The sequence below is a fragment of the Prinia subflava genome, chromosome 1 (assembly GCF_021018805.1).
Source record: "Prinia subflava isolate CZ2003 ecotype Zambia chromosome 1, Cam_Psub_1.2, whole genome shotgun sequence".
NCBI classification, from domain to species: Eukaryota; Metazoa; Chordata; class Aves; order Passeriformes; family Cisticolidae; genus Prinia; species Prinia subflava.
The window spans coordinates 126,096,001-126,168,089 of record NC_086247.1 but is presented as its reverse complement, the minus strand read 5'-3'; positions in this window follow the sequence as shown (position 1 = coordinate 126,168,089).

The window sequence follows — 72,089 nt, the reverse complement described above, 5'->3', positions numbered from 1 at the left end:
TTTTCATTGGTACAATAATCTGACTAAGAAATAAGATTAAGAATAATAACTAATTCATAATAGTAAGGCTAGCTCTTCTGTTTATGTATTTTAACAAATGAACTTCCAGGAGTTGTGTTTGTCAGTGACAGAGAATGCAGAAGTGAACACACTTCAGTGATGTATGTGTTAGGTTGGAGTTCCTTTGGAATAGAATGATGAGGGAGATGGTGGGAGCGATTTGGTGGAGACATCAGAAGGAATGCATAGTTAGAGGACAGGTTGGGGTCTGTCAGAAGGGACCAGGAAACTTTATGAAACAAGGGTATGTGAAGCATCAGAGAGCTAGTCATAAAAAAGATTTTTCAGTGCCTAGAGGCTATGTCAAGTTAGGCCTTGTGGGCTTAGAAAAGCAGTAGGACGTGGTCATGAAAACTATGATTTAAAAGTTTATGAAAAAAAAATCTGGATTGAAAGTTCAGCATTATTCTTGAGTTTTGCCTTTTATGGTCTTTTTTCCCCCTCTCTTTCTAGTCATACTTAGTATCCAGAGAGCACTCTTGTCTCTGAATCAGAGAGTGAAGGGGAAAACCCAAAGTCCTGTTGTTGAAGTTTATTTTTGTTTGGGGTTTTTCTTGTTGCTTTTTTTACAATTTTCTCTCTATGGATTCTCACAATAAAAGCAACCAAGAACAAAATACATATTCCCAGGATTCAATGCTTTTTCATATTAAAAATGTGGTAGGAAATATTTTTGTAACACTGACATCAGCTCCAGTATTCTCTTAGTGATCTGAGACATGGAAAACATGGAAAAAACTCACACATATCCAGGAACTAAATCCTGAAGTCTGGATTTCACAGTTGAGTTTGAAACAGTCTGAAGAAATGAATTTGCTTAAAAGGAAGACTTGGGAGCTTTGTTTTGACTCAACACATGTATTCAGACAAAAGTTCCAGACCTTTGAAATTTTGCCAGGTACACTTTAAAGCCAGGAAAATGACAGTTTATTGTGTGTAAAATTTATTGTTATTGTTATTTATTATTTGCTTAAATCTGTTAGTCAGTGCTAGTCAGTGCTGTGCAAGACTTAGATATCATGCTATCTAGCCTGAAGAGCTCATAATGTAAACATCTCCAGGGATTTATGGGCTTTCAGTTAAGGAACAAAATTAAACTGATGTTCTCCATGGCAAAAGAATTAATTTGAATTCACACATACGAAGAAATAATGTCAACATTCTAACTCCATTCAATTAAAAATATATCAGATTGGAGAAGTGAATGGATGAATAGTATTTTGCTTTTAATAAAATCCTTCATTCTGCATAATCTTATCCTTTCTTTCTTGGTTCCACATCACAGCTCCACCCCACCACTAAAACAAAACAAAACAAAAAACCTAGGTGAAAAAGCCTACTACATCACATCCTTTGTTAAAACGGCATATCTTCCTGCTGAAGGAAAAAAATGATGCAGCAGAAATTATGAATTATTTTTATAATTTATTGCAGAAATTTTAATCAGTGAACAATAGAAGTTGGAAATTTTATTTAAATCAGTGAAATTTTACATACTATTAAGGCTTCAGATTTCAAACAACATACAACCCTATAATCATATCAGCAACTATATTCAGATAAATTTCATAGTTTTTTTCCATCTCAAGCACAGTGGCAGGGATAGGACCAGGACTTGAAAAAAATACATATCCCAGTGCTTCTGGAGGGATGTTTTCTTTTGTAATGTATTGCTGCTGGATAAAAAAGGAGTAGGATTTTTATCCAAAAGATGGAACCACCAGATCAGATAAAAATCACAAAAAAGCTCTTTCATCATCAGATCTCAAAAGTATGCATGAAGAACAAGTGCCTTTCCTTTTTTCTCTCTGGGCTTACTTGTAATCTTTAATGTATTCTGCTTGAAAATCAGAATGTAAAATCTGTGAAAAAACACCACACACAATGTATAGAAAGTGATTTAAAAGGATGCTGTGGGCCCCAACATTTATGGTTACAAATACAAAGGATTCTTCTATTATGTAAACAGCAAATAAACTCCATGCTTTATTCCAAACAAATACCTCTTACCACAGAAAAGACTAAAGCAGATCACACACTCTAATACTTGGGCAGCAAGAGAGGACTTTCCTCTGAGTCTTACCTGTTTCATAAAGCACATTACATCAAAGTAGAATTGTCTTACCTTAAAAAGAAGAAACTGTCCTTGAAATTCCCCTGTTCTGAAATATTATTTGATGCAGAACTTCAAGCAGAGTATTTTGCCACCAACATGGAATACTGTCAGAGAGATTAGGAAAACTTTTGTTTGTTATTTTCACTGGACAAAATTTCACTTTTATATTTTCTTGAATCATGGGGATCAATCTCTTGATGCTGCTTCTTGAAAACAGAGCAGCTTTACAACCCATGACTAGCATTGACTAGTCTATGCTAAAACAACTTCTGCAGTACATGATTTGGCCATGGTCAGTAGCTGAAGATCTCTTAAATGGATGGAGGCAGGCATCACCACCAGAGTAATTTTCTTTAAATTATGGGAAAAACAGTGAATGTAGGGCTGGATATTGGAGATCTTGGTTTGTTTCCAGATTTGTAGTGCTCTTTGTGGGTAGCCTTGCAGGAAGGTGTTAGCAAGTGTTCAATGCTTTTAATTCTGATTTGTTGGGACCAGTGGGTAACCTCTGCAAATGCCAGGTCTTGATATTTGGTGAACCTCAGTTTCCTCAGCTATATCATTTAGCTTTCACAGAATGAGTAATTATTTAATATTTGCAAAACATGCAGAGAGCCCCTGGTTAAAATATGCTTTGAATGTGAAACCAAACTATTGTTCCCATTGGTGTGCATGCATTCTTCCTAGATTCCAGCTTTCTAACCAAGAAAGATCCAGACCTCTGAAATTTTGCTAGGCACACTTGAGAAGGAAAGAAGAGTTATGGCACTTTTCAAATTACACAAACTGTCAGGAAAAACATAAAAAGTGATGCTGGTGGTATTAGACCCACGTGGCAGCTGAAGTGTAGAGAGTTTCACTAATGGAGCACTTTGAGATTCTCATATTTTCAGCACTGCAAGCTATTCACTGGAAGCAGCAGCCTTACTGCACATAAACAAATCTGTATATTTCCATAGCTGAAGGATGCCAGAAGCTGAAGAGGAAAACAACAACAAGACAGAGACACAAATCATCAGCAAAGGAAGAAAAAAACCCAAGCACCCCAAGCTTCACAGCTAATGGAAGGAGTGCTTGAGATGGCAAAGTGCTTATCTGCAAGCCCGGGGGCATAGTAGCATTGCAGGATAGAGACTTTCCATGCTTGAGTTATAACATGTGGATCTTAGCTAATATATTGATAGCAAAGTGCTCAGGGCCTAATTCACTCTCAGGAGTACAATTTGAGCTGAACAGTGCCCTGAGGACAGAGAGGTGGAAGGGCAATAGGCTAGCATATTTCTGAAATGTTATCAAAATAGGGGAGTGTTGCTCATGTTGGGAACTGCTCTCAAGAGAAGATTACACAAATATAAAAAAAATTAGATGGAGAGCTCTCCTGCTCTCCTAGAGCAAGTAATTAGAAACAGCAAATCAGAGATGGCTCTTTCGGGGGCCTTTGTCCTACAGATTGAAATGCCTTTATAATGCAAGTGTTAAATTCAGAAACCTTTTTCTGCTTTCTACTTCTATAAGGCCTGATCTCCAGTAAATATGTAGATTGGGACTGGATTTAGCAGGTTTTAGATTAAAATCCCGGTGCCAGGAAGAATTGCAAAGGAGAAATCTTGTAAGATAGTGTACTTCAGCAGAGAAGTGGGCTGTAGAAAATGTGTCAGATTAAATGTGAGGATTTAATTTGTTTCTGGTAAATATCCAAGTGCTTCTCTTGTCATTCACTCTCACACAGTTTCTTTCTGACTTGTACATTGTGCAGATTTGTTAGCTAGGTACTACTTGCTTTAATTCTGCTTTATATTGTATTTGTAGAAAAACATTTTCTATTATATTGTAGAAAAATATTAATCTGGAATATTCAGTAAAATTTAGGGAAATTTTACCATGACTGCTATTTAGATTTTGCAGAAAATATAGATTCATTATTTGTTCCTGCTCTCTTGTCAGCTCTTGAAACTTAGAAAAATATTTTATTTTTCTATTTAATGATCTGCTAAAGTGCCTGAGAAATTATCTGCTGTTTTCCACTTACCTCCTACTCATGATGTATGAATGAAAAAATAGCTGTCTTCCTCATCTGTTGCAAAAAATCACATTCTTATCATTTACAAGGACCAAAAGAACAAGAAGAAAGGGTAAAAACTCTGAAGAGAGCATATGAAAATGAGTCAACTGTGTCACGTTTCTGATCACTTTACAGTACACTGAATAATAATTCACACCACCTTTTTTTTTTTTTTTTTTTTAAAGCAGGGAAACAACACTGAACTAATCCTTGCACAAGATGGATTCTGGCCTCAAACAGAAATTTCCAGTTCTGCCTTTCATTCCTGTGTAGAGAACAGCCCTTTCTCCGAACTAGAAGGTGTCCTGAAGGAATAGGAGGGGTGGCCCAGGGTCACTACCTGCTGAGCCTCATATGCCTTGAGAGGCCCAGGAAAATGAATGTTATTAATTTTTTCCAAGGCATCTTTTACTGATGACTTGAGGAGAGTTAGCACAGGATTAAGTTTACGGAAATAGATAATTGCCAGCTCTTAGTCTAGCAGTATATAAATACAGCACTACAGCAAGGTCTGGTTCAGAGCTAGTCAGTCAAATACAGGAAAGGTTCATTTTTAAAAAGTATTGGTAAGAAATCCTTATATCATTGAGAATGATTTTTTACTATTGCACACTTAACATCAAGTTAAGTTGTTTTTCTAAGGGATGCAATTAACTCCAAGCTGAACTTGGTGCTGCAATAAGGCTCTGTGGGCTTGTCTCAGAGAAGAGTTCAGACATCAGAGTTTCCAGCCCTAAAATATTTGAAACAATAAAACAGAACCCCACCACACTGTATGTTTGTTTAAGTTATACTAAAACAACTTTTGTTATTGTTATACTAAAAGATATCATGGCCATCATCTGTTCAATCCAATTTAGAAAATGGTCTTTTGTGGTACATTAGTTTAAAAAACATTTATGTCTGATTTGCTGCTCTAACTCGGTAAAATGTTTTTATCTCAAGCTCATTAAGAACTTCTTCAACTGTTAGGGAAATGGAGTTAAAATCAGAAACAGTATGTTCCAGAAATGGAATTTACCCTTTCACTTGCAGTATCCCTCTGGGGTTCTTATTTATAATTTCATTTGTTCTAAATAAAAAAGTAGATGCAATGACAAAATTTTATGACAAAATTCCAAGAAATTCACCTCTTAAAATTTGATAGAAAACTTGTTATATACATTTCTGTATAAAAGGTATTGTCTCGTTTCCCATTTGCCTGTTAATCTGGAACAGAACAGAAGATTATTGCAATACATAGTCACGTGGACAGGACAGATTTACAGATTTCTGGCCAATGATAAGAGCAAATTCTCAGAGGAGATCCCATTACAACTGTCATGGGAAAAAAAGTCTTGCAACAATTTTACTATTTATTTATATATTAATTTTAAATTTTGATTCTGAAAAAGCTCATACAATCTTAGTTCCCTAGGAAACCTATCTATTGAGATGTTTTATCACTGCTTGCTATTTTGTCATCATTCATGACAGTGCAAAGTGGGTTAAAATGCTATTAGCTTTGTGGTAGCATGAACAAAATCAAAATAGGAGTTTTACACAAGGGCACAGCAATGAAAAAACACACTCCAGGGGAAAAGTTCTATGTTCATCCTTTTACAGACCTACTGGAAACACAATTCAAAGAAAAATAACAGCAGAGCTGTTTAAAGCAGAAAACTCAGAGTAAGTCGGGGAAAGCAGTGATAGGAATCATACAAGCATTTTTTTACCCACCTTTGTGGAAGGTCCTCATTTCCAGCTAGCTCTGCAGCTTTCTGAGTGGCAGCAAACTACACATCGTAGCCTTTGGTTTCTGCATCTTCTCTGAGGCTTTCTGCACCCAGCTGCACACAGTCCTTGCTGGGACTCTCCTATCTTGCCTGTCTGGTAACCTTGAGCAGGTAAGAACTGAAGAAGTGCCTGACCCCTGGTCCACAGAAATTCATCTCACCCTGGCGCTCCTTCAGGGAAGAGAGACATAATGAGTGGACAAAAGGTAAAGCAAACAAATAAAAACCTCAAAATAAGCAAATCCTGTTACAGTCATCACTAAAGTTCACAGCCCTGGCTAATTGAATCTTCTTATAAAAAATTGAAAGAGAGAGTTCAGTTGTGATGTCTTTCTCTCCTAAAACTTAGCAATTATGGTTGTATTAGTTCCCTCAAATTTGGAATCATTCATCTTCTACCAAACTAGGAAAAGTGGTGTTCAGCATGGTTTCTCATCATTCAGGTAACTCTTCTATCCTTTCATTGCAAGGTACTGGGCTATCTCATGCAGACTATAGCAGTTTTTTCTTTTTTACTGTCCTTGTTCTAAGGTGGAAGGAGGGAAATTTACTGTCATAGCCTTTTTGTGGCAGATGGTAAAAAATTCTGGGAATCAGACTCAGAAGGTGGAGAAATCCAGTTCTAGGTGCAGGAGAGCCTCAGTTGAAAAGCTGATGTCAGCTTCTATATTATAGGTGTTGGATGATTTTGACTGCATCTAAAAGCAGAAAAGAAATTACATACATCACAAAAATTAAATATCCTCTGTTTGAACTCTTACAAGACTTTCAGTTTTAGGTTTAGACATGTAATGCGTTTTCTTAGTAGCCAGAACAGAATAAATATTTAAAGTGAGACTGAAGGAAAACTACCAAAATAAAGGAAAAAATGCAGGTTAAAATTGGAATCATACTTTGAGTGTAATAGAAGTAGGAACAACACCTGTGCAAACTAGGGTTACCCCTTTGATTTAAACAGAGGAAAGCAAACACTGTGCTGTGAATTGGTGCTCCTTTCTTGCTTCTTACAGGACAAGGCAGTTGTTATCCTTATCTGTTATGCTGTTATCTGAACAGGAGAGTCTGTGCAGCTACACTGACACAGTCATAACAAGTGACATGGGAGTGCAGAGTGTATTTGCAATACTACAGGGCAGGATGCTTTCTGTTGGGAGATCTCTTACATCAACTTCCTATGTGCAGTGTAGAAAACTCTCAGAATTAACTGCTGAGGCTTTTTCCCTTTCTCTGTTCTACTGCTATTCATTCTAATTTTGCCAAATCAAACTTTGCCTTTGCTTTTACCTTTTCATAATGCTGATTGAAAGATATTTTGTAGGAGAATTACTAATACCAACAAGTTTGGCTGACATCCTAATGTAATGCTTTTACTGAAGTCAGTCAGCAGGCGATTCCCTTTAACAGATATTAAATGTCAGCCTAGAAGACAAGTAGCCCCTGCTGAAATCAGTACCTGCTAGTATAGAAGTAATTTGTGGATGTTCATTAAAACAGCAGGCTGCTTCTCCCACTGAATTAAAGTCAAAATCCTTGCACCAAGTTGATCTCTCTAGACTTTCTGAATTTTTGAAATGTTAAGGCGGGTTTAGTAAGAATCAAACTTTTTTTGACAAAAAGTTACTTTCACAGGCTGGCTGGTTATGGAATTCATAATAAGTGTATGGATGTATAACATGATGAAAGTGTCAAAATCTGGCAAAATGCTTAGCACTCCCATGTATTAATAAGAAATGTTTGACTTGAAAACAAGTGGAAAACGACCATACAATTCAATTCTATTGACAAAAATAACAATAGCTAACATCCCAGTGACTTTTTAAAAAAATAAAATTTTGTATTCTCAAGGTTCTGGCTATATGTATCAGTCACAACCAGGACACACATGTATTGTTTTAATGGAACAACTGTTATTTCAGTGTACATTCTGGTTGGCAGTTCTATATGTAATAATAAGGTATTATTATTAACAATAATAAGTGTAAGGTGAAACGGTAATGGTTCTGTTTTTCCTTAGCTCATATCACCCCAGGAAGCTGAAAGAGTGAGAGGTTAAATAGAAAGTCGCTGGTATTTTTGGATGAATTAACAAGGGCAGCCCCACTCCTGTTTGCTCATACTGGAAATGATTCCAGTTCTCCTGATTCAAATGAGAAATAATATTATTTAAGGATGTTGATGAGTATTTGAGAGGAAGTTGCAGCTCCTTCAAAGGAATATATAATTCAATCTTTATCCAAAAAGCACCCAATAACAGGGAGCAGAAACACTATTAGAAAAGAGTTTTGCAGTTACAGGTTTCTTAATTAGGACCATAAAATCAAAAGGGTCTTTTAATTCATGAGCTGGATTGGACAGAAAGGGTTTAGCTTTCCATTGTAGAGAGGACCTTGGTTTAAGTATTCCAAATCATGCAGGCTTCATATGAGGCCTGTAGGACACAGTGCCACTTTCTGTTTGATTTTTTGTTACTTTGCAAAGGGAATTAGTATTTTTCAAACATAGGAAGTGTAAGTCATTGTGAAGCTGGGTAAATAGCTTTTCTTAAGCATACAAAAAGTGTTTTTTAGAAAGAGACGGGTAGGAGAAAGAAAATAACAGTAAAGTATAGATGGATAGATGGATAGATAGATTGATAGATGGATAATGGCCTAATTTTGGCAAACTCTGATTAACTCATGTTACCAAACTCTGGTTAAAGTAGTTACAGACCGAAGTGGCCTCCCTTTAACCTGCCTTGTGGGTGAGGTTCTGCAGGAATGATTATAGCTTTGGTTTTCTTTGATCTTCTGTCATTGGAGTCCCTTCATTTGTAAAACAATCCCTAAAATGTTAGTATTATTTTAATGTTTCATGTTGAAGTGTAAAAAGTCCTATATCAGTATGGTGTACAGACCTTGAATGAATCCCATGACATATGGTGTCTCAATAAAAGTAGCATAACCCTTCTGAAAATTTTTCTAATGTAAGTAGGAGTCATGGACCTTAAATAGTATCAAAATTTAAGCCAATTTTATGTAAAAGCCTGACTATAAATTTGTGTAATAGTTTGGTTTGAAAAGGAGATAAATATTAGTTGGTTCTAAACCCTCTGCCATGTGCAGGGACAGCTTCCACTAGACCAGGTTTCTCGAAGCCCCATTCAACATGGCCTTGAACACTTCCAAGGGTGGGACATCTACAGCTTCTCTGGACAATCAGTTCCACTGTTTTACCACCTCTCCAGTAAAGAATTTCTTCCTCATATCCACTCTAAATCTGTTCTCTTTCAATTTAAAGCCCCTTTCCTACCAATATATGATTTTACATTGGTGAAAATTTTCTTTAATTGTCAACTTAGCCCTCTTACCATTCACTACTAATTAAACATGCAAAAGGCTTATGAGAAGCACCCATGTATAGGAAGACTGAAGGGAAGCTAACAGGAGAATCCTGTATCAGATTGCAAATTTGAGACAAAGTCAATTAAGTCCTGGATGCACTTACTTAAGTGATAACTTGTGTTCCTTGAGTTCAGTAAACTCAAAGGTGAGTAGGAACTTTTGGGTTCAGGCTATTTTGCTGACTGAAATTACATACAAAACTCCTAAACAAAATTATGAGAAAGTAATTTGACCTGTTTCCCTTCCACATATCCTAGGTTAATTTTAAAGTGAAAGTGACTGTAGTATAACTAATGAGAATTTTATGAAATTGTTATGACTGAATGCTATATATGACACTTAAAAAGCAATTAGAAGTCATTGAATGACTTGCTATTCAATAGCTGACCTGGTTATGCGATTTGTAGTCTGAGGTTAGAAAAAAGCACTAAAGAGAAAGACCTATCTGCCTGTCAACTAGTCTCATTAGTAGTGATCAATATCTCTTTTCCCTGATTGTAAGTATGAGACAGTAAAAGAACATCCACACAATGCAGAAATCATGCATAATTGTTGGAAGTATTTAAAGAGATAGTTAAGACAAATTCTTCCATTACTGAGTCTATTCAGCAAAAGAATTCACTAATAATTCAATGAGACTGATTCTGAATGTTGAAATATATGTAAGGATAGACTTACAGCTGGTTACCAGAATTACCAAAACCAGGACCCTTTACCCCACCAGAATGTGAGAAATCTGGACACAGGTATCACCTCCCTCTTGAACACTTAGTTTAATTAAGAACATGCTGTATTCTGCTAACAGACAGTAGGCTTTGTGTCATAGGCCATTACAGAGATATTATGACCTAACAATATTTTGACCAGTGGAAATGTTTCCAATACTGTTACAGTAATTTGACAAGTATGTATAGGAACTGCCATTGTACAGTAAGCAAGGCAAAGCAAGAGTGATACTTTTATACCGATTGATTTCTAGAGGAGACATTCTCATATTTGTTGCTCCTACAGGAAGCAATCCTCATGATTTGCCCCTACTATTCATCATCTAACTTTTGTTAAGTCTAGCTGATTTGCAAGAGCATCATCTAATCATGGCCTGTTTTCCTACAAAGTCAAAAGTAGTTCAATGACAGGGTATTGTGTCATGACAGAAATTTAAGAGGTTGTCCAGTTTGGAGAGGATTGTGGTTACTGTTCAGAGCACCAAATTCACCTACTAGCCACATGAAATGGGAAACCTTCATAACAAAGCAGAAATCAAGTACAAGAGGCATCTTTATTCTTTTCAACCCAGCTTTATTTTTCTTTCCTGGATAGCTCACACACAAAAAAGAAAAGTGAAATATTTTACTCATTAGTGGGGTCACATTTATCTAATGTTTGGCAAACCTTCATCAAAGAGTTGCCAACAGCCATTAGAGTTTCAATGAAGAAGAATACAATATACTTATTGCTTAAATATTTTATTTTATATTGAGGAGGTAGAAAAGACAACTATAAAATAAATAAAAATAACAAAACAAACAAACAAACAAAAAAAAAACCCCACAAAAACAAAACAACAACAACCAAAAAACCCACCCACCACCTGTACCAAATATTGCCCAGTATGTGACAAGAATGAAATAACAAAAGGAAGGCAAAGCAGTAATGGCATGCAAGCAGAACTGCACTGGCAAGAATCTGACCCCAGAACTGATGCTGACATGCATACCTGGAAAGCTGATGGTGGTACACATCTCTTGCTCTCTGTAGTGGTTCTCCATGTGTCTGCTGAAGTAAGTTGATTGTTCACAATTATGGAAACAGAAGATATAAAACTCTTCATCTTGTTGGTTAGGGCAAATGCAGGGAATGTGACATTGTTTAACTTCTAGACAATTCTATAAGCAAAGCCTCGGTAGCTAAATCTGGTTATATTACAATAGCTGACCCCTCAATGGGCAAATCATTTAAGTGCAGGCCAGACAAAGTGTGGGGAACATCTTCATTCTGCTGCTTTTCTCAGGAACACCTGTGTGCATTGCAAAAAACCATGCCAGTGTTGCTGTGCTAACTGTTCAACACAACTTACTTCTTCCTTGACTATATACTGATTGCATATATTAGGTATTCCAGTGATTAGGGGCAGTAAAATAATAATCTGGCTTTTGAAACAAATGCATTGTATTGTCTGTGTGTATATATATTGATATGAACCTATGTATATACATATATATCTATCTATGTACACATTTAGAATTTTTAAAAAATGTTTTAGAATTTGCATGTCGGAAGCCCAACTATAAAAATAAGAACTGGGAAGTGAATATTCAACTAGATAGATTCCCCCACCCCTCCCAGTTGACTCTGATTCACTGAAAGATTTAGACAGCAAGAATTAGGACCAATTTCAGTCTGGAATGATTCACATCACTTCTGGGTTTTGTCCCAAGAGTATAAAAATAGAAAATTATAATAGGATTAGATTGCTGCACTTCCCTGTTTATTAGCCATTATTTCTTATTGTATTGTTTGCTTCATTTGTTTGTTTTCCTTTTGCTTCCTGACAAGGCTATTGAAGACTGCCTACAGAGAAACCACTTACCCAAATTGCTCCTTGTGGAGGGAAGGCAGAGTTTTAGAAATGAAGCTTGGAAAGCTAAGCATCAGATTCTGCCTTTTCTGTGTAGAGAACCTTAATTGGCTTTGTTGGCAGTTCTGTCAACAGCTGGGGATGAATTCAGTACCCCTGTGCAATTTGAGGTTGTGAATAAATGGAAGATGATGGCTTTAACTCAGGATTGTGTTATTATTAATGTTATTTGGGCACAAAACTGGCTTATCTTAACATTCAATACAAAATCATATGCCTTGTTCTGTTGTAAATAGAAGATTTGAGTGAGCAGTGGAAAATGCAGGGAGGCAGCAGAGGAAGCAGCTGTGGTGGCTGAGAGAGGACCAACCTGAGCTTCAGGGGAATGCCGGTAATGCCATCCCCACCCTGCTGCCAAAGTGCTTGAACAAGTAGACTCTTGCAAAATGACAGAAGCAATCTTACTCTTACCTTGTTGAAAGACCATTATTTTCTCCTATTGATGCTCTGTAAAAGCCTGAAACTAGATTTCCAAGGTGTCTTCTAAGTTTTCCTGAGCTGCTCTCCTGAGTACGCAAATAGCTTTTTAGGTTACCGAGTGCTTGGTTAAGTGCCTGTCTTTGAGCTGTGATCAAATTGGACCAAGAGGTTACAGAAAGCTTTGCTTTACAGTCAGCACGGAGGAGTTGGCAACTTAAAGGCAAAAATGTTCACTTGTTATTGAAAAGCATTATAACAAACTTCTGTGTTTTTATAGGGCTCTGTATGTGGTCCATAAATTGAGTAGCAACTAGTGGAATCATGCTTTCTTTTTCTCAGAACTACTAAATCCATCTTCAGAAATTTGACATTCCCTTTATTCCAGAAGTAGCATTAGATTATCTCTGGATCCAAATTTCTGGCATAGAAACATCACAAGTGGAAAATCTATATCTGGAAAAACAGGTAGCTGACTTCTGAAGGCTGAAGCATATTTGGCTCAGATAAATGTTATGAAAAAGAAATTCTTGTCTCCCTATGCTAAAGGACACCTTGTATGGCTAAGGACAGATATCGTACTGTACTTTTGACCACAATTTATATATAATATGTCTGGTTTAATTACAGGATATGGATATTTTTTTCTAACTGACTCTGACAGCTTGAGCTCTATGCATTAGCAGATTTATATAAAAATCTTATTTCTGTCATCTGTACCTGGCTTATATATGTACTGGTTCTTCTAACTGATGTCAGAAAGGCTACTTACCTTTGTGTGTTCCTCTCCTTGTTATCAAGTGTAGTTTGAATGAACCCTAAAAGAATTTAGGACATCAAGGTAACTGTATAGTAACAATTATGTGAAGGGAATTATTTTCTTAATAAGGTAATTCTAAATTCATTGAACGGTTACATAAAACTACAGAAAATGTATTTATGGCTCAAGTAAAGATGATATGAATTTCTCTCTTTTCTAAAGACATTCTTTAAATGTCTTTTTCTGTCAATGGTTATGTGCTAAATTATTATTTTTCCTGAGGCAGTTTTTCAATAGGAAAAGGACAATGTGGTAACTCAAATTTGCTAAGAGGAGTGATTGCTTTTGTAGTGCAAGAACATATGCACGGGGTGTCACTGATCTACACTGGTTTCAGAAATCAAAACCACAGAATCATTCCTAGGTCTTCAGGATAGTGTTTGGATATTTACTCATTGCTCTACGGAATCAGATGAGTTTCTCTGTAGTTTAGAGTAGTGTCTTGAACAGTGAGGAACAAGCAAGCAAACAAGTAATAGTAGAGAATAACAGAAATGGGGATTGTCCTTAAACGTCATTAGAGATTGTTCTGTGCCCTGCAATATGTGAGTTGCTATGCCTGTAACAGATCACCCCCTGATGGAAGTCAGTGGCTCTGTGCCACTTTGTTCAGATGAGAATCTGCTATTTGGCAGGAGGAATACCATCTCTGTTTTCAGTTAATTTTATCCTTCCTAAGATGTGCTTATTGTTTTAAACTTTCAGCACTTTCTTAGAATCCTATTAAGTGATCCTACATCTATCATGGGAATGAACATTAGAGGTTAATTATGTACAAAATGCAATTATTTTAGTAGCCAGTAGAATTAAATGTAATATACTCTGATATCCTTCCAAGTTGTTAGGTTCTATCAAAATGTAAACAGAACTTTCTGACCTGCCTTCTGTCTGTATCATGCTACATTTTAAGTGCTGCTATCATAGCCCATCTTAATTGCAAGTATTAATATAATCTGTGTTTTTAAATTAGCTGGCTGAGGTAATTGTGAATATTCAACTATTGATGGAAATTAGAGTACTCCTACTCCAGAAAGGAGTCATTTTACACATCTTTAGCACATAGAGAACTATTTTTTCTCGTCATTGCTACACTCACTACACTCAAATTCTTCTTTATAGCCACAGTAGAAACATCTCCTTCATATGTAGTCAAGAATTTGTCGTTGTTATGACTGAAAGTTTAACAGAATTCAAGAAATTCTATGTGTAGTTCTAATAGAAAAACAAAATAATATCAATAACACAGGTAAACTTGTTACATGTGCAAACTTGTGCAATTCCTAGTTCCTACCCCATTTCATATGTTAACCTTGTGTCTCTACTGATGGTCTGACTGCTGAGCTTGATGATTTCATGCTGATACTATTGATGTGGCATTACAGTGAACTGTCAGCATCTTGAGTATTTTACCATTAAGAATATGTTTGTGTAAATAGTTTCTTCATGTTTGTTCTAGGATTGACCAGGAGTGATTTTTATACATTTTCTAATGCTTTTATGCCTCTCATTTTTCTTCACTGGTCTGCAGTTCTTCCTTACACCTAAATTTACAATATATGGTGGTTTTTCATATGTTGGTCTCTGTTTTTTGCTACTCCCTAAAATGAGTTCTATCCACCTCCAGGTCTACATGTCTTTAACTGACTGTGGGTAAGTTTTTTATAGTCAAGGGACCTCCAGCATCAGCCTCTGCCCTCTCCTTCAGCATCCTGTGCTTGTGCCCTCTTCACTGCTCAAGGACTTTTGTTGTAAAGGCCTGTTTTTCTCTGCACTACGTGATCCTGTTAGAGTTGTAAATATCCCATTTGCCATAGGATAGCTGCTTGTTATTGATTTGTAAATGAAAGGATATAAAGTTGCACTGTACAAAGATAAAGTAAAATAAATTAGCTGCAGACTTGTGGTCAATAAAAGAAATGGCTGCTATATCTAAACTAGGTAAAACAAAACCAGAGGCAGGTCAAGAAAAGTTCAGACAGAGCAATCCTGACAAGTCCTGAAGGCTTGTAAATCTGCATGAAGCATATAGCCTGTTAGCAATGGCAATACAGTATTACATGGTTACCTGGTTACATAATCTTTTATTTATTTCCCTTTTTGTAGCATCTTGCCTGAGACAGCAAAGGGAGAGCTGAACATTCATACAATGATATTATAAGGAATTGGGTCATTATTCTGGGCAGAGAATTCTCAGTAATTCAGTTGCTGAGTAACCACAAAGCCTTCAGTTGAAGCTCATCCCTGGCACAGTCTGTCTGATTGCTTTGCGTGTTATTATTACTTCTTTCAGGCGCACTAATATGGCAGGGTAGCACTTGTTTTTCTAATAACACATCATCTTCCCCCACTCTGTCAGTCCCAAATGTCCTTACCAGAATTAATGAGAGGGATTAAATAATGATAGAAATAGGTTCACAATAGTAAGAAAGCTGGTGTTTTCTCAAGGATTTCTCAGTGTGGCACAGGTTGACACCAGACTCCTGCCTGCATTCAGACAGTAGACTGAACGGGAGCACTGTGACATCCATATGAAGTGCTTCTTCCTCTGGTCAACATGGTGTCCTTGGGGCCAAATGGACAAATCTTTCTGTTTGCAAATAGTTCAGAAATCAGCTCTGTTGCAAGAGGTACTAACATATAGAGATGTCAAGTGCATGGAAGTAGGTGAAGGATGAAAAGCTTTGGTGGCTATAATCGAGCCACTTTTGGCAGAATTAAAGGCAGTTAATTCTAACCAGAGAATGTTATGAGAAATGTACTGCCCAGGCAGCTGCATTCATGTCCAAAGCAGGAACTGATTTTTTGCTGTCACTTTACCTCATTTAACAGTGAGTGCATCTATTTCAAACCTGCTGAAAGGAATAATTCTTATTGTAGGCAAATCCTGCCTACGTTAACCTAGCTGTATTAGGCTCTGTTAAGAGTATAGTTACATCTTCCCAGAGGTGGCTGCAAAGTGTGTCTGAGCTCCTCTCTTGCTACAATAATGCTGTTTCTGGTGTCTGAGCCAGTAAGGAAATGTTAACTCAAATGTCTGCAGGATTGTACAGTACTGTAGAGGACTGTGGGAAGACATTTCAATCCCAATTGTTACATTACAAAGATTATTGGCTTCAATTTGGACTCTATAAGAAAGAGGTGTTTCTAAATGAGTAAGGACAGGAAAATGTAAATTTAGGACTGTTTTCCGAATAAAAAAAAAAAAACATGTTTAGATGCATAGAAACACAGAATCATTAGAAGGGACCCCTAAAGATATACAGTCCAAAACCCCTGCTGTGCACGGGGACATCTCTCAACCGTATCAGCTTTACTGAGCAGAATCTTCCAATCCTACAAGAGCAGATGTTTCACAAGGTGTACAGATACCATACCCCAGAGTGAAAATCTTTCCTTATGTCCAATCTGAATTTCCCATGTCTTGGCTTGCGATCACTGTTTCTTGTTACCCTGTTTGGCACCTCCAAGCACAGTTTCCTTTCAGGTTGTTGGAAGTACTCATCTTCTTCCCACCTACATCGCAGTCAGACTGCCCTCAACTGCCTCTGTCCCACCTCCACAAACTCTCAAACAGAGACAATTTTGGCAGCTTTTTGGTATCTTCAAAATTTTCCACATAATTTCTGACTTTGAGACTCAAAACTCTAGAAATCCTGCAGAGCTGTAGGTCATGTCAGAATGTTAGATGCACTACCATGAAATCCAAATCCATTGCTAACATTGACTAAAATGAGATGACCCTTTGGTGCCTGTGGTGCATCAAATTTCAGCTGCCTACCTTTGCAGGTTCTGCAACTTAGATAAACATTTTTCTAATCAGCAAGATCTGAAATAAAACAAATGTGGTTTTGTTTTTTTTCCCAATGTGTCTTTATCTCTGCATGAACCAAATTCTTTGAAAGCAAAAGTTCATATACTTTTTTATCCTAACGGATAGGTCAGAGCACTTCAGTCCCAGTAATTTCATCTCTTATATTTTCTTTATGCTTTGAATTGTTTTCTGGATGATACGTTTGGCTTGATATTTATGGCCTGTAGGACATCTGAAAGCAATACTTATTTCCTGTAGTTCTGGGATGGAGAAAAGATGTCTTCAAATGTGTCCAGAACTGTTATATAGACTTTTCAGTTGCCATACAGGATTCCATATTACAGTTATTACCTGTAATAACTCAGTAAGTAGGCCTGCCTCTTTCGGATTTTGGCTAGATGAAGAGTCTGTCTTAATGAGCAGCAGTTGTACAAAATCAAAAGAAGGTGTTCTGGTAATAAACTATTGGATGGGGAATAGTAAGGAATACATTATAGTGCTGCTATACCAATAAATCAACAATCTGATCTCAGCAATGAAATTGTGATTCTTACTCAGTCTCAGAAAAAATATTGAAGGACTATGGAGAGGTCAGATAGAGGTGACAAGGAGTGGAACAGGAAGAAACACTTTAACCCAAAGGCAGTTTAAAATCTGGATATGTTTACTTAGCTGCAAATAAAAGTGAACCCAATAGTTGAAGAATTTTGTAATTCACATTGTCTCTTTAAACTTTTCTATGACAGTGAGCAAAAGTAACTGTTGTACTGGCAGTGTTGACTCCTTAAATCAATGGATTTAGCATTTCAAGGAGGAACTGAGCAAGATTATTGGAATAAGTAGTAGTAACGAAAATCTATTACAACGAATGAAAAACTTTTTAAGTGAAATTTGATCCTGCTGGAGACTAGAACAAGGCAAAATTTTCCCTATCGCCATTCCTCAGTGTTTGAGATGATCTCAGGCCAGATCCAGGACTCCTTGATCCTCAGTATGGAAGCTGAAGAAATTCTTATCATGACAATGTGCACACACTTGTAATGGCTCAAAAATCTTCTATTTAGTTAATACTCTCAATATCTAGTGTAATAATCTATCTGCTCATCCCAACCCTGCTTTTGCATCTGCTATATGTGTTATGAGATAGAACAAGACACTTGAAGAAATTATGCTTGTTTTCACAGGTTTGTGTAGTACAGATCTTAAAAATTATTTCCAAATCCAAATTTTTAAACAAGAATTTTTAAGCTTCATTTTTAAAACTTCAGTTGCATTATTATATTTTTTAGGTGATTTGCCTATGGTCATATCTTTTTCCTATGTGATTATGTTTCTAGGACCCAAAAATATGTATGAATCATTTAAATTATTATGCCTCTCGCCTCCTTAAATCTGGTTGTTCTGTACTACAGCTTGTTACTACAGCTTGTTGCTTCTGCTACTAATTAGAAACTGCAAATCAAAGCCTAATTAAACACTTCAGCTATGAAAACTGTGCAATACCAAAGAGTAGGTGGATTAATATGTTTAATATTGGATACAGCCTGTGGAATGAAAAATAGAACAGTGAAAGTATGTTCAAAGAGTTGTGAAAATAAGGTTCTGATGGTACAAGCTGGAAATCTTCATTGTACTATTTAGGCAATGCTGATCTGGTTTTTTGCTACCTTCTCCACAGTCTCTCTTTTAGACATACAGAATTTCACAATTGGGTATGCAATTTAAGAGCCAGATAGTGTCTTTTTTTTGCTCCAGCTACTAGTGCTGTTAGTGCTAACACACTGATGTTTTACCAGTGTAGTTTCAGATGGTTAAACTTGAGTTAGTCTATCCATCAGGTTGCACTCAGTGCAATCTTGATGTATGTTGATTTAACCTGAGATGAAAATTACCTAAAAAATGCCAGTGAAGTGTGAATTAAATTAAAGAAGGCAAAGTTATCACATTTCAGGTCTCATGGAGTTGAAATCACACCTTTAATTAAACTAAGACAGGTCTGACTAGAGAGGAAGCCTTTAACTTCAGGTGTAGTGTGTACCATCATGCAATCTGTCACAAAGAGCTAATGTACTGAACATAGTGGCTCCATGAAGAATTTGTAGAAATTTCACTATCAGCTTATGAAAACATCACATACAGGCATTAAGATTTTCTTTGAGGCTTAATCACTAAACCGTTTTTCAGTCAAATGTTTAGTGATTATAAATAACAGATAATTTCTCAGGTAATGGGGAATAACCAGGAAAAAATGATTCCCGATACTGAATCATCTTTCTGAATTTGAAGAAATTGCTGAAGTTGTTTCCATCTTTCAATTTACTAGCCTACTCTAAAGCCTGCATTTGGCAGGATTTAGAACTGCTAACAGCAGCTGAATGCTACACAGTCTTTCTACAAACATGCAAAATTTTGAATGGTTTTACTTGCTTCATGAATTTTTTTGCGAGTGGAACCCATGGACTAGTAATTTTAGATACTGTAAAATGTGAAAACCAAATTAAAAATTTTTATTACTTTTTGTACATGCCAGCAATATTATTTCAAGTTTCCCAGCTTTGGCATGCTTTATCATGTTGTCAGCAAATCCAGTTCAGACTGTTTCAGTTACAAATATGACATTCTCCAGTTAGCTATTTATGAAATGCATTCCTATTGAGAAGTAACCCTACAAGAGCAAGAAAGATATTATTACTGCTTTGTGAATTAAATGGAAGTAAAAACTTAAAAAATATCCTTTGCAATGTATGGAAAAATTTTGACCATTCCTGCATTGAGCTGTACATTTCTCTTTCCCCTGTGCATCCAAAATACTGTTGAGCTGAGCATTTGAATACTTTTCTAAGTAGGACACATAGACTTAAGCTCTTCAAATTGAGTCTTCCAATACCTAATAGACAATTATAGACAGGATAAAATTAAACTCTTCTCAGAGGTCTGTGATGAAAGGACAAGAAACACTACTACAGGACTGGACATAAAGAACCAAAATTCTGCTCACTGTAGATGATCAAGCAGTGTAATAGACTGTGGAATCTCCAGCCCTGGACATCATCAAATCTTGTCTGGGCAAAGCCCTGAGTGAATATGAAGTTAGATCAAGTTTCTCAGAAAATATATTAAGATTTTTTGAACAGGAGGTTGCCTACACTACTTCCAGAGGTCTTTAAAATTTTTAATTTTTGTGATTCTGAGGTAATTCTGCATGTAGAATCCTGCATTTTTTTCTCCTCAGTACTGAAACATTAGTTGATGGCACCAAGATAGCTTCAGTTATCTTCCTGTAGGGCTTCACACCTTTCCTGTGTGGGTCTTTGAAGAAGGAGGCTGATATCTATCCTCTCTCAGCTATGTACAAAGAAAAGCATGAAGCTCTCTTTAAAGGGATCTTTTGAATAAGTCCTTTTATTTCAGAAAAGAATTCTAAGCTGTGGATCCCAGGCTGATAAGGGTGCTCATGTTCCTCTTTCACCTTTCCTACATAGTATTTTCTTGACCTCTTGAGTTCTGCTTAGACAGAAAATTTCTCTGGATTTTTACAGTGAGCTAATGGCCCTCCTTGGCAGTGGATTCAGACTTAAGTTACGAGATGAGAGTCAGCATTATGGAGGAAATAATTATTAGCTCTAGATTCAAGTCATTATGCAGAGTAACACTGGTAGAAAGAGGGTCAAAAGTGCACAGCAGTACATTTCCCTCTAGTTTATTTTTCAGAGAGTATGTGTCTTTGTTTTTAATATCTTTTTCTGACACAGTTTAAGGTTAGTTTCATATTTTAGAATTCATGATCCAGAGTTCTACTCACACATAAATCTTCTGCAAATGAATTTTGATACAATTAAATACTACTGGGTTTTTTTGCTGGTTTTGGTTGCTTTAGACCCAAATGAAGACTGATTGTATTCTGCCTGGATCAATGACTGGATTAGCTTTTGATCTACTAATTAAAAGGTTGTGGTTTCTGAAAATACTTTGTTAGGGCTGAATTTGATACATAGGGGTTTTTTTACTTGGGTCTATTTCAAGCTTAGTTTGTGACTTAAGCTTTATTATTACTAGCAAAATATGTCTGTTACCTACCTCAGTCATGACTCTATAATATAAGTGTGAAATGAACTTTTTCCCTTTGGTTTGCTGATGTGAGAGAGTAGGATAGGAAATTCTCACAGCTGGCAGACAAAGAATTACTGTAGTTGCAAAGTGGTTGAGAACACGAATGTTGATTATTTCAATGAAAGAATTTAATTAGGTCTCCTAAGGAACAGGATATTACTGACATCATTGATTGCCAAAATGAGCAAAGTAATACAGCACTTACCATTGCAATATCACTCTCTTAATGATGCCATTATTAGGGTTTGGCTGGCATCCTGAGATGTGTACAATAGCTTGGCAATAGTATAATGATTTGGAAATCGCAGATGTAAGGCAACGATGTGAAAGCCAAAGGTTTACTGAAAAGAAGTCCAGATGAAGCATTTTTAGAGTTCCTCAATGACAAGGATCTGTAATGGACTGACTCTTTCTTATTACTGCAACATATAGGATAATTTAAAAAAAAAATTACTGTGTTTTCTTAGTATCACTTTCCCACAGGCAAGCTTTCATTCCTTTTTTGTTTTACCTCTTTCCTTATTAGGAAAATTCTTCTACCCTACAGTATACCTATAGACAAGATTTAACAGGTTCTCTGAGAAATTTCTCTTTTAGTTGCTTGTTTATTCCATTAAGTCAAAAAAGCAAAGGACTTCACAGGATCCTGTTATAGGTCTCCTTGTGGATATACAGTTTCCAAATATGAATTCCCTGACCTAGATCAGTTTCTGTGCTGTTCTGAATTGCTGAGCTCATGTGATATCCCTAGAAAATCCAGATTAGAGAAGACTCTTAATACACAGCATTCTTCTCCAACACACATGACAAACTAGTAGTAGAGGCATAGGTGATGTAGCCATAAAATCTGGCACTATTTGTACCTCTGTCAGATAAGTTTCAGTTTCTCTCCATAGTCCAATTGTATTCCTTCTGTAGCATTTTAAAATTGCAATAAAATCTAGCTCCTATAATGTGAACTAGTTAGTGCTAACTTTTAATTCTGTCTGAATTTGAATAGACAAATGTAATCCAAAGCACTTTTATTTGAATTCGTATAAAAATCCTTGTGGAGAGGATACTGAGGATTGAGTTCGAAAGGAGATATTTAAATGAATGTCATACAATGGAAGAATGAGGAGGGGACAGCCAATCTATATTTGGAGCTTATAAATTCTCTCCTCATACTGCTTTTCTGTCCCCACAGTAGAGATGTGGTTTGGTATGCTGGTATTTGAAACAACTGCCTTTAACAGAACCATTTATAGGCAGATTGAGTTTGGGACATTTTATTAAGAAAAGAAATACTTGAAATGGAATTACATTTGATATTCACGTGTAGCTAATATTAGTTCTAGTAACTAGGAAATGAGAAGTGTTTTGAAAAACTTCTTATGGTATAAATATCCCAAAATACTTTGGATTGAACTTTACATTGAACAGATCCCAATGATTCTTAAAATTTAATTTCTATCTAATAAAAAATTACAGTGAATTCTCTACCAGCCCTTTATTGTTGAATGTACAACAATAGCAGCTAAGAAAGATCTTTCAGCTTTTTGTGCAACTTTTTTCAGCTCCAAATCCCTTCACATATTTTCAGATTCTGAGATTACACAGAATGTGATTCCATTCTTTGCTCTCTTTGAGCCTGCAGCCTCTATTTTAGAAATGGAGCAGAGCTGTTCATTCATTTGCCTCGTACAGTATTTCCATTTGGGGCTAGTCAACAAGGCTTTTGCTCCCCCTCTACCCCATTCCAAATCTGAAATGAGTCACCTACCATATCATTTAGACTAATCTCTTCACAATATTATGGTGCACCTATAGGAAGTTCAAAGCAGTGAAATATTCAAAGCTTACTTTCTGACTATTTTAAAACATTTTGTAAACAATTATCCATCTGTTAGCACTGTACAGTCAGAGCAAAATTTGTCTAATAATGAGCAGTTTCCTAAACTTCATGTAAATAAACTATTTTGGCTGTCAAAACCAATGTTCATGGTTCACAATGTTCATGCTGAGATGGATGTACGTATATATGACAGAATTTGGGCCATGGTCTCCTCAATTTCTGAACACACCTGGAATAATGACTAGAAATCTTCATGATTCTATTTCTTTTTCCATTGGAAGAAGAGGATAGGAATTGTACATTTTCTTAGATTTGAGAGGAGCTGATGTGTTATGTCCCAGGGGAAAAGCAGATGTCTGGAAGACTGTCAGTATCCAGATCGTTTGCTGCACTGCATTGACACTGGCTGTTCTGATGTTTATATCCCCTCAGGTGGGGCTTATGTAGATTGCTCTTTGTCTTACACCTGATGGAGAGATCTAATCAATAGTACTGCTCTCACCTATCAAACAAGTGTAATCATGGAAACTATTTTGATAAGGAACAGGTTCTGAAAATCCTCAAAGTCTTGTTTAGCTGTGACAGTGTTTTGCCACAAACAATTCGAGTCATCTTTGGGGTAGGACAAACCCGGAAGTTTTCACTAAGACATATTAGAGTTACTATTTGAATTATAGTATCATCATCTGAAAATACAAAAAGGAAGTGAAAACGTGTCTTAAGCCTAATAATGTAAATAAAGTCTATAATGATGCTATGGATGTTTTTTCCCCTTGAGAAAAACATATGGCCTTGAATAATGATGTACCTATCGTTCTGCTTTCGTAACTAGCAAAATACCTCGAGTGTCAGTAAAATCAATAGTTAATGCTTCCTTGTAACAAAACCCCTTGCCACAACAGGATGCAGTTTTGTGACTGCAATTATTGCTGCTCTGAACTCTATAGTATCTTACTCTTAACTGTAAGTATATTTTGTTGCTATTATCTAGGAAAGCCATGGTAGTATCCACCTACTTCACAGGGGTGTAAAAGCTGTGTAGCTGTGCTACTAAGAATAATTTTCAGTCCTCTACTATTTCACGATTAAACTAATCATTTAATTATTATTAATGATTTAATTAATCATTTAATCTGTTGTCTCCTCAGGGCAAATTTTCCTAATGATTTATGGCACAGTAGCCAACAGGCCAAAATCTTGATGCTGACATTATGAGCATCACTTCCTGCCATGTATAAGTCCTGATCAGGTCTTCAGGTTATTCATTTTGAACCTCTCTTGTCTGGGTTCTGAGGTCTGAATCTGCTTCAGGAGAAATGGCTCTCTACTGAAGACAAATGTACAGTATCTCTTATGTTAGTCATTTTAAGGTAAAGTGAGATTTTTTTCCAAATGAATGAAGCTATTTATGTTCTAGTGTAACAAGATGGGGGTTTTTTGGAGAATGAGTGACTTTTCTTCAGATGTAACAAAGCTTAAAATAAATAAATCTTTATCACACTTTTTTCTCGGAGTAATATCTTGGTGCGGAAAAGAAAATATGATGTGACTATCATTTGATGTATCAAAGAGCTGCTAGTTTAAAGACATGTCTCTGGAGAAATCTTGTTATATGGCAAGTTTATGACTAGATTTTTATTGAATGAGATTTTGAAACCAGAATGAATGAGCAGTATTCCATTCACTTGAAGGAAGGTACAATTCCATATCCTTTGTGGGTCTGCCTTCGGAGGAGATACAATGTGGTGATGTCACAGATGGCTTGGAGGAAGGAAATCCACTGACTGACACTTGATCAGAAGTTATCAATATTAATAACAGACCAGAATCTTTTTTTCTGTATAGAATATGACATATTTAACTCTTATTATTACAGAATAATTTTTCTAAACACTACTGCTGTTTGGGAATTATCTAATAGTGCAAACATGATGAAATAAGTAATTAGATATACCCTTAATTATTTGCTAGTGGTAGATTATATTCAGTAATATCAATGACTTGATTTTTCTTTTGCCTTCATTTACATAATAGGTCTAGAATTACCTTTTAAGAATGTTTTTAAAATATTATAATATTCTCTAGTAAAAGTATCTGAGAAAGATTTCAGATGTGTAGACTTGAACGTAGGTTAAAATTTGTATTTTTGAAATATTTATACTTTGCTTGTCTCAATTGAATATATATTTTATAAGTTAGCTTAATAACTCTGAAGCTAATCTGTATACTCCTTTCCATGAAAATTAATTTGTAGAATTAGGAGAAGATCGAACATATTCTGTCAAGACCTAATAAATATATTTATTTACATCAGCAGTGTGTAGTTTTTGCTTCCTGAGGGCCAATTATGTTATTTCAAAAAGGTCAAGGGGCTAGAAATCAATATTCAAACTGTTTTACCAGGCTCAATTAGATTAAGTAAGTTTTTGATGAATTTTCTCCCCCAGGCTGTCTTAATGCCTGTCACTGTGACAAGCAGTGCTCTTGCAGGACCACTGTTGCCAGGGGAAGTTGTTGGGGTCCTGTAGACAGAAAGGCAACTCCCAACTGTTCAAGGAATTAGTCAACAGAAAACCCTAAGAAACTGCCCTCAGGGATAAGGGAGCACGCCAGAGCTTGTAGGTCTTTAAGGATGCTTTCCACAGGGTGCAGGAGCTCTCGATCCCCAGGATTAGGAAATCAGGAATGGAGGGAAAGACTGACCTGCTGAACAAACCAAAGGGCAAGAAAAAAATGTACAGGCAGTGGAATCAGGGACAGGTATCCTGTGAAGAGTATAGGGACACTGCCTGGTTATGCAGAAGGGGTCAGGAAGGCCAAGGCACAGAGAGAGTGGTTAAGCTGAACTTGGGAAGGAATACAAAAAATAGTAACAGTGTTTCTTTATAGGTATGTCAGCCCAGAAGACCAACCCCATCCTGGGCTGTATCGAAAGCCATGTGGCCAGCAGGTGGATGGGACGTGATTCTTCCCCCCTACTCTGTTTTGATGTGACTTCACTAGGACTAGAGCTCCAGCTCTGGGGTCCACAGCACAGGAAAGACACAGACATGCTGGAGTGGGTCCAGAGGAGGGCCACAGCAATTACCAGAGGCTGGAATAGGTGTCCTGTAAAGAAAGGCTGAGAGAGTCGGGGTTGTTCAGCTCGGGAAGCAGAATGTTCTGGGGTGACCTTACTGAAGCCTTTCAGTACTTAAAGAGATCCTCTAAGAAAGATTTGAACAAGCTTTAGCAAGGTCTGCTGCATTAGGGCAAGGGATAATGTTTTTAAGCTAATGAGGGCAGATTTAGACTGGATATAATAAGTAGGACTTCTTTATGCTGAGGGCAGTGATACACTGGAACAGGTTATCCTAATGATGGTAGATGCTCCATGCCTGGAAATGTTCCAGGTCAGATTGTGCAGGGCTCTGAGCAACCTGATGAGATGACCCTTCTCACTGCTGGGGGTAGGGCTAGGTGACCTTAACACTTCCAGCTCTAAATACTGTGTTCTATAATTCTGTGTTGAGTTTTTTTCCCCCAGTACCTGCATTATTAATCAGAGGTTGGTGTAACTGGCAATGAATAAATTAAGCAAAAATCCTCTAGTTAAGACTCTTTTACCCAGGATAGGTGTTCAGACTAAGTGCCTATACTGGCTGTCCTAGAGTCTGAAAAATTTACCTAAATCCAATTCAATAATCAAATGGCATTTGTGCTGATGATAATTGTGTACCAGAAGCAAAAATCAGCAGATGGAATATTTTTGAAATGCACAAATAATTTTTTTTTTGTGGGGGAGTGATTTCAATCTAAGTCACAGTAATGCTGTGTTGATTTTATAAGCTTTTTATAATGGAAATATGAAACCGATAAGCAATATAAAGCAACTTAAAAATTAGAAATTGACACAGCTGTAATTTGGAACCTATGCAAATTGACTTTCGTTGAAACCATCTGGTCAGAATTAAGTCAGACAACTACCACAAATGTGATAGGTCAATAGCAAGCAAAAAAGCCATGACCATGGAGAAGTGTAAGTGGCACGGAGTACAATCACTCTGCATAGTGGATAAGCCTGTCTTTATTGGAAAGCATGTATTATATTTTCTCCTATGAGAAAATCTGTACCACATCAAATCAATGGTGATGCGTGTGTGCTTACATGCATTCTCACCTGCCATCCTAGTTTATATTTTCCAATAAACTAATTTTTGTTTCCCAAATTTTAGATCATTGGAAGATATTAAATCTTCCTGAAAAAATATTTAGAAATTGGAAGATATTAAATCTTCCTGAAAAATATTGTTTTGTCCTCATGCATAACGATCTGGGACAAAGTTCTTTGGAGAGGAGAAATGATACAAAGTATTTGATATATTTAAGTCATTCTACCAAAGTGCAGTTACTGAGTTACTGTTACAGATATCCATCTTGACAAACAAAATTGTAACCTTGTCTAATGAATAGGCTTTCTGGATTCCTGGAAAATTATGCCATTGAAACCATTTTTGACTTTTGTTTTTCTTTTCCCTGTTCCTCAGAACTATGATAGGACTTTATGAATATAAAAGACCCAGAGTTTATGCTTTACTGAGCAGAAACCAACAATCTCTTCCTGTCTATAGCTCTGTTTCTACTTTTGATGTATTTTTCCATGTTGTGAAAACTCATACAGAATTCTTATGCCAGTTCAATAGAATTTGATAACCAAGAGTAAATTTAATTTAATATTCATCGTAATCCATTAAGAATTGAATCGTGACTGTTATTTGTCCTACATTGGACATGTAGGCATGGAATTCAGGGTACAAACAGGTATGTCTATATACAAAGTATATACATGTGATTTTTCCATGTTTCACTTCAGGGGAAGGGGAGCCAAGCTCCAATTTCATCACACAAAAACTTAGATAAAAAGGAATGGTAACCAGTGATAGATGTGTGCAAGAGACCACTGAGGTTATAGTACTTAACACAACCAAGATCTCTGAAAAGAATGATCTGAAATACCAAAGAATCTTACTTGTGTGCAATTGCAAATATAACTTCATATTAGAAGATGAATAGCAACTGAGGATAAGAACATGGTTCATAAAGTCCTTTGCATTAAAAAAAAAAAATGGAAAAGACTGCAAATCTCGCTCTCAGGCATCTCTGTTGTCAATAAGAGGAATGGTTTATCCTGAGATCTTGAACAATGTCCTGAATGAAAAATAGTCTGGAAATCTTTACTTAGCCTGCATAGGGAAGCATTCTGTTTCTGTTTCCTAATAGTTTGCATGCTGGTGCTTAATTAGTGAGAATAGATGGTGGGGCTTTTTTTGTTTTCCCTCCATGTTAACTTGCTACTCTTATCTTACCCAGTACTTCTGAGGGATGAATTTTATACTCCCTTGAAATCAAGTCCTGAAAGCTGTCAGCAGGAAGATGAGAGCTTGTATAATGCTGGAGTTATTTGGAGATTCAGAGCCAAGGTCTCTGGGGTAATTGTGTATGACATTTCAGATCTGAGATCTCTCTGCATTGGTAAGGTCTCAGTGCTTCTGAGATCTGTCAGAATTCTTATTTCAGTTGCTCTGTTGAAATTTAATCTCTTAAAATCCCTCAAAGATAGTTAGGATTATGTGTGATTCCTGATTAAAGTTAGTAGCAATGGGGGATCAGATTGTTAAAAACAATCATGAAGTGTTATTATAACTCTTGATCAATCATAAAAAAGGTTTAGTAATCCAAGATAATTCACAATACTTAGAGAGAAAAAGGAGGTCTACATTTGAGAAGAAATTATGATAATTTAGAGAATTTTTTTACTGTTTCATTCTTGAGGAATAAGTGATATTTTATATAAGATTGTATATAGTTTTATCTACTTGGTTTCCTTGGACGTTCACAGTCAGTTTTTGACATACATCACTTAAAAACCTCATGGCAGTTGAAGGATATGTGAACTTAAATGTGAAATACAGTGTTACTCTACTAAGCATTTTACTTCTTAGAAATGAGAGTTAAAATACACTTCATGCAAATTTTTATTCAGAAGTTACCTGTAAAACTCCTCTCTGCTAGGATGTGATCCAGCATCTTCCATAGAGGATGAGCTCTGGGAAATAAACTCTGCCCTGGAAGACTGTCAGTCTAGAGGGAACTGGGCTTGTCTGCACTGAAAGTCCCTGCTCTGTCTCTTCCATTGCAAGTGAGAATAGTGTTTGGGTGCATTCTGTCATGGGATGATTTCATCCATGTTCAAGATAGAGAAAAAGATACTCCTGCTCCGAATCCAGAGTCCATATTGCCACTGTGCAGGTCCAAATTTCCAGAATTTGTAACATGTTGCAACAGAAAGAGTGGAGAGTTGAGGAGCAGATTGACTGCAACAATTTATCTCTGAATGATTTTAGCACTAGAAATCTATATTATGTAAAATTCCTTGTTGTGCTTTGCTCTTGGAACCAAATATGCAGAAGGGTTTTGCATGAAAGATGGGAACAATATTTTTTTCAAGACAGCTTTGTTTCAGCTTTTTCTTTCAGCTGCAGAAAGAAAGTGACATTTAAAAAAACCGAATTAAGTTCCCAGGCTGATGTTTCCCAAGTAGTCCTTGGTAGTTTTCTGAGGCTGACAGAGCACTGGTCTCCTTGGATGGTTCCTGGATGCCACAACAAGTGCTAACTTCTCTGAGGCTTCTCTGTTCTCATTCACTGTCCCTTTTGGGCTTCCGTGGCAAAGTATGAAATGAAACTGGGACAAAAGCTGCAAGAACTCTTTCTTATTAGGTTTATAAGCTAGAGAGATCAAAGCAAAATTGTTCCTATTCAGAATGATGAACTGAACACCTTATTAATCTATGAACCCAAACCTTTTCGGGCTTTTTACTTCCTCACTGCTCCTACTTCTATTTATTCTGTTTCTTTAATTCCATCTTAATTTATTTAATACTTTAACCTCCTGATTTCAGGGACTGGATTTATCCATGGTTTGGAAAACTTCAAGAAAATAATGGCTACAGGAACTGTCTAGTGCTACTGCAATGCAAGAAGTGACTGACTAGGCTAAGATCAGATTCCTGGCTTCCCCTAGGTCAAGTAAGCTTTTCATGACCCTTTATATTAAGCTTTAATGGTGTGTAGCATATTTAGTCAGTACATAGCATTTTGTTATTCAAGCCCATTGGAAATTATACACAATACTGCAATATTGATCAAATAGCTATTCTGCTAATTCCTCTGCTTGTAGCAAAGTTAAATATTTACAGATTATTCATTAGTATTGTGAAGAGTTTTTTAGCCTGAAAATGATACTCATCCTTCCTGTTTCATACTGGTTTCACAAGTATATTTCCTCTTTTCCAAGTTGTTTTACAAGTGGTTTCCTTTTTTTTTCAAACATGCCTGACATAAAGATTATGCTATGTTTACAGTGACCATTTGTAATGTTTGATTACATTAGCACATTGTGAATGTATATATTGATTGGAATGTAGCAATTCAGAATTAAAGAGGAAAATTCCTCAAAAATAAAATCCATCCGTGCCTCATCTCAAAGTGACTTATCTTTACAGCAAAACAAAAAGAGGCTAACACTGAGGTCTTTTATGAGAAGACAGATTATGAAGAGGACATACTAATTTTAAACTTATTTACCAAAATATTCATGACATTATATGAAAAATATCTGCACACAAAGAAATTGAGTTATTTCCTCCTTATTGCTTGTTTTGTGCTTCCTTATTCTCATCAAGAATTCTCTTACAACCTTGTAGCAGCAGACACAATGAATCCTTTAGGCTTTCCATCTCCTGTACTTGTTTACTGACCTCATGTAAATGCAATTGTTTATACTTAATTTTTATAGTAATGTACTGAATGAAGGCTTGGTATTGTCAGATGTGAAATGAAATAAGTTCCAGGACATAGTGTGCTCATGGAACAGTGTATAACCAGCTGCAGTGTGATAAGATTAATTGCTATATACGCAGGGAAGGATTTTATACAAAAGCATTATGGGACATGTATTCAATATTTAAAGTAACCTGAAGATTGTTCCATGCAATGATGCTTATGTAATCTCTCTAGAGCTAGAAGAAAGGTTTAAAAACTTCTGTTTGCCCTCTTACATTTCAGTATGATGCTACATTATGCCTGATTCCATTACCTACATTTTCTACCTGGTTATGTGTTTAGAGTGAAAGATTGGAAAAGAAAGTAAAACAGAATTCACATATGCTTCACTGATAAATCTCTAAAGGTCTTGGTGTTTAGAAAGAAATTGTATTGTTGATATGTACAAGAAGGTTCTGTAAACTAGTAAGTACTATAAGCTGATATTTTACGAGACTTTGCTGGATTTCCTCTTCCATTAGTATTTTGTAATTAATGGAATGTGGATTTTAATGGTTTAAGTTCCTGTTGTTGCTGCTTTGGAAAGATTTGGAGCTATGTTTTGTTTAAAGTTCAGGTTTCATCTGAGCACAAACATAAATATCTAGCTTTTCAGTTTTAAATTGCATGGTTCTAAATATCAGCATATGCATTAGAAGATACAGAGCAGTTTTTTAAAAAAAGCCACATGGAGAGGACAAGGGGAAATGAATACAAATTGCATTGGAAGGGATTTCATGCTGATATAAGATAATTTCACAAGAAATTTTTCACATTAAGAACGGTCAGATGCTGGAACAACTTCCCCAGGGAGGTTGAAGAGTTCTCTCCCTGGGTATCTTCATGGTGCATTTGGACAGAATGCTAGATTCTGATTTAAACTCCATTTCTCAGGAACAGTTGAGCTATCTTTTGAGGTTCCTTCTGTCCTGGGGACATAACCTAATCTTCTAGATGGAAGCTATGTGACAAACTGGTCATTACTGGGGACAGGCCTGGGAAAATTCTGTGGCTGATGGTCTCCCAGGATGGTAAAAAAAGACTGTATGTGTCTCTCTCTTGCTTTATGACTGAGGAAGTTGTTAATGTTTAATGACAAATGCAGCAATATTGTTTTCTTTTTTCTGTTAGTCCTTCTCCCTACGTTCAGAAATCTGGTTTTAGTTAGCAGTATTCAGGGGAATATTTTATGAATAACAGTTATTTTGATTTCCTTCAGTTCTTGTATAAAGGGAAAATACCCCAGGTTTTCCCCAAATATCAAGATATTTTTTCTGAAATATGAAGAAACCAAAGCATGATGAAGTGAGATGATAAGATACCTAGTAGCTTTAGCTCTTAGCATCCCACTCAGATGAATTATCTGGCCTTCAAAAGTCTCCTGTAAAATCAAAAAATCGGTGGAACTGAAACTCCTACATTTTTCTCACCAAACTGCAAAGGCAATTGCAATGTAGCCAATATGTGAACCACTGAAAATATTTGTCTAAAACCAGACAGAAACAGAACTCTCAAATCTTCAAGTTTCTAAACCTGTGCCTTAATTCTGAGACCAGACCAAATATTTGTTATCCTCTCCATCTCTACTGACTGGCACTCAAAATATGGGTATAAATTCTGGTATGTGAGAGCAGAGTTTAGCTCAAGTGATTGGATCTTGTACTTTTCAGATAATTTCTGTTTAAAATATATTGCACTGATTTTTCTTGGGGTGCTTTTACTTGTGGAAGATTGCTGTATCTCTTTATATGATTTATTGCCTTCTATGAACATTTTGAACTGATTTTTCATCATCTATATGTAAATAAATTGCACTGCCAAAGGTGGGAATTGACCTCCCAGGGTTTACCTAGAAGTCATGACCAGATGTATTCTCAGGTGAGTCGATTGAATTGTTGAGATTAATGAAGCCCCACTCTCCGGGCAGGATAGGATGTTCACATTTTAGGATGTACAATGCCTTGTATCCTTCATTAAGTCTTGTGGGTGTTCATCAGCCAAGGAGGGCATCAGTGAGCAAAAAGAGCTGTCTCTTGTCTGTATATAATGATGCATTTTGCTATGAGAATGATCAACAAAGGATTTGAGTCTTGAAATATTTCCTCCATTTTTCTTAATGTTTCATAGTGAGGCATGAGAAAGTGCCTTTTTTGTACCCTGTAGGCCAACATGGCCTGAGAGAGGTGGTTTTGTGTCAATGGTGAGTGATTGCAATGCTTACTGGGTCATTAATGGTAACATTTTCATTAGAGGTGAGTTACAGAGAGTGAGCTGCAGACGGGGATGCTTCACTGAGATGTACTAACTTAGATGAAGAAAAGAGCATTTACCTAAGTTCAAAGCTTTGAGGAAAGTGAATCACATAAACAGTCCTTCAAGCAAACTTTCTACTCCGTATTACAGCAGTGATTTCAGGTGATGATCTAATTTAGATGTTCTTCAGGGTTTGCTGTGTTTTCTAGCAGTTATGAGAAAGGGAGATCTGAATGAAATACTGTGATGGGCTTGACAGTAAGAGATGAACCCTTATGAGTGGCTCATTTTCCCTGAGATTTCTGTCATATTTTGGGAAAATATGTGTGATGCTAGAGAGCACACCACTGAAAACTCACGGAAGAGAGAAGGTAAGCCTGCGAGGGTGTATACTTCTGCCACTTCACCACCACCAAGAGACAAAAGACAAGAAGTGCTGTGGTGCTAAGCCCAAGTGTTACATCTTGATTCTTTGCTGCCAAGGGCATGTGAGCCTACATGCACAGCTATACATTAGGTTCTCATTCTGTCCACGGCTTTTACTCCCTGGTGCCCCTATACTCTACCTCTACCCATACTGGACAAGAATAGCTGCTGCACTTTTCAGGACAGCCTAATACAGAGCTTGCACGATCTGAGTTTAAATACAGTTAATTCAGTGTTCCTTTAAAAAGCAGTGACAAGTAAAACTGCAGACCTCAATTTGTATTTCAATTTATGCACCTTGAAAAAGATCTTCCATCTAGTTGCATGAGAGAAATTTACTTTCCTTGATTAGATTTTTAAGACCCCAAAGTCTTACCCTGAGGATCTTTGTTGCTCATTCCCTGCCCCTTCTACACTCTAGAACCACTAGATGTGAGGGTACAGATGAAAGATGCACAGCACTGACTGGTTAGAATGTATGCATCAATATATTTCCACCTGTGCACGTGTAACTAGCTTCCAGCTTGGAGCATGGCACTAAGCAGAATTTACATGTAGTCGAATTCATCTCTCTGTTAAGCTTCATTCTTCTATGCCTGTGTGAATAGGAGAATGTTTCCTTCAGGTGTAAGTTCTCTGTTTAGCCTTTGTTGAGATGAGCGTCTGTGGCTGAGAAGCATATGAAATTTGATTTGTAGTAGGAAAATAGCATTTTGTATGTGCTTTAATGATTATGAAAAATATATATATTTTAGAGGAATTATATTCCGAAGGTGTCAGGTGCCAGATTGACTCGCTGTTACTGCATATTATTGCTTTGTTCCAGTATTGCTGCCTGGACTCTTGTGATCAGCTCTGCAACACTCCTATGAACACAAAGAGTATAAAACAAGAAAAAAGTAAAAATAAAGCTGTTTAGTTTGAAAACTGGAGAAGGACAAATGATACTCTCATACTATTTCAGCCAAGTAGTATGGCTAACTCAGCTTTATACTTAGCCATGATTCTTGTGTTTTGATGAGATTATTTTACACTGGGGAGTCAGCTTTGGGAAGAAGCCATTTTCTTTCCACTGTGCTTCTCCATGCACACAAAACTTTATCACAAAACTTTATGACTACAAGGTCAGAGGAGCTGTTAGGAAACTGGTTTTTGATTTAGTATTAGTCTCACATTCTTCTTTCATATAGACTTCAGCCCCTGTTAGGCCTTTTTTTTCTTCTCCAATTGCAGTGTTTTTTATCTCATTTTCCCAACAAATCAATCAATCAGGACCCATCCCTATGAATACAGAATATCCATTAAGAAAATATTGATCTCTCCTTAGTTCTCCTTAGCTGTTTCTTATTGCCCAGTTCTCTAAGAGATGTTAACAGAAACCAATGGGATTAAAAAGATATTTCAGTGCTGAAGAATATAGATTTGTATAGGTATTGGGAGTCATTATTCACTCTGGTCATAGTGTGCAGTTGTCTTGCAATGGTTGCTTGCCTTGTTGAAATATTTGTATTTCCTGCTCTGTTAATTACTGTTACTAGTATGGTCTGGAAGACAGGCAGCAGCTACCACAAAGTCACTTATTAGCCAGTCAGATTATTATAGGGAGTGAAAGGCAGCCAAATCATCTTAATAGGATTTGCTGCTGTTCCAGAAAATAAAAGATTTCAGAAACAAAAATAGACCAGTTAGAGTCCTCATTGTTTTCCCTGCTAACACTGTTGCCTGTTGTGAACAAATATCTGTACTGGCATGACATCATGGTCAGGGCTACTAAAGGTAGCTACACGATGATGAAGAAACACAGGACAAAATAAAAAAGACTTGAGGTTTACTTGTTAACATGGAAAGTGGATTACTTCTCTTACGTAAAAAGAAGTCCCAAATCAAACCTCAAAAAAGGTAGGCCCATTCCCTTGTATTATTTATTACATTTTCTGAGGACCACTCATTGTTTGGGTGTTCTGCATATGTGAATTGTTAACTGTGGATGTTATGCTTAAGCATTTCCCTCCATTCTGATAGTTCTACTTCCCCTCTCTCCTTCTGACAGCTAGATACCAAGGAATTCCACCATGGCAGAGTCCCAATGGGCACTGCTGTCTCTGATAGTTCAGTCTTTGTGGAATAAGGAAAAGACACCTGTCCCCCATGGAGGAAAAGTGTTGGATCATGCACCATCTTAGCCCATTTCAACTGAAATTCTTTTAAATTCTTTCCCAACAGCCGTCTTAATTCAAACACAAACTCCCCTGTTTCATCCAGTGATCAGATGAGCTGTTGAGCATAGCCTAACATTGCAAGTTATAATGAAATATGTGATAACACAGCATGCTTGACTTGAGGTTGGAGTTTTTCAGCAATAAACATTATTTGCTTTGTGCAACAAACACAAATTCCTTGGCCTGAGTTGTATGTGGTAACTGCGATTTATTCACCAGCTGTCTTACTGTGCACAGTGCTTCGTGCCATTACAAACCCCGTAAATACTGGGTTAGAATACTTACAGAAGGTACAAAACCAGTAAGGAATATCCAGGGGGTTATTACCTTGGTTACCCATCCAAGTGTTTTCTGTTTAAAGAGACACACAATAATTTAGTTGTACAGCGTAAAAGCAAAACACAAGAGGGTAGGTAGTTATCAGCCTGGTGTTTCAGGAATCTTGATTTTCAGACCACTTACAGACACAACAAAACTTGAAATTTATGGACTCCACAGAAATATGGATCTAGCCCAGCCTTTTTGTTCTCAGTTCCCAAATGTAAGCTAAAAGTGGAAATAAACACTTCTTGTTTATTAAATTTATTAAATAAATACATTTCTTGGCATTAATATCTTTGCAAATGAAGCAATCTTGCTGCATCAAGGCAAGATTGTGTCATTTTAGAGCAGTTAACAGAAAAAGAACACAAAATGTTTATAGGAAGTATCAGTTACTTTCAATTAATTTATTTGCAAATGTGCTATTCAAAGGCTGTATGCTTTTCTCATTATACTCTCTCCCTACTTTAGATTCTGTAGTCTCTGTGACATAGATTTTATGTTGTTACTTTCAAAGGCAATATGTATCTACGTATCGCCTCTCATAGTAATAATTCAGTGACTACCTACTGAGACTTTCTTATTTCTGTGATTCATACTGTAGAGTTGTGACACAGTTTGTAGTTGGGTTTGAATCATTCTGAATATCGCCTCCATTAGGATACAGGATTTAAGTTCTTGGATATCTGTACAGTACTTTGCTTTGGTTTTATGGAGAAATGGGAATGGCAAACATTTCTTTTCTCAAGTATAAAACTAGAGTAAGTTCCAAAGTTCCAATAAGTAGAAATATCATTTTTGAAATGTTACATAGGGTAAGAATTTATGTTCACAAGAGAGGAAAATCCACAAAATGTCAGTGATTCCCTATCACAATATAAATCAGAGACAAAAATACTTTTAATGATAAAAGATAAAAACATTTTAGGGATAACACTGAAAAAAGCAAAAATAACTGAAAGAAACAGTTTAAGTGAAAATGGTGAGAAAAAGTGTTCACAAAAATACATCAGCAATTGCAGTACTGACCTTCTGGTTCTTTATCTAATTTTCATTTGTCACTCAAAGCAGACTTTGGAGACAAAGTTAGGTATCTCTAGAAATGATCACATATCACAGAATTTAGAAAGAGTTGACAACCTCCAAAAGAAAAGATTATTCCCTTTAAAACTGAGAAGGAAAATTTAAAGTAGAAAACTTACTGCAAAAATCATGTATTTTGTAAATGAGACAAGTTATGGCACATATCCTAGTCTATGTTTTTTATTCCTTGCTCATTTTCAGTCCTCTATTTGCATCCTTTGCCAAGGATTGAGAAAAAAGTTGAATCATAGAAACTTGTCATAGAATGTGTTGAATTGGAAGGGACCCATCAGGATCATTAAGTCCAACTCCTGGCCTGGCACAGGACACCCAAGAGTAACACCATGTGCCTGAGAGTGTTGTCCAAAAGCTTCCTAAACTCAGACAGGCTTGGTGCTGTGACCAATTCTCTGGGGAGCCTGTGCCAGTGCCCAACCAACCTCTGGGTGAAAAACTTTTTTCCTGATACCCAACCTGAACCTCTGCTGACTCAGCTGCATGCCGTTTCCTTGAATCCTGTCACTGGTCATGAGAGTGAAGAGATCAGTGTCTGCCCTTCTGCTTTCCCTCATGAAGAAGTTGCCAAAGCAGTGAGGTTGTCCCTCATTCTCCTCTTCTTCAGGCTGAACAGACCAAGTGACCTCAGCCACTGCTAATATGGTTTCCACTCAAGGCCCTTCCCCATCCTTGTTGTACTCGCTTGCGCACTCTCTAACAGTTTAATATCTTCTTTTGCCACCCAAACCTGCTCCAGCACTCGAGGTGAGGCTGCCCCAGTGCAGAGCAGAGCAGGACAATCCCCTCCCTTGCCCCGCTGTCAATTCTGTCCCTGATGCCTCCCAGGACAGGTTTGGCCCTCCTGGCTGCCAGGGCACTGCTGTCTCGACTTTCTGTCAACCAGGACCCCAGGTCCCTTTCCATGACACTGCTCTGCAGTATCTCATTGCCCAGTCTGCCTGTACATGCAGAATTGCCCTGTCCCAAGTGCAGAATTAAAAAATTTCCCTTTTTAAACTTCATACAGTTGGCAATTGTCCAACTTTCTAATTTGTTGAGATCTCTGCAGGACCTTCCTTTCTTCCAGGAAGTCAACAGCTCCTCCCAATTTAGTCTTGTTAGCAAACCATGTGAAATCAGAAATAGTGAAATGTTGTACATGTTACCTGGTGCGTTTTTGAGTTTAAAAATACAAATAACAGGAGCAATAGATGCTGACATATAAATTGGTTCCTCCAACAGTGAATTAAACCAAGTAAAGGAAATACAGTCAAAACTGTGATTGGTGAATTTATATTACTGCACATATAAAAGACATAAGTGGCAATAACTATTATTAAATTGTTTTGTAATATGCTTTTTTAAAATTTCCAACTGAAGTTTTTACAATTACTAATTGAAGGAAATTAACTAGGCAGGACCATTAGAACCAAAACCCATTTTTAAGCTGATCTTAAATGTGAAATAATGATTTTTCTTAAGTTTTGCTGGCCTGTTTCTTACCAACCTTTCCTTGTTGTTCCTAGAGGCTATTCTCATATTTCATATTGATCTCCAGAAAAACTGCACACACTTTAGTAACAAAATCTGATGAGACTCAGAGTTCAGAACATAACATCAGATTGGAAACAAAGATTGCTTTGTGGTGATTTTCAGCAGACTTCTTACTAGCAAATTGAATAAAACCATGGGATCTTCTTCTATAAACTGAGCAGGAATGCAATAGTCTTGTTGATTTGAAAATACATCTTTTTCGGTATCCTTCCTTGCGTTTGAAATGGGAACACTCAGAAAAACTAAAGACAGGCCCAGAGAAAAGAGCCATGCAAGGTGTCACCATGACCAAATAATCTTTCAGATGCCTGACACAATAGACTGAAATACCCTTCCTTAGAGTGGATCCTACATAATTTTCCTGGGCTTATGTATTACAATTGTGCAAGTGAGGGTGAATACAGAGGCTGGTGAGGGGTTGTTAATATCCTGGTGGTGAGAGCCCATTCATATAAATTTGTAAGTGTTCAGATATGTCAGAAACCATGGCAATTGCACTATGTACAGAGAGGCAATCTTGGTAGACACTTAAAAGGAAGCTATTGCTGAAAGCAAGGGAGGACTCAAAAGAATCAAGAAGAAACCTGTAAAGAAAAATGTCAGAAAGAAGCCTTAAGGGAAAGCTGGTATACATGACAGTGTGAGAAGTGATCTAATTTGTATCTGAGATTTGCATGGAAGAGCTTCCAAAGTTGTGCTAACTTTCTTCATGATATTTAGGCAGAGAGAAGATCCATGACTCTCTATGGGATCACCTGAGGAGCTAGAGACACTTTTACAAACCACAAAGATAGTATTTTTCTTACTACTGTGTTTAGAGGAAGGGTCAGTGCCTGGTTTGAACTGCATACATATGGTTTGGACAGCTGAACTTAAATGAGTTGTTTGTGTTTTAAAGTGAAATACTAGATTTGCATTTCTTTAGGAGAAAAAAAATCAAACAATAAGGAATAGTTTATGAGCTACTTAAACACTTGTTTTGGTAGAAACCAAGGTAAGAGGAAAAAGCTGAAAATTTGGTTTTTGCTTTATTAGAATGTGGGAAAAAAAAAGAAAAAAATTGCCAGGGAATTAAATTAAGAATGTACTAAATCATACTTGTAGCCTGAGAAAATGAAATTGAGAGAGTAGGTTTCTGCATATACAAACCCTACTCATAACTGTATCCAAGAGAAGGGCCTTCGCCTTAGGGGACTCAAAAATGTAAAGTTTGTGTTTGCCAGAAATATATAAGCTTTTTGAAACGTATCCTGAGAAAAATGCAAGGACAAAATAACGCTTAAGAGGGTATTGTATGAAAAACTTTATAGAATCTCTGACAATATCTTTTAAAATACTTCAGAGATATGAGATGCTTATGCTGTTTCAGAAAGAAAAACATTACTGTAGGAATGGTAAGATTGTTTCCTTCCTGCTCAGGGATCAGTCAATGAAGTCAGAGCTGTTTCAGCAACAGCCAGGAGGTTGACTTCTGTAAAGAGGAGGAAAATCAGATTTCTCACTGCAGTTTACTGCCAGAATTTTAGCAATAAGCTCCCTTTAACATATCAAAACCAGGTACTGTTTTGTGGGAATTTCCTTGGCCTTTTATATACATAAAGCAAATGAAATGTAATCCTCTTTTTAAATATGTTGGTAAGCGATAGAACAAATATATGCTTTACATTACCAAGCTGAAAAAACAGTAAGGTTCAGTCTGCTCGAAATAAAAACAGGTTAATGGAGACTTTCAAGTACTTCTAAATTTAAAGGTTGATAGAGTATTTTATTATTTTGAAAATATATTTGATGAAGTACTTGTCTGCTAGAAAAGTATTGTCAAATAATATATGTTTCTTCCCTCATTCATCATATTTTATTTTTTTACAGAAACATTTTCCTTGTGCAGTTGCAAATTATGGGAGAAAGGAAAAAAATAATCAGTGCTGTCTCCTGAGACAAGACTAATTTCTACCTTTTGAGAGAGAGAGAAAAAAAATTATTCTTATCTTTCAAAAAACAGCTAAACTTATCCAGAATAAATATTTTGGTGGCTCTTGCATGTGGGCAAATGCAAAGTCCTGCTGGTTTGAAAAACATAACACCTAGGAGTATTTTATTTCAGTCTATGTTTAGGAGTTTTCTCCCCCATTCTTGACTCCCCAGCCATGTCTGGTAATGTGGCTTGCCTGTTTTCCAAGACATTCACTTCAGCTTAGAGTTGAAAATAATGGCTGCTTGTTCTTCATACATACATTTTGCTCAACAGAATGATCCTGAACTCCTGGCAGTAAGATCAAAGAGATCTTTCACAATGCATCTCTCTTGTTTAGCATGTAACAAGCTCACAGCAACTTCTGCAGGTTAACTATTAGGTCTCCCTAATACAACTACAAGCATGGAGAAAAAGGCCCCTGACAGTGAGATTTTTTAAAAAATTAGTTTTCTCTCTTCTTAATTTCCATTGTGAGAAGAAGCTGCTTACAAAGTTGGCAAAATTTGTTATTTGACCAGAAAGAGAGAATGACTAAAAAAATTAGTTTGCTTTGAGATCTTTTTTTCTTCCTCTCTTTTTCCCCATTTTACCTTGCTGGAGCAACACAGAATAGTTTCTGTTTTGTTAAATCTAACCCTGCAGAAATTTGAATTCTCATACCTCTTTCTTATCTGATAATGCCCGAAGTATTCTGAAGTGTTGTTCACTCTATTAAACTTTTGAGTTAATTTTTTTTTGCCACTCCTTTATTTTATTCTGGTTCTGTTCAAGAGCTAAAGGTGTAATTTCTGTTGCACTCTAGAGATACCTCTGCTATCAGCTAAATCAAATCTTATTACTGATCTCATTAAACTAATATAATTAGGAAGGCCTGTGTTATATGTAATCTGAGTGTTGATGCTATGGAAAAGGACTCTGTTCAAAACCCTTGAGCTTATGAAGTTGACAGAAGCCCAAGTAGTATCTTAGTATGTCATTTAGCTATTAAATTCCACGAAGTCTGACTTTTTATTGTACTGTATCTTGGAAAGACTTCGCACCTCTATGAAATGAATGCCAAATGTTGTCATCATGAGGCTGTTTTTAACAGTGCATTTCTTTGTCTTATTTTGCACTGTAGTGGAGCCTAGTACATCAGAAATTTATGTAACTTTTCAGGGTTTTGTTCTTCTAAGCTGGCAGCATTCACAAAGGATAAAATACAAAAACACCTGTGTTAAGCAGCATTTGGTTGTGACAATGATAGTTATTTGCTGACAAGAAAATGACCATTATCCCTTCCTACTTAAAAATAACAGGGCAAGTCTGAACTGCATATAAGAGCTCGTACAGTAGTATAAATGTTCAAGGAAACCCAGAATTATTGTGATCCACAATTTTTGCCTAGCTCCCAAAGTGCTACCCCCCAGATCTTTAGTTTGCCTAAACTGACTCTGTACTGTTGAATTTGTAATGATTTTTATTAGTTAAATTCTGGTCTAGGATATGCAAGAAGCTATAAAAACCCATTTCAAATAGGTTGAAAGTTTCATTGTATGCACTGGCACAATGTACATGCAAAATTATGAAAAAGATCTAAAGACTTAAATCTGTATTGATACCTACTCAGAAGCTGTAGGATGAACATCCTTAAGTAATGGAAAAAAATCAGAAAGAGTGAGTTGCTGAGCAGGTGGAATTCAAAGGCCCACTGAAGTCTAATTGACTTCCTGAAATAAAACAGTCAGCCCTCTGATATCACCCTGGGAGGAACCTTGGCTCTCTGCTGAGCATGGGCACTGATTTTCTGCTGGATTAACTGGGGATAGCAAGATTGCCTCAAGAATCCCAACAATAATTTGGGAGTTTTTTGGAGATGTTTAAGTTACTCTGCCACTCTGTTACCAATTTATTTTTTATGGTTAAGAAATTTTTCTCTATCATTAGCTCTTTTTTTTTATTGTTAGTCTTGGGCAAAGGATCTTACCTAATTACTGTTTGTCCATGCTGACTCACAGACTTTGATAAAATAAATTACTATGATGGAATTGGCCTAAAGCTCTTCTTCTTACTAGTATGCCAAATGATCTTACAGAAACAGGAGGTACAGCTACCTAAGCTATTTTTGTGATAGCCCACTTATCCTATTACAGATCTAACTCCTCCCACACGCTATTGCAATTTGAAGCAGGGCTTCAGTGAAAATCAAAGCATCACCACTGACTTCAATTAGTCTACACTGACTTAGATCTACTAAGTGCCAGGTACAATATTGACAACTTTTAGACATTTAATGCAAGAAATTCTATGGATCTGTTATATATATAAATATATATGCTTATACAATCAATATGAAAACTTTTGTGACTTGTTTATGAACATCCATTATTTCCATCCATTCTTCCCCCTTCTGAATTACCTAAGGAAATGAAACGTAGCTGGTATTGCAGAAGCCTCATGTACTGTTCAGTTATGACCTCTGGACCTCAAAGCTTTCACAGTAAAGTGAACAAAAAGGATATGTTACCTTTAAATCCAACAGAGGCAGGAATGCTTTTTAAAAATCATTTAATCTTGGCAAAAGAGATTAGAAAAGGGAAGCAGCTGCAACTGAAACATCTGTATGGATTCACCAGGCATACCCTAATAACAGGGAACAAAGTGTGCAGCTCAGCATGCCAGTGTTCAGAATTTTGTATTCGTCTAACAGTGATGTCTTTGGGGGGGCTTATATTTTAAATTTCCTGAGAGGGCGCACTAAGCTTACCTCAAAAATATGGGTAACAATGCAGCAGAATAGCAAGCAGCTATGCATTCCAACTATGTTCTGGTAAATCCCCAGCTTTTCTTCAGACACGTTTGATCTATGTGATTGTTTGCAGCAATAATCTGTAGAGTCATGCTACATCATGACTTTACTCTTCATTTTTTCCTCTGTGGTGGGTGTAGTCTGAAGCATACTGACATTCCTAGCAAGGAACCCCAGTCACAAAAAGGAGGGCAGGGATGAAGGGAAGAAGGATAACTCCTTTTCAAGCTCTGTCTCTCCTGGCAATGTGGATGCAACTGGCTTTGCAGACCTAGACTTAAGCATGAGCACAACTGCTAAAGGCAATACAAATAAGCTGCTGTATGTCTTTCAGAGTCAGAGTAACAAACAAGTAATATTTGTCTAGAATAATATGTTCTTCTTTTTTTGAACTTTTTAAAAAATACAGATCTGCGTACAGGTGAAAATTTTTACCTAATTTTTTTATATGATAGTAAATTGCAAGGCTAAAAATTAATAGAAATCATATCAGAACATGGCTTTTGTTAGGGAAGACATCATAAATATAAGAACTGAAGAAAAATAATCAGCTATCTTATGATAAGTAGAACTGGAGTAAAAACACAAAGGCCCAGAGAGAAAAGAACTAGGTAGATACTAGTCACTTTTCTGAGACTGATCCAAATATTTCTATTGTATTAATCTGAGCCAATGCATTGAAAGTAAAAATTACTTATCTTGCCCACAAATGTTATTTGTCATAGGCCAAGACACCATCACTGGTTTAGCACTGGATTTAATTTCAAGATGCTAGGTCATAGTAAAGTGTAACTACGGGGATTTTCTGTGTTTCAGAGGGAAAAATAAAAAAGCTATTTGATTTTGATATAGGTCCAATGTGTAGGGATTTTGATCTTTCCTAAGCAACTTTGGTCTCTCCAAAAGTGTCTATCAGCTACTTAAAACTGTGATGTCATTACTTTATTTTAATTTGAACTTACTTCAAGTGTCTTCCCTTCACTGATAGAGTAGGCTGACAGAGGGTGTGAATAGAGAAATGTTGACTGAGTGTGAAATGAGTTCAAATCTTGGCCAGAGGGTGTGCTGCTTGTCTCCTGTTTTATGGATAAATAGTCTCATCGGGTGAGTAATTTAGTTGCACTGTGGATCTTTGAGTGATAAGGCTGTTTACCTTCCTCATTCATTTTGATGTCTTTAATCCTGCATCACACAACTCCACAGATCACAGATTAGTACTTTAAATCACTGCTGTGTCATACACTACTATTTCCTGACACCCAAACCAGCTTCATAAACATACTTTGGGGCAAACAAAAGGAGTGTCTGGATATATGATGGAGGTAGGAGTGAAGTAATTTTGAAGGGTGGCAAAACAAAGCTCCTTGAAGTGCTGCTTTTTGAAATAAGATTAACAGTTCAAAATCATTTGGCAGATCCATTATTTTTTTCTAAAAATACTTTCATGGGACCTTAAATAGTGGTAATTTAATTTAGTACTTAATTTAATGAAGTACTTTTTTTCTAACAGTTAATGGTAGACTAGGAGCAGGCACAATTAGAAGTAGTCTGTATGTATCATTATATTTATTTGTCCTTGGAAGACTAATTTAGGTTTACCAAAATCGATGGCAGGACTTGAACCTAACACTGGAAATTCTTTCAGCATTCCATGACAGTTATTCCAATGCCTTTGCTTTACAGAGGAATTGTTAGTAATGACTTGAAGTGAATAATAAAATATAGAAGAGCCACTACTACTACACGCAAGGTTGAACATTGCAATGAGAAGAATTATATATATACATATATATATGTATAAACAGTGCTCAGTTTCAGACTGATCTCTTAATCAGACTGTTTTTTGATCTCTCTGTTAGTAGAAGACAGGTGTGTGTTGGAGTGTTAGGTTTGTATTTTTCTATTTTCTTGAAGATGTTCTAGAATTCTTTAATATCCGTTTGGTAAATACGCCTGATATAGAAGATATTACAGCAATCCATTTTGTTCTCTTAGGTTGCACTGCCTCTAAAGTTTTCCAATCTTTTAAATACTTGCATCTTTTTAATTGCAAAGCAAGTTAGACCACCAGAGAGATTCTGCTAAGAAAATGAAGCATATTGTTTGTTAACTGCTGTGGAAAACAGAGTACTGCAGCCTAATTTTAGTAAATGGCTTTTTGAAAGAAAGACAAAGCAAAATTTTGTCAGCCAGTTCTTCCAGAATACCTAGGGTTTTAAACAGTGTCTCACCCACCTAGTCAGGACAATCCACAATACTTTTTAACACAGGTATTCGGCATAGAATACAACTGGTTATTTATGATAACTTATGGTAACAGTTGTTAATATTCTGGTAAAGAAGTACCTAAAGACTTGCAGTCATAGGCTCTTGGTGAAAAGAATTCGCCAATTGCAAAAGGCTACTAAAAGCAAAACCTTGATTTTTTCCAATTCAGGATTGTTTATGTTATAATTCATTTGTAATTGGTATTAGTCTAAACCTCAACTCTAGCTTTTATTTTTCAATGTCTCTCTATCTGAAAACATCAGCATTCCGTAATCTGTAATTTACAGAGAAACGCTATAGTCTGCATTAAGTGTCATCTTTTGAGAATGAAGATGGCATAAACTCTGATATCCATGGGGTAAATCTAGGCATGGTGGTAAACAACTGGCATTGCCTGTGTTAGATACAGCTTGTCTTGTGACAGAAAACTTGTGTCCACGGGGGCTATTATGAGTTGCTTGCATGATATATATATATAAAGTATTATATATAAAGTTTAGAAAGAGGTGACGGAACACTGCTGGTTTAAATTCATATAGCTGAGCCAGGAATTTTTTTCTGTCTGTATGGTTTTTTGGGGATGTTTCCCATCTATGTCATATAGACGTCTATACCTCAAACACCTACATGAACCACAAGTACTAATTTAATCTACTCCTTACAATCCCCTAATAAAAATCATTTTACATACTTAAATGTTAGAAATGTGATCAAAGTTAGTCACATAGGCTTCCTCTTTTGTTGTAGGAGAAACCTGCAGAGGGGACTATCCATCTAAGTATGGTCTACATTGTCATTTTGAGTCAGTGGCAGAAGTTAAAGAGAGATCGCTGTTGTTCAGAAGTAGGCTGTGCTCCTTAACTCTTGTTTGTCTAAATAGGTGATCCAGTCAGAGTGTGCTGTCTCTTCCTTTTCTTCCCCCTCTTGGGTGTGTTTTCTGTGGAAACAGCACAATACAGACACAAGCCTTATCCTGAAAAGGGTTGGGGCACAGACAGGAGGTGCATCCATTCACATTGTTAGGTATTGCCAGTCTCCCTTGTCTGTCAAGACTAGATGCTTGATCTTTAAATCTTTGAAGTTTGGTAAGAAGAATATTTTTCCAAATAGCAATCTCTTGGCATCTTTTCCTTTGGGCTGTGGTTGGATTCTGGTTAGGTTGTACCTTTTTCTCTCTTTGCCTTCCTGTTTGAAGATCTGAGGCTGGCATTTAGATCTCAATACAAACAAAGCTGATTCAGAACTTTTCGTAGTCAACTCCGCCTTTGGGCTCCTGGAACGGCAAAGCTTCATCTCTGATTCAGCTATCTGATACATGCTGTAATCATCTCATCCACTAGCTTAAGGTCCTTATTACTTTAGATTATGCAATGTAAATGTAATGAGGTTTATCTCTTGTGTATTTAACTTTTAAATATTTAGGTGTCTGGTGGGTTGGTTTAGAATGTCCCAAAAAACCACTGCTCAACTGGACATTTACCCCTTTCAGAAACAGCAGCTAGAAATTACTCCCAAGCCACAGCTTATAAATCAGAATTGTAGAAATAATAGATCACATCTTTTTCTGACCTGGTTTTCTGTTCATTCTATCTGCCAGTCCTTGTCTTTCATGTTCCAGATTTTAGTATAATTACTTCAGTTTTAAAATTCCATCAGTTCCATCAGCTCTAAAGTTCCATTCATGAGAGGATATACATTTTATCCCCTGTATTCTGAAGAATAACCATTCTACCGTTTTCTTCTCCAGCCAAGGAGGTCTCTTTAACTTTATCTCTCCACATTTCACAATATTTTTTGTATTTTCTGTTTACTCTTTCCTACATTTCATCGTAGTTACAGCATAACCGGCACCCTTTTCATGCCTCATTATACTAGATTTCCTTTCCACTTCCATGCTAATTTCCTGAAATGTTCTGATTCTTGGTGTCCAGGCACCCTATTTTGTTGATGTGTAGGTCTACAGGTTTACTTGTTTTAGCTGCCAAAAATCACAGAATATCTTGAGCTTGGAAGGACCCATAGGGATCATCAAGTTGCAAATGTATGTGTCTAGATGGGGAAAAAAAAAAAAAAAAGCTTTGATATTGAAAGAATAAATAAAAAATTAATATGAACCCCTAAATATGAATATCACAGTTGACAACAATATCTCAGTGGGATATATATATAGGCTAAAAGTAAGTTTGTGCAGAAAGTAGATACTTCATATGGTTTAACATATGTTAATTTAATGAATTTGTGCCTTGTGAGATAAAAGTATGACTTATACTAAATTTTGTTTTCATCCTAGGTAGTAAATGATGAGAATGTTTTTCCTTCCTTTGTAGTCTTTTAATTTAACTTCAGTGGTGGAATGCATTTGGGCATTATCAGTTTCCCTTGCACAATCAGATGAAATTAGAAATACATCCCCAAAATTTGAATAACTCTACAAATTGGCTACTGTATGTATATCCACATAAATTTTATATGTAGAAGACCACACAACTACAATAACCTTTTGCAGGTAGGAGAAGACTATCCATGCTTATTGCTGGAACTGGCCTAAACTTGCCTATTAAAGACAACTCAGAAATTGTGATTACACGAGGCACCTTGCAGGTTTCAGAGCAAATTCCCTAAACTAGCTTTCTCTTGTTTGTCACGCATATCTATGTGAAAGCACAGGAAGTTGATCCATTTTCAGAAAATCAGAATAGTTACTTTGAAACTATCAGCTTCTAAAGTCAGTAGCTATTTCACTGGTTTCATTTATACACCCATAAAAGGGAAAGAAGGATAAAGAAACCTCACACAAATATGGTCTGAGTTCACCTCTCTCTCCCAAAAGAAATTTAAAAATCAGTTTTGGAACAGCTCTTAAAGAAGAGTTCTCCTTGTTTCTGTTTCACTAGACTGTAAGATTAAGTATTTTTTTACATTAAAAGTGAATTAAAAAATCACATAAAATGCTACAAAGTGCTGCTCAGTAGCATTTGCATTTTTCAACACAGTAGGAGATAGCAACACACAACTCCTACAGATATATTAAGACTTTTTTATTTACCAATTATGTAGGAAGTCTTCTCAAATGTGGGTGTGAATGAGACTAGATTTACAGTAGAAGAAAAATAATTCTGAACAGGTGAATTATTATTCTGGGTATACACAAAATCTTATTCAGAATCTCAAGCCATCTTTTTATATGCGGACTTCCTGTAGGAAGAATTCAAAGTATGTCTGAGAGTGGTGCAAGTGTAAGGATCTATGTTTAAATATAAATACCATCTGTCTCTCTCTCTCTCTCTCTCAGTCCTTAACCATCCATTCATCCATTCACATGAACACTTCCATGTATGTATATCCAAATATGTTGATGCCCAAGCATTGAACTTCAGTGTGCATTTGTGTGAAATCAGTCATCATGTGAATTTATATAGTACAAGGAATTTCCGCATATGGAAGAGCCAAGGCCTGTTTTCTAAAGGGACATTCCTGTATCATTGAAAAGTTGTCAATGTATCCTGGGGTCACAAAACACCTACTCTTTTCACTCCAGAGATCAGCTTTGCTTCTAGGTAGGTAGCTGATGTGCTTTGCTCTTTATCTACTCCATAATACCTCCAACAACTCTCCCACATACACCCTGTGGAACAGAGGATTTGATGGAATGAGGAGTCATGCTGAGCTAGTGGCCAGCTGTTTGAGCCATATTCTGCTAAATGTAGCTGACATCCTCAATAATAAGATCCTAGGAGCATTAATATTCTCATTAAAAGTGAAAATCAGCAGCATGTACATGAATGTTCAACAGGGAGACTTCAATTTTCAAGTGCAGGTATTTTGAGAATCCAGTAAATGAAAAAGACTAAACATACAGAAATTTCAGAAGAATGATGACAACCTTTGTTCTTACTATGGTTACATTACATATTGGATTGTGTGTTATGTAATTATATTATGAAACATTAGAAATTAAAATATCTGTCAAGAAGACTTTTATCTCAATGCCAGGTCTTCATTCTGAAAGTATTTGTTAAAACTACAAATACAGTAGAATGTTACACCATTTTTTAATACTCATATATAATAAACAGCTATGTTTATATTCCATACATTTATGTTTACTGGACTTTGAAATTGCATCAGCTTTCCATAATTTCATCCCCCATACAAATCTCATCTTGTTTCATTGGAATATGTATTTTTTTTACCATCATAATTAAGTACTAAGTTAAACCACTTCAAATCCCTCTTATTTCACATGTCTTAAAAGTGAAACATATGTATTTGTTTTCCTATAATCTGAGCACTAATTTTTTTCCCTGGTGCAAACTGATCCATTCAAAAATTGATTCATTCCTTCTCTCTACCTGTGCCATTTCAAGGGATAATGTCCCTTATATTTGCACAGAAAGATTGTGGCAATTACAGCATATTGTTCCACAGGAAACAGTTCTAAGAAGATAGTGGGCATAGCCTTTGGTCTTGCAATGCAATTTAATACCCAAAAGTGTAAATTGCATGATCTGTATGACTAGCTGGCTCTGTTCTGATTAGCATCTGATTGCAGTTCAAACCCTTAGTGACATGGACACTTTTTCACCCTGTATCAATAGGAATGGAAAGACACGCTTCTCCTGATGATGTGCCTAGTTAGAGTTTAATTCTGTGAGGAAGAATACACAGTGGAGTTCATTTTCTGCATTTTGCTGATGATCTTGAGCTATGCTCCTGTGGTTTACTATGCTCAGAGCTCTACAAAGGATCAAAGCTTCCCATTCTGTTAACTCTGCAGAGAAAGAAAAAAATATTTTTGTAAACTTTTCTTTCCTTTCTTCATATAATTCTCTATTCCTATCTATGTAAACATGGATTTGAAATTTTTCAGTGACTAGAAACAAAATGTCTGAATCCTAACCCACAGCTTTGGACATGTCTGGGATTCACCCATAGTGGTGTTACCTCCTTTGCAGCACTCTGCTGAATGAAATCTGTTGATTTTGAGCACTGGACACACACAGGGGTCCAGGGGAATTAGAAGAGGCCAGGTAGATTCTCAGATTCTGGTATACACACTTGTCACATGTTAGAGCATTTTAAAATTAAAAAGGGTTTGTGAAGCTCTAAATGAGTGAGTGCACAGTCTGAATCAAACAATACTGGCTTAGTTTTTTGCTAGATTTTCAACATAAGATTAGTGAGTCACTGTGCTATTATATTATTCCTTAGGAGAAGATGAGACCCTGAGTTATCTGGCTGGCTAGTTGAGCTTTAGTTCTCAATCAATATCTATCTAGGTAATACTGAACATTTTTTATTTTGACAGAAACTTCAGAAACCCATTAGACTGTTAAAGCTATGAAGCCCCCAGATAAAAGCAGTCCTCTTGATTATGTTTGAATTATTATCCCAACCAAGTTCATTTTTCTTAATTTCATCATTCCTGCATGCATGAAATTGATACAATTTATAGTGTGGGGGTTAGAGGCAGCATTCTCTATAATTTCTCTCAAATGATAGGTCAGATGCTTGAAATTCAGCATGATTGTAGTGTGTGAGCTTATAAACAGCTGTCCCAGCTGTCTGTATTGATTTTAAAGAATCAAAGCAAAAGCATGCTTCAAATCACCAATTTCACTTAAGGAGATTCAACCTATAGAAAGCAAAGTATCTGTGTTGATGGTTTCCTTAAATTCCTGTGATAGGAAACTATAAAATAAACACACCTTGCTAAAATGTTTGAATAAGGGAGCCAGGATCTCATACACCACCTGACATTCTCAAAGTTAAAGTGAACTTCTGCCAGAAGGCAGAAATTATAATATTATACCAGAATTGTTTGAAAAACAGTAAAATAATATGTCAAAAACTGCAAAGTCTGAAAAGTTGTAGCATTTTTCATTTTGCCAAAAAACCATGGGGTATTGAAAGTCCAAATGGAAAATCTGTAGAACTACAAGAGGAGGAAAAAATGTAACTCCATTTTTTAAAAAGAGAAAGAAAAACAGACATTTAGGCTGAAATTTTAAAAATGGGAGTTTTGACAAAAATAATATGTTGCAAAACACACAAATTTGAAGTCAAAATTGTGATAGTGGTGAAATATTTGTGGAATTTTTGTATCCTTAATAAACATTTCTAATGTCAAATTAGCACCTTAGCTCAATCACTATGTTTTCCATTCAAAGAATATCAAATTCACCTATTTTATTCTGTTTTTCCTTGTCCATCTGTTTTATGATTATTGTATCTTGAGAGCAGTTAAAACAAAAGTGAAGTTCTCTCTTTTTGTGGGAGAGAGAGGTTATAAGCCTGAATGTATGAAAGAATGTAGGAGAACCTGACTCACCTTTGAAAAGAAATAGTTTAAATGTTAGAGTTAATATATTAACTCATAGTATAAACAGCTGTATGAAATAGATTGCTCACTGAAGTATTCTGATAAAAATCTCAAGTACCATTTACTCCTACAAGGGACTAGAATCCTGCCAGCATTTCTTTACGTTTTCTTATAGGATAGCAAATGCTAAAGTTTCTTTCTGCTTCAGAAATGCTACTTCATACTCCCATGATTGGAAAAAAGACAAAATTTCTTTCAGCTGACTTGCTTCTTGTGACTGTAGCTATTTCTGGGATATTTTTTAACCTAAATATAACACAAACTGATGCTTTGTTCCTTAAGTAAAAGACTCTGGTCTGCATTTTTTCTCATTCCAGTGGGTTTCCCCACTTTCTCAGTGGATTATCATAAATGCACTCTAAACTGCTCTAATGCCTAATCCAAAGAGTACCTGGATATTTTCCATCATTATAAACAGCAGAGATGCCCATATTTAGAGCAGTGCAGCTCCCACACTTAAAGCATTTTTGGCATTTTCTGCTGCAAGAAGCTCTTTTATTCAATTAAAGCATAGACAGTCCTGAGGTTTAAAATGTACTTTGCTACTTTTCTGTTTCAGAAAAAAATAAATGTGATTAACTTTGGTTTGCTAACAGGCTTTTGGCCAATTTTCTTCTAAAATACTAATTTGTTGAGAAATTATGCTGCTTTGCTTTGAAGCAAGGAAATGAATTTCATTTTGCTTAGTTTGTTAGAATTTTCATTATGCAGATCACAGAATACATCCTAGACTCTGAAAAATCAAGCTTCAGACCAGTTACAGTGGGAATCCTGAATTATCCTAAATACTAGTGATTTTGCACACAGTTGCCCATAAAAATATTCGTTGTTGTTATAATTTTTATGGGTATAATATCCTTTTATCTTCCTTGTGACATAATCCCTTGTAACAATGGAAAATCTTCACTGAAATGAGTAGCTCTGAGTTCATAATTGTTTGAATAGTGGGCTGTAAACCAACCTTCCAAAACAAAGTATACATAAAATATTGGATGCCTGCCCAGATAAATACAGTTCACCTACACAATAAATAAGACAGACCCCTGAAATAACCTATGGTCACGTAAAGAAAACATTTTATTTTAATAATAAAATTATTACCCGGTTTACTAATATCTGTTATTTCAAAAGTAATTACTTGTATTAAAACTTGGGTTTGTCTTATTTAATTTATACATAACATATATGTTGTTGTTTAAATTTATGGGGGGTCCCCGGGGAGCGCCCCCCGGAGACCCCCGGGGTCTTTTGGGGTCGTGGTGTTCCCGTGCTGGCAAGCAAGGAGACTCAGATGCCGGTGGGGTGCTGATGAGGTGAGGGTTTATTCACTGAGGGAGAGGAGAAGGGGGGAGGGGGAAGGGGGGGAGAGGAGAGAGGAGCGTCCGGATGCCTCCAGGGGTAGAGGGGCAAGAGGGGGGCCGAGCCTTCTGCCTTGGCATTCTTATCACAGAGGTTCAAAGGGGCGCGGTAACATTCTCCAGCCAATGAGGTTACAGATACAGGATACTGCAGGGAGGGTACAGACTTAGGACAAACCATACATTTTCCAGGGGTGAGCCAGAGCAAACCATTTCTATAAAATGCATTTCCACACATATATAATAATTAATATTACAGAATTAAATTTGCATAATAAATGGAATTTCATGTTTTATTATTCCCATGGTAAACACTGTTGCATGTATAAAGTGTGCTTATATGTCTCAGCACCATATGAAAGTAGCTAGTGTTTTGTAGTAGCTAGTTGTTTGTAAGGAAGCTTACAAATTTTCTTTCAATTTTGTGAGTTTAAAAAAAGTAGTACTATTTATGCTAGAATTTTAGATAAATAAGTCTGTCTGAGTGGGGTGCATAATGTACTTTTAGAAAACATGTGCTTTCAAAGCTTGTGTTTCTGAATTTGGGAATAAGAAGGAGCTCCTGTCATTCTGTCTACAATTTCTGTAGGAAATGAGTGGTTGATAGGCCAGATCTTCAGCTCACCTAGCTGTGTTGACATCTGCATCACTATAGCAATTAGCTCAGCTGGGGATCCAGCCCTTCTGAATGAATGGAAGGAAAGAAACACAGCTGGATATTCTTCTTATCAAAGAAAATACTAACAGTGTGTTCTAGTATAGTGTCATCAGAGAGTAAGTGGTTTTGTTTCACTGCAGAATATTCTATGTGATTTAATGTAATTTATTTATACCAAACCATTTTCTCCAAGCCTTTACAATCACCATTTAACAAGGGATTATACTATTATTATTTCTAGATTTCCCCATAAATTTTACTCTATCCTCTTTCTTTTTTCCCTTTTTTTTTCTGCTTAGAGCATTTGGTCTTTTGCTGTGCCCTGACCCTTTAAACAACATCTACATGAAGTGGATTGATCATGTTCTGTGTGGTCTTATTGAAGTCACTGAATTGAATGGAAAAAATACTGTGACTTTAATAGGGGCATTGCCTCAGCCAGTCAGGAGACTAAGAACGTACAACTCATAGAGTCACAGAATGGCTTGGGTTGGAAGGGACCTTAAAGGTCATCCAGTTCCAATTCCCCTGCCAGTGCAAGGACACCTTCAGCTAGACCAGGTTATTCAAACCCCCATCCAACCTGGCCTTGAACACTTCCAGGGACAAGACATCCACAACTTTTCTGGGCAACCTGTTTCTGGGCCTCACTATGATCACAGTAAATAATTTCATACTAATGTCTAAATCTCTCCAAATGCACCAAAATCTCTCTTCTTTTAATTTAAAAACTTTCCCCCTTGTCTTACTGCAATATTCCTGTGTAAAATGTCATTATTCTTTTTGTCCCTTGTAAATGTCCTTTAAGTACTGAAAGACCTCAACAAGGTCTTCTGGGAGCCTTCTCTTCTGAGACTGAAGAACCTCAATTCTCTCAGCCTATCCCCACAGCAGAGGTGCTCCATCCCTCTCATCATCTCTGTAGCATTTCTCTAGACTCACTCGAACAGATCCAGACCTTTCTTATGCTGGGAGCCCCACAGGTGGATGCAGCACTCCAGGTGAGCTCTCAAAAGGGCAGAATCATCTCCAGCAGCCTGCTGGCCCCACTGCTTTTGATGCAGTCCAAGATGAGGTTGGCACTCTGGGCTGTGAGCACATGCTGTTGGCTCATGTCCACCTTTTTGTCCATCATAACCCCTTCTCCCCAGGGCTCAGTTCTTCTCCCAGTCTGAGAAGACTGAGTCTCATGTCTGAGATTGCCCTGACCCAGGTGCAGGACTTTGCACTTGGCCTTATTGAACCTCATGAGGGTACTTCTTTACTCGATACAGAAGAAATTGAAGAGTCTTTGGTGCTAAGGGAGGCAAAAAAAAAAAGGTTGGAGAAGGTACAGGTGGGAAAAAATAGAATGGAGAAGTGCAAAACATGCAAAATATTTTGATTTTGTGGATGTATACTTTGTTCTCTTGAATGAACATACAGTTTTACAGGTGTGTGTTAATTGGGTTTGCCTCAATTGATTTAAAGACATAATTGGACTGTGGACCTGGAATCTGAGTCCAGTAATCTGCCTAGCATTCAATAGGCTACCCAGATCTTTCAGGCAGCAAAGAAGTTTTGCTCAAGGGTTGCATTTGTCTGAAAGTAAAGAGCAAAAGGATTCTCATACAAAACCTCACTTGAATTCATCAGAATCGTGGTCTCTGCATTCCACTCAGAATCTTGGGGTTTGAAGTTGCTTTGTCTCTTCATTGAATAATTATTTTCATTTGAGCTCCTCTTAGATTACCTTTTTTGTTTGTTTGTTTATAGAAACAACCACAAAAGGGCATCTGTGTAACAGATATAACTTCTGATTTTATTTGACTTCTGCTAAGTATTCTTTTTCACTGCATAACTTTCTCCCTTTATCAGAGAACACTAAAACAAAAAAACTTCAAAATGTTTGCTATCATATGATTAAGGGCCAATCTGCCTCTTGACATATTTCTTACAAAATCGAAAACCTATTTTTTCTTTAGACTGTTAAGTAACTGTTCTTGAACCCCTTCCAGATCTGAAGAGTTATTCTTAGGAATGTGTTCAATATTTACTTGAATATGATCTTAACCTTTGCTCTTTTAAAAAATGCTTTTTCATATCTTCATTCCAAAGAAAATAAGTTACTATCCCATACACAAAGGCTTGTTATATAAACCATTTTGACCAGGTGAGCCAAATGATCTTTTGGAGAGAAAAGAGAGTCTGAAATATTTGTTTGATGTTTGTTTTCATAACGAAAAGGAAGGTCACAGAAAGCAGGGGCAAGGTCAGTTTCTGTTGTTAGGTATAAATTTTCAGACTTGGTTTCCAGCACAAGGAAGAAGTGGAAAAGGAATAAATGACTCGAATTTAGAGGAAAACATAAGTGTGCACTGCCCATGTACTTTAGGTGGCCTTGTGACTGTATACCTGACTGATGACTAGAGATCACACACCATTTAAATATAAAATTTTATTATTCAGTATTAGAAACATTTTTTTTTCTGAAAGAAACAGCACTGTTAAGTCTGGTATAAATCAATATTCTTTATTTTTCAGTGTGTCTCAGCATTCTGGCTGAGTACACTAATATATAGGAGTGGAGAAATCTGTGGATCTTCTGTGCAGTATCTTACAAGACAAAAATTTTTGCATACACATAAAGAGAGCTGTATCCTAAAGAGAGACAGACAAAGCAAAGGACTCCTATGTAGGGAACTGTGAACTGTGAAGTAGAAGAATTCTACATCACTCTGAAAATAACAGCCAAATGCAATATGTCTTGTTACCTGCTTCACTTTTCCAATTGTAAGACCATGACAAAAGTGAACATTGTCATCCACTTGAATCCCAGTGGAAAAATTACATTTGAACAAAATTTCCTAGGTTATATAAAAACCCACTCAATGCAACTTCTTTTAGGGTCTAGAAACACTCACCTAATATATGACAATATGTACCATATAATCTCCGTTATCCATGAGCTGCTTAAATGAGGTATAGATTGTTTGTAGGAGCAGAAAAAGCCATGCTGACTCCAGGCAGAGACAGGTTAAGTTTAGGCAGCCTTGTAATGTAGACACAGTCCTTCATAGAAGGGGCTACATTTTTCCAGGACTGAAAATCCAGTTAATGTGGTAATGCACAGCATAAAGCTGAATCTTAGCAAGTCCTATGAGGTTTAAGTTAGCATTTTAAACATTTCTGAACCATGCTACCAGGGCTAGAAATGCTGTGGAGAGTATGGGAACACCCTTGTGTCACTCCATTTGAAGACTCTTTGGATTTAGCATGGTCCTATCTGTATGCTCTAGTTATCTAGTTACATTACCTTTTACTATTCTGTGTGTCAGGAAATTGGTTTGGGTTTGCAAAACTAGGCAGAGATATTTGGGGTTGTACGTGAGCTATGATCCCACTTCAGACCAAGAAGTTGGAAGGATGTGCTGGTGTTTTCATTATAAAAATTTTATAAAATGTAGCTATGAAAAGTCAATTACAAGATTATGAGAAGTGAAATCTGAATATTTTTGTTGCTGCTCAACATAGAATAAGACAAACTATATGGCACAAATATATGCTGTACCCCTTATATGCAATAGGTATTTACTGACATTGGTTTTAATGATTTACATGATCCACAGATCTATGAAGAATACTAGAACTGATAACATAAAGAGCAGTCTTTTAATGAAAGCTTTCAGGTGCGCAGATAATCCCTACACATATGCACAGCATCGAATTGTCACAGTTTTTAGAAGTTTAACTAATTGTTGTATCCAGCAGGTACATCCAATGAGAGACTGGTTGCCCTGGTAATCCACCCTTGGGCCTGCCCCTTGGAGTCCCTCCAAGGGTTCTTGCCTTGTCTCTTGTTTTGTCTCCCAGGTGCTGGTGCAAAACAGGATGTCCTTGTTAGAAATGCTTTTCCTTAAAAATAAGACTAAACAGAATATGTGAGAAAGGGGAGTACTGTTCTAAAGTGAGAAGGTGCTAAGAAATATACAGGTATGCATATTAAAAATCTAAGAAGCTAAAAAGATGTAAAAAGCTAAAAATCTTTGGGCATCAGTGTTACCTGTAGGATAAAGAATCAAGAAGCAAAAAAGTTAGTTGAGTTAAGCTATTGCAGAAACTACCTGCACATCTGCTTTTAGGTACTTTCAGGCATAAATGTATTGGTTTTCTCCAGGAGTAAATTGCCTTGAACTGCTTTGGGGGGAAGAATAGGACAATTTAAAATTTGCATGAGTGTTTCAGTCTGGACAAAAATTCCCTATTTTCTCAAGCCATTTTTCAGTTTCTCACAGGGTAAGAGCATCTGTCCTACAAACATATGTTAAGACATTTTGGGTTCTTTCATCACTAATCCATAAAAATATCCTCACATTCCATCTGGAAAATAATTCACATTCCTTTTTCTATTTAAAGCTGAATTAGAAATCATTAGAGGAAGAGAATTTGGGCGGCTGCTGCTGCAAAAAACCCCAAAACCAAATCAATGGTAGTGTAATTATTCATAAGTATAGCTCATTATTCGGCCAGCTGCATACACAAGACATCATTGCCACTAAAAGCTGTGAAAAAAATACTTGATTTTCCTCAGCACTTGTAACTCAAACTATTTTCGAAAAGTCAGTGAAATTTGCATCGCTTGTGTCCTACACTTGTGATCTTAAAAGAAAACTGCAATTTTATTAGCACCATAAAATCATACCTATGTACTGCATTAAAAATGGATTTATTTGGCTTTATGATAGGAAAAAAAGTGTATTAATCTTTATGGGAAAAAGTACTGTTTATTTATAATTGCACCTGTTCTTGCAGAATAGGAAATAGAGTTTGAACCATGCTTTCCTGGAATTGTTGTCTGACTGGTACAGTTGTTCATTAAATCTGTTGCCCTTGCACTGCCTTTCAAGAGAGGTTTTATTTCTTCTCCTTTATTTATTTATCTTTTAAATGCCTGGCATGTTGCTCTTTACATTAGTATCCTAGCTATGTTTCCTGAGTGGCTTCTGATGATGTCTTTCAGGCCTGGACAGAAGCATCCAGTGTCTCCAAACTAGCATTCCTTGATGAAGTTGACATAATGGTCAAGTGTATCTGGTTGTGGGCCAAGTTGGAGGTAAAGAATACAGTGCTCTGCAAATTCTAGAAGCTGCTTGAGAACCCTTTTTTGGTTCTTTGCCCTCCTCAGACTATTTTATTTACTTAAATCTTAAGGTTTTCAAATCAGCCTTACCATTTCCACCATCTGCAGGAATTGCACCTCTGCTGAATTGCCCTTCTTTCCCCCAGCCAGAAGGCTCCAGTTGTAAAAGCTTTCAGGAAACAGTTGAAAATTTCATGATGTATATTTCACCAATCAAATAAAAGAAATTGGAATTCATTTGTAACCACTTTCTAAGCTCAAATCCTTTAATGCATTTACCTCCAAATGGGGGAATTGTTCATTTCCAGGCAGACACCAACCACTAAAAAGAACAGACATTTGAATAAGCAAAGTGGTTTCTTCTGCATAAGTGGTAGGAAAAAAACCACTTTCAAGTATTTTAACCAATCAAATAAACATTTAACAGCTCTAAAAGATAGCTTAAATGCATCCAATGAGAAAAAAGCCTGGAAAATGAAATTTTGGACCTTTGAAAAATTCTTAACACTTGGATTCCTTTTTTGATTTTCTCTTCAAATGAAAGGAAAAGTTCATATTTGTAAAAGTTCTTGTTGCAAGCATTTTAATCTGTACTTGTTGGTTATTTCAGCCTGAAAATCTGGATCAATAGAAAAAATAATTTAGCTGGAAAATTAAGTAATTTTAGTTGTGATAAAAAATAGAAAGAAAATGGTTTTTTCTTTATATATTTTTTCTTTATGGATTTTAAATTTTTTCCCCTCTCCATAGAATCCTATGGATTCTGTAGAAGGCTATGAGTTTATACTGTTAACAAAAGAATACAAACAAATGTAATAAAACAAAACAAAAGGGTGTGAAAGAGGAGAATTGAGTACAGTGAATGTTAAAAAGGCAAAATAAAATTTTAAATGTTATTGCTTGAAAGGACCAAGGCTGAAATTTAGTAATCAGATGAAATAACATTGTAGAGGTCCAAGACTCAGACCTTACTAAGCAAATTAAATTATAGTGCAACTGAATGGAACATTTTTATCTTATCTTGTAATATTAGGGGAAGGATGACTGTGAGGAAACAGCTTTGGTTGCTGTTCCAAAAGAAATTCACTTTCAAGCACAAAGTCTAAGAATTTTTAAGAACAGATGGAAACCTTAGGAAGAGAGAGGGAAGCTCAGGAGAAAAGCTATCTGTGCTGCAGACTTTATGAAATAGTCTACAAGAGAAAAGTGACCTGCTAGCATGGCTCTGCAAAGAAGAGGTATTGATCAGATAAGAGCTGGGCAAACATCTTTGAAAGCTCAGACCAGAAGCAGATTGTACAGTGCCATGGGCATACTCTTGAATATTACAGGGCCTGTGATGAGTAGTGTAAAATCCTGGCTCAAATGTTCATCATAGTGTCTCGGGAGGCCCCAGAATGGGTTTTATATTTACACAAGGCTTTGTTCTGTGTTAATTTGTGGTAGGTGTTGATGCCCTTCACTTGCACAACTAATATCATACCTACCCTTCCTTTGAAATACATATTAAATCAAATTTTAGTAAAGAAGACATGGAAGTACTGGTGAATAGATAGATCCATGCCCTGTTGCAGATCCAGTTTTAGGCTAAGGTCATGTAAATGTGTCTGGCATATTAACTTTAGTGATTTCAGCAAATTTTCCAACCGGTGGAAATTATCTCCCTATCATATGGAACAATCTTCTGTCTGCTTCTCAGTGGCTTTCACATGCTTTGAAGAGAACAGATTGCTTCCTGATATCTGCAGTATATCCTAGAGTTTCTTCCTTGACGTTGAGTAGTTGAGGAGACAGAAACCAGTTAACTTGCTATGTAGAGTGTTATTAGTGCAGTGTGACCTCACATGAAGATGAATTATTTTTACAAAAAAGCTTTCATTTTTAAAATCAGATGGGATGAGACCATTTTTGTTATCTCTCAACATAAATCCGTGCATTTATGTTTCCCAGATCCTCAATGAGAGTAAGTTCAAATTGGGAGTTATCTATTTTTCAGAGCTTTCATTTTATTTGAGCATATTCAGATTTAAGGCACAACAATATGTTTTGACACTTCTTATCACTAACATCTATGGATAGGCAAATCCACAGCAGATTGGGAAGTGCTTTGTGGAAGAAAATGTCCTCATGTGAACGAAATTGCCTGTCTTCTTGACAGTGAGGTTTGATTAAAAGGTTTTTCATTAAATGGATTAAAAAATAGAAACCATGGTAAAAGCTTTAGGATTAAAAATTGCATACAGTGATTACTTCCCAGGTAGTTTACTTGGGAAATTGTGTAATTAATAGATTTTTGGGGGAAAAAATTGAAAGCCATTTTTAAAGTATGTCCAGATTAGGTTGAAGCTAGAAGACATACCAGCATTAAGTCCTGCTTGAAATGTGACTAAAAGATTCTGGGAGAAACTTTTTTGTGAGTAAAGCTGCAAAAAATCATAATTTGCTAACACAAAACCAAGGTGGTTTTGCTAGTGTGGAGTCATTGGACTGCATCCCAGTAGAGTTGAGCTCTGTTCTTGGCTTGAACGGTGGCCTACTGGGTGAGCTAAGGGGATCTCCTTGACTTCAGTCAATATGACCACTAGTGAGCCTATCTCCTCTGAAACAGATTTTGGGTTCTACTGATGAAAATTGTCGTTGTCACTTATTTTATTTGATATAATATTAATATTATTCAAGTCAGGTGTTTTCTTCCAAGTGAAAGCTGTTTGCTTTAGGAAGATTCAGTGGTATTCTTCATGAGTTTTTCTGAATTTCTGTACCCATTACTGTAACATAGGCTAATACTTAGCTTTTTACACATTCATAGGTTTGGGGGAGAAACAGTAAATATTAAATAATTAATTTGTTCTCTGTTAACTGTCTCTAAGAATGTGTATGGATTAGGTACTGTTAAACACTGCAGCACCTGGTTTAGCATGTAAAGATACATCTGCTGTGAAACTGAGCAAAGTGTTTGCATAATGGACTTGAACACAGTGACACCTTTCCTTCCTATGGTTTAATGGACAGCAAGATCCTTTCTGTGTGGTCTTTGTCTGTGTCTACTGGTGCTCCAATACAGGCAGCATCCAATTCTGGAGAGAAATGACATTCCAGACATGATTGTTAATAATCAGTGTGGAAGTTGCTACCATATGCTGGCAAAGACAGACTTGTGCAATTTGGTTGTGGCAAGGTAGTAATGTTTCCTGTGGGGATTGGCTCTCTTTCTCATATTTTGCTATGTCTATTGTAGTTTTATCATAAACCAAACTGCTGAGGGGAAAACACTGAAATAATAATAACTGTAGTAGTAATAGCAACATGGGCATCGGAATGTGTGTTTTGTACTATCTGTTCAGAGTTTTCCAAGCATAAAATCTAGTATCACTTCAAGCAGCACCTGTTATTTTATCATATTTACATATATATTACTCAGATGAAGCCAGAGTTTCTTTCTCTGAGGGCCACACATGGACATTTTTCTAAAGCCAGACTTAGAAAAGGCACATTACATATCTCAGAAAACAGCAACTCTGATATCAGCACACCAGGCAGTGATGGCCACAGCTACTCAAGGACAATGTCATTGTTAGGACATCCCAGATGCCCATCCACAGATGGGCAGTGTGTGCAGCACCTCCTGACCATGGCCCACAAGGTTTGTCTCAGCAAACTGTCTGGCTGATGTACCAACCCCTAACACAGCTGCTTACATGGCATAAATGCATCAAGTAACTGCACAGAAATGTTCATGCCATAATTCAGAAAGCTCATATCCAAGGCTGCTTGACTAATACAACCTGCCCAATCTGTATGCCCAATCTGTATCTGACTCAGGTCAACAATATCATGCTTATGCTCCTGAGAGATTCACATGGATTTTTTTGCTCTTTGGGAAGAAATTTAGAACAGTGAATTGCTGTTATAGACAAATATAATTATCTCTTCCTATCAGAAATAATGTTTTTAACAGTACAGCATGTTAAATGAAAAGTAGGTAAAACTCTAGAATCATAAAATAGTTTGAGTTGGAAGGAATCTAAAAGATCTTAGCAGTGAGGTGTAGATAAACTGGATATTGCCTAAATTTTGAGTGTTTAAACTCTGACTAGATTTGTTTGTCTATGTGCCACGAGGGCTGTATGATCAGCAAGGCAGATGTCTGAAAAGATGTGAATGAGGAGTGTTATCTGGACTTCATGCACAAGGTGAAATTCAAGAATTTTCTAATCTGATGCTAGGGAAACCATAATCCTGTCTAAAGAGCATCCCTCCAAAGAATGTACTTTTAGATAAGGAGCATATCTTAAGGGTATTGCCTTTAAATACCAGGGAATTTTGCAGCCTGAACCTTAGACATTCGTCTGTGATCTCTTGAAAGCTATCTCCTGCTGCTCTGGTTAGCAGTGGGTCAGGAGTAGCATCCAGGAAAGGCTGGAACTACTGTGGATTCTCAGTAAATTCTGTCTACCAGAACACATTAAACTGTGCACTGATCTCCGCTCTTCAGGCTCAGTCAATGGCTGTCACTTTGTGGGTGAAGCTGACAATTGATGAGGAAGACACCTGTCCTGGGATTTGACCCTTTTGTAACTATGAAGATATATTGAAATTTCTACAGAATTATCCCAATCCTCTAAAAATATATATATAGGAAAAAAATTGGCTGGGGAAAGGTTAAACTAGCAGAGAAACAGAAATCTAAACATATTTTGACTCCACTTTCCAGAGTGAACTTGGCTTCTCTCATCACAACACAAGAACAAACTGAACCTTGTTAAAATGTAACTCTAGTTTGGATGTAACCAGAGGGAAGACGATTATTAGAATGACGGCTCAGCTCAGGAGGAATCTTCATGAAATTCTTTTTTTCTAATGTAAGCACAAGCAGTACCTCAGAAATATTTGACTTTGTGAAAACAGCAAAGAATTTGCTACAACCTCAGGCAGGGTATTTCATCTTGCATTACATAATACTTAGGAGTGCCCAAATGAATAATACCCCAAATAACTATTGCAGCAATTTCTGCATCTTTAAAGTAGCATGACTTGTCTCCATGTTGAATGCGGGTTATTAAAGTGGTGAGAAATTGCTGATGGTAGAAATACATCTAACAACTGATTTGATTTCTACAAATTGCATCAGATTTTTCTGAATGAGACACAAAAACCCACAGGAACTTTTATGCCACTATTTCACATAAAAGTCTTTGAAAACTGAGAACAGTTTATTGCAGTCAGAGGGTTTTATTTTGTTGTGGTGGATTGGTGTTTGTTTGTGGGGGTTTGTTTGTTTATTTTGCTTTTTGTGTTTGGCCACACAGTGCATTTCTCCTTTCCCTAATCAGTTTTTAATATGATGCTGTAGCAAGCAAAGTACAATGTTCTGGTTTCACACAGAATGTGTGCTGAAATTTCACATTATCTTGTTAGAAATGTGCCTTTAAAGATAATACCAAATAATTCTAGGATTGAGAAGGAATTATATCCAAAGAGAAATTCAAATAAAAATACCTCCTTTTACATGTAATGAATTTATGTAATGCATTTTATATTCCAAAATAGATGGGGCTAGATCTCTGGATAGTACCCCTGTTATACCAGTGTTGTTGGATTCTCATTAAGAACCATAATTTCAGGCTCAGGGAGATCAGAAGGTTTTGAACAACGCACAGGAAAACCCCCTAAAGTAGTCATAATTCTGCCATTAAACATTATATCACAATATACTTTCAATTCCTGTATAACCTGCTTTTCTGTGTTTTCCCTGACAATTTAATTTTTGATCTATAGATTTTAAAATCTCACTTGTAATTTGGAAAAAAAAATGAGAAAAAATTTTGGATTATCAGTTTTGTTATGCTTTATTCTCATATTCAAAAAGAAGAACAAATGCAAGACAGTATTATAGGTATAAAATGTAATTATACTTTTATTTAGGAGCAAAGGTTTCAGCTGTGCCAAATAACAGGAATGATATCATAAGGCAGTATCTGCTGCAGAATCTGAAGTTTCAGCAACACATCACATGCCAAGAGTGCTTATATTAGCATTCAGAGCAACATCTAAGTTCTTTACTGTCTAGTCATTATCAAACAGTTAATTTTTCTAACATCCCAACAAAGGATAATTTTAGAGACATTTAAGAATTCATTAATTTAAATTGTATGGGGTGTGTTTTTCTTTGTTTGGGGTTTTTGCATGTACAGATTGCATGCAAGACCCGAGATAATTCTGGAGGAGGAAAATAGACTTCTGTCATCACTGACAGACAAAGTGGAAAAAAGTGAAGCTTTCGAATCACATTCCTGAAATAGTTAAAGAGGACTAACTCTTGAAAGAGTGTGTGTGTTTGAAGATTTAAGATAAATAAAGGAGGAGAGCCAATGAAGAACTAATTCACATTAACCTAAATTAGAAGACTTTGGAGATAAATTTCAAAGGATTCTGTGAGAAAAACCTGAAAGATTTAAGATAGAAGAGAAGGATGTTATCATACTGTAATGTTATTATAATACCTGCATAAGAATTGTAGCACTTACACATTAAAAACTAAATTGCATTCATCTTTACACTCCAATAGATTTGATAAAGAAAACAAATTCCAAAGTAACATCAAGTATTCTAAAAAAAATAGAATAACCTCCTTGTTAGTTTTTAGTTGGCCCAGAATGAGATTACTGGAGAAAATTCATTATTTCTTAGCAGGCAGGCTGTGAAAAACAATGACTCTTCTCCATATGCATAACAAGCTTTTTCATTGCAACATGATTTCCTTCTGCAAAGAAAAGCAGAATGGAAAAAAGTGTTATTTTTCTGTAGGGGATCACTGGGAAATAAATAATTCTCCTTAGAAAATATATGAATGTCAAACCTTTTATTGCAAACAAATTAACAGACTTCTCCATACAACATTACTTGAATAAGATCTTTTTCAATCACTTGAATTCACACTTGGTCTCTGGCTTTTCTATGTTCAGAGTAAGTGGCACTGTAAAAATTACTAGGAATTTCCAAGATTCTTTTTACTATGGCTGTGACAACAACTAATATGTACAGATGACTACGAACTGTCAAGAATTATGGAAATTATTTACATTGTTGACTAAAATTATTTAAGAGCATTAGTATTTAGGAGTTGGCCAGACATCAGTCATTTGCTCTTCTCATGCAACTCCATCACTCTTGTGACTCAAAAATATCAGATAAAATAAATGTGCTGAGGAAGAAGGTGGAGGGAAATCACATTGTTCAAAAGCCAGACAGAAGAGGAAGATTGGTTAGAGCATGCAAAATCAAATTATCTACATTCCTGTCTGCTTGGCACAAGAAAAGACTAGGAGAAGTCTGATGGTACAATGTAGTGTCATAAAGCTGCCAGGCAGAGCTGTGGATAGATGAAAAAGTGGAGGAGGATGTGAGGTAAGGGAAATCATCTGGGATAGGAGGAGGACAGTGTGAGACTTGCAATGAGCTTTGCTACCAGATGGTGGCTGGGATCAAACATGTGAGTTATGCCTGAGAGGATTCAGGGGGAAGTGCACTTCTGATAATACCTGAATTGTGTCCCGGTCAATGCTCTAAGCAGATGTCTGTAAGAGAAGACAAGATCAGGACTTTTGACATTTTCACGTTTTTTAGGTAATTTCAGTTTATTTCAAAAGGTGAAAAATAACACAGTAACTAAAAAAGCTGGTGTAGTCTTTGCACAGTTGACTGGAGCAGATGGCAGAAGTGGTGTGCCACAGAGACAGCAGGAAAAAAGAAAGAACTGGTAGCTCCTGTGAAACAGCAGACATGTTATGTTCCTTGCATCTGGTCCTATGCCCATCACATTGCATTGTGAATATTTTCCAAAAACCAATTCTACTTCGAATTTTCATTTAAATGTGGTGGTTTCAGTAATTGCCTGAAAAGCTGTCTCACATTAAAAATACAATTTCTCGTCAAGTCCAGAGAAAAATTTGCCTGAGAGCAACTCAGCAGCAATGAGGAAAAGAGTTGATGTTAGGAGCAATTGAAATCCTCTCCTGAATAAAGCAGTGTGGAAAAAGAAACTTCACTTGAATTGATGCAGTCACTTACTCTAGGTTAGGATTTTCCTAGATTTTGTCAGAAAACTTCACCAGTCTCAGGTGCACTTCCATCCTAGTGCAGGATGGAAGGAGTTATTTAATAATTTCCTAATTTTCTGTAGTTTTTGTAATCAAACTACATTTGTGATTAAAATGGACATGACAAAGGAACATGAGAAGCCTACCCCTTTTCAAAAGATGGGAGTCAATCTCCTTTTCTAGCTCCTGTAAAAAGAAGTACCTTGCAGTGATATGCATCCAAAAATATTTTAATTCATAAATTATATGACCTATTCTCACCCTTAGTAAGTAGCAGATAGTTCTAGTTCTTGAATTTTCTGAACTGTTTCTTATTTCATCAAGTTCCACACATCTATGTAGATTTAGATAACTGTCAGATAAACTTCCATATATTTATGTTCTTACTCAAACTTCTCATTGAACTTTGTTCCCTTTCTTTTTTAGCTGTACATCGATATCTATACTAAAAAAAGAAAAAGAAGTTCTGAAAATTTGCTTGCTTTTTCCCCACTGTTCAAAGTAACAGTACAGTTGTGATGTGACTTGCAAGTTACCTGCTGAAAAATCATTTACATTATCATCTGTGCACTACACTGTAGGGAAAAAATAGCTGATGGTCCTAAGTGGATCTAACACTAAATGCTCATGTTGCAGATAAAATTTAAAGCAGTTAGACTCCTATGTCTCCATCTTTTCCTCTGCCCCTCACTTCCTAATGTCAACAACTACAACATTTTTAGAACACCCTGAAAAGAGTGGCTCTGTTTTGAGAAGTTAAGAGTGTAAAAAAATGTGCCTGAGGAACAAATGTTTATAAAAAGCCTTGGAAGGGTTTGTGAAACTATCAGGAACCACTGTTGTTTGTTATCATATACAAATGGTAAATGACTTCGCTTAACCTGTATGCAACCCTTTAATGTCAGGTTGAATATTGCTTTAATATAAGCAGTATTCACAAGGTATGCATGGGAAAAGAAAAGCATTCTGAATGGTAAAAATCCAGCCCTTGACCTTAGATATCTATCTCATTTAATGTTTTCTAAAAGATATTCAATCCTGAATTTAGATAAAATATTTAGAAATACAGGTTATATAGCTTATAAAAAAAGAAAGCAAACTGAAGTATTAAATTTCTCACCCTACCACTTCATGTACTATAATGCAATGTAAAACACCTCCCTCCATTCCCTCTCTAGAATTTATTTATCCAACATTGAGAGTAAAGTGCATCTTGACAAATTCATGAGGTTCATTTATTTCATAAATGCTGAAATAAAGCTTTTCCATGTTGTTTGTGAAGGAACACAATTTATACGTGTAGCAAGATGATGATACAGAACTGTTGCTTTGCACTGGTTGCAGTCTGAAATGTACCTTTCTGATTATAATGATTTTTCCTGAATTTAGGTTGGCTTTGCCTCTGCACAAGTTAAAAAAAACCCCACGTGTTACAAGATCTAAAACTTTTATGTAACCAGAAGAGGCAAACTCTCAGCACACATTCAGCAGTCAGGTCCAGTAATTCTGTCCAGCAGTATCATACATGCAAGGGATGGTTGGCCATTGGTTCAGCTGGGTATGGCAGTTCTAATTACATTTCACAGAAGCCACCCAGAGTCAAATTCTTCATTTTGATGATTCTAAAATGTAGGCTGAGCAAAATTTGCAATTTATTCTCAACTCAGAACTTCATGAATTATGAAATAATTCTGTAACATTTTTATCACTTCTGTGCATCTCCATCACTCTAGAGTTTTTTCTGATATTGAGGAACTGAAGTTGTTTTAAGAAATTGTATATATTATATAGCTATATTAAGTATTATGTAATATAGATATATTAAGTACTGAGGTTACTGTATTATGACAGCAGCTCTGCATCTCCTCAGTATCTCTTGTAACTTTATTCTAGGTCTATCAGAAGTGAATAGGAAAAGCTGTCCTATGGCTGTAAGCTTAGATTTATAGCGAAAAGAGGAATTGATTACAACCCTCTGACACCTTTGTCAGACATGCTACAATGAAAATTCTTGTAAGGACAATGATTAGCAGGAACACCCAAGATTTGCTGCTGAGTTAATTTCTTCAGTTTGAAATCATGAGTTAAGAGATTTCTCCCTCTCAATACCAAAGGATGAAATATATATAGAGTCAATGTCCCTTTTCTGGCTATCCCTATTTACAACTTGCGAGGCAGAAACAGACTTGATAATTTTCAGGTGCAAGGGGGAATCGATGTTAGGAGAGAGGTGAGTTGTCCTAATTAAACAGTATTAGACTTGAACTATATAAGATATAAATATCTCACCTTCCTCCAAATCCCACAGTAGAACTAAAAAGCAGATTCATTCAAATTGTTCAGCATGTTAGAATAATCAATTCTCTGAGACATTAGAAGTAGAGGACTTCACTTTTTTATTGAGTCATTTTAGTGTGACGATAGATAGATAGATAGATAGATAGATAGATAGATAGATAGATAGATAGATAGATAGATAGATAGATAGATAAACACACACACACATCAGTAAAAGTTCCTTGCTGCCTTTGTCTTTGGATTTTAGGTGCCATAGGAACATTATGGAAACTCAGTAAAAAATCATGCTGATTCATTTCCTGAAGGAATGAAGTCGTTAAATCTCCTCGTCTTTGACTGTGAAGTTGATTCTCTTTATTAATTTTTGACCTAAGATTTGAAGTGTGACTCAATAAAAAAGTGAAGTCCTCTACTTCTAATGTCTCAGAGAATTGATTATTCTAACATAATATTCATTCTTAAAGAAGTTTTTTTTTTCTTTTTTATGCTGCTGTGAATTGCACATAATTCACTCTAAAGCCACTGCCAATTTATAAGATGCCCTGAAGGCAAGGTAACTCCTGAGCAACTGTAGAAATCATGATATGTTTGATTGTAACTGTAAGAAAATTTACTACAATTTTTTAAAGTTGTAAGCTGACTACACAAAAATGTACAAGATTACATACATAAAATCACAGCATATGTGCACACACCAACACAGAGATACACTAGCAGCAGAAAAATATTTGGATCCACTGAAGAAATATAAAAAAAAAATGCTGACAAAGAGAAAATCGAATCTAGGTAACTCAGCCACAAACATTATTGAAATATTTTCCCCTTATGTTTGGTAAGAAAAGCACCAATAATTTTTAAAGGGCCATTAACTTTAAATTTCTTTGCTCTTCAGTCAAGGATTTTATCCCTCTTACTTTTTCATTATTATTATTTAAAACTGGCAATGTTTCTGGACAAAAAATATAGATGTAAAAACAATTAAAAATATAATTTCCTTGAAGAGGTTACTATGAACCACTACTAGGGTTATTAATCTTGAGGGAAATTTTACATATATGAGGAGTGCCAGAGATAAGAACTTAATTCTTTGTTTTAGCTATTAAAATATAATATATCTTAATATAAGCCCCAGAGAAGATGTGCATGGATGTGAATGGTCTTGTTTTGTTTTACCTAGACTTGAAACTGTGATGCACAAAGTCAAGCTTTGATCTGACAGTGTTACTGTGGAGCTCTTCTGAGCTAATACAGAAAAAAAACCAAAAGAAGGCAGTGTATGTTAGTTTATGTTTGGTGATAGATTAATGTGGTTATATGCAGGGAGCTGAGATATGACAGAATGAACACCTGTACCCTGAACTGATCCGTGGTGATATAGAATTCCACCATTATTTCCGCTATGAGGTTTTTAATGTTGGAAGTTACGACGTTTAATATACATAATATGTAAAACTATACGCTATACATTTTTTATAGTTTTAGCCACTTCTTAAATGTTAGATAATCCTGCCTAGAAAAAAATGAATGAGTGGTATTTGTAGCAGGTGAAGGGGAGAGAATCCATGCTATTTAACTTTAGGCATCTAGTTTGCTTGTCTGAGAGAGAAATTTAAAATATGTGGGGAATCCAAGATGCATTCCAGGGCACTAAGGGAAAAGGTTCATAATATAGGTATTCTCCATAAGATTTTTTCCCAGGTCTTTGAGCCCATGTGAATCTTTTCCCTGTTCTTTGAGCCCGTGTGATTAGTGTTGGATTCCTCATAGCACTTTCAGGTCATTTGCAACAAGCTCAGGTTCTGTCAGAATTTCTCAGCCCTATCTATATCTATCAAATATAAAATTTGATGCTTTGGAAGTGTGTTTCAGGAAACAAGTAGATACAAAATTAATGTGTTCTCAACAAATTTTGTTGCTTTCCCTTTGAGTCCAGGGAATAAGATTACCTTGTTCATTCACACAGAGTAGTGCAGTAATACATAAATGTCATTTGGGAGCTCTACAGCTGCCATTCAACATGTAAGAGGCGATCATAATATATCCCTGGATTTACTGTAAATAATAGATACAGAACAGAATGCTCTTAAATACCATCTGAAAGATTATCTCTTCCTTGTATTTTTTTATTTGGGTGTTGTTTGCTTTTGTGTTTTCATTCATTTTATTTACATTTTACAAGAGATTGTAGATTTGATGCAGCACCAGAGAAGCAGTAGCAATTTTTGTGATTGTTTTATTGAACTTGGTCGATTTTCTGTAGTCATGTGTTTGTATTTCAAATAATATTGAACGCCTACACTTACATTCTGACATGCTATTTTAGTAGCACTTGGACTCTACAGTTCATTTATTCGCCTCATATGGAAACAAATTCACAGTGTAAACAGACTTTGAAAGCTTATTCTA